The sequence below is a fragment of the Anopheles nili genome, chromosome 2, assembly GCF_943737925.1.
Source record: "Anopheles nili chromosome 2, idAnoNiliSN_F5_01, whole genome shotgun sequence".
Lineage (NCBI taxonomy): Eukaryota > Metazoa > Arthropoda > Insecta > Diptera > Culicidae > Anopheles > Anopheles nili.
In genome coordinates this window covers 31,378,150-31,439,097 of record NC_071291.1, presented here as the reverse complement: position 1 = coordinate 31,439,097, position 60,948 = coordinate 31,378,150, and the positions used below count along the sequence as shown (strand labels likewise).

The following is a 60,948-nucleotide window of genomic DNA, read 5'->3' as shown; positions in this document are numbered from 1 at the left end:
ACCTGTGCGTTTTTGGGTGCTTGGCTATATTTTACGGCGCGCATGTGGTATTTCTCCAGTGTTCCCTTGAACCTACCTTCGGTCGTATTGTGTATACACATCCTTTCTACGTCTTCCGGTAAGCCGCAAGCTAACGGTAGGATTTGCTGTGTCCTTTGATGTTGCTGAAAGAACCTGTGTGCGGGTTAGATTGCGTTCTTATCATAATGAAAAAAACGATGTCTTTTCTCAATCTTCTATTCCACAATCAATGCACTCAACATATGCGAATGGGCTCATTCAAATTGGTTTAGTACGAATACGCTTTTATTTACAGTCATCATTCAGTACGATAAAAATACATTCAAAAGAGAATAATGAAAAACAAAAATAACACTGTTAAACACCAACAACTAGTGTATCGTTTGATTGTGGCTCGATCGAGGTGGATGGAAACTGGATGAGTAAATAGTTTCGTAGCATACGGCTCGCTAAGGGCAAGTCGGCATTCTACAGATCTAGAATGAATCGTGCCAAACGGTTGGTGGGCGAGCAGAGGGCAGAATCCTCGGCCGAGGATAAGGAGTACGACGAGAGTGACCCAATGGTGCATGGGCCGGGCTTACGTTCACTCGAACCGCACGGTTCTCGGAGCCGGATCGTAGACCGCTGCTGGTGATGCTGCGGATGCCGCCGGTGCTGGTGATGGTGGCGACGTTGCAGATGTACTCGCGGAAGTTGCTGCTACTCTAACGGAGTCTGATGACCCGGATCGCCCTGCGGTGACGAGGTGCTGGTTGTCGTCGATGGGACGGCGGGCCCAGCTGCCGTACCGTTCGTACGTTGCACTCCCAACGTGGAAGTGAAGTTCATCAACGGTCCGATCAGCTCGATCGGAAGCGGAAACACGATCGTCGAGTTCTTCTCCCCTGCAATGCTGCTGAGCGTTTGCAAATAGCGAAGCTGCAGTGCGGCCGGACTCTCGCACATAATATCGGAGGCTTCTTTAAGGGCTCGGGATGACTTCATCTCACCCTCGGCCGCGATCACCTTGGCACGGGCTTCGCGTGCTGCCTCTGCCTCGGCTGCCATCGAGCGTTGCAGCGAGTCCGGAAGCGAGACGTCTTTGCTGTGGGTGCGAGAGCAAACAGAAGGGCATTAGTTGGGAGGGATTCTTACTGACCATTTCATTCCGATACCGAGTGGGCCGATTCCTTACATTTCAACACGCTCTACTTGCACGCCCCACGGATCAGTCGCTTCGTCCAGCGTGACCTGCATGGAGTGCGAGATGGCTTCGCGTTCCGTCAGGAGCTCGGACAGGTTCCTTGTGCCCAGGACATTGCGCAGAGTTGTGGCTGCCAGCAGGCGCGTGGAGTGGCTGTAGTTGGCCACCTGCACCACGGCGTTAAGCGGGTCGCGAATGCGATAGTACACGACGGCATCGACCGACACCGTGACGGAGTCGCGCGTAAGCACTTCCTGTGGCGGAACATCGAACGAGACGGTACGCAGATCGACCTTGCAGTAGTTGTCGATGCAGGGCAGCACGAAGAACACACCAGGGCCACGGGCACCACCGGAGCGTAACCGACCGAGCCGGAAGATGACCGCACGCTCATACTCCTGCACTACCTTGAAGCAGAGGAACAGCGAAATCGGCAGGGTCAGGACCATCAGCACGATCGAGCACACGGTGGCCAACACTTCCACGCATCCTATCGAATCGGCTTCGGCTGTTGGTAATGCAGTAGAAAGCAGGAAAGAGAGTGAGTTTCATAAATTAACAACAGATTTGCCAGCAAACACATTCCTAGATCGTGTTTCAAACCACACTACAACTCCCGTAGCAAGGAAGAATGAAGCAGAAAGAGTTTAACTCTTCGTTTATGTACTTGTTTCGACAGCAACGGAAATAAAACGATATACTTAAACAACGAATCCCATGTAGAAAGGGTTTCATTTTTCAGCAAAGGTGTTAGGCTGCATAACACGCAGCATTGTCCATTCATGGGCTCGTGCGCCTTTCCACCCACGCAGTCACAATTCCTTTCGCTTTTCGGTGAATGCATAATACGCGTTCATCAGCACACAGGTGCCGAGCGAAGGAAACAAGCCACGGCCGCTGTGCTGTGCGGTATAGTGATGAAAAGCCCCGACTCGTCTGATTGTCAGCTGCATCACACGTGGTTTTGGAAGCATCACAGAAAACTGCAGCTGCACGTGGCGGTGTGCGGTGGCTTTTGTCCTGCAAATCCTTGTGCCGTGCATTCGCTCGACGCGCGGAATGTGGTTGACATTTTGCCATCAAAACTCGTCATCAGCGGCGACAGACGGGATCAGGAACCAGCCGTCACTGCCGTTCCCAGGGAAAGGACGCGTTTCCGAGTGACGAACTCAAATGATGGGTCCTTTGTGCGGGTTTACACGCTGCCATGTTCGCGCTTTCAATTACGAATGGCGACACGATTTCAAGGGCACGCGAAATTGCAGTGCGATTGGCTGTGCGCGAGGATTTTTCCTCTTGTCGAAGTAGTTCTTGTGCCGCAAATGTTTATGAACATTAATGTTTTCCCCGCAAGTGGCTCACTGCGACGACGTAGATTATCGAAAACGGAAGCGCGTTGATTATCTGCACGCGTTACGTGATTAGGGAGTTTTCCATTACACCGAGCGCAACTTGCTGCAAATGTCAATCAACTGAGCGTCAAACACCAACAAACAACACTGGAGCTCATAAGCGCCAAGGCAACGGAACGCAACTTAACTTGCAGTAGATTACCGCCGGATGTTTTCCAAACCACCTTCATTCACTCATCGATCGGTGAAGCTGCTGTCCACGGAACAACGCGGAAGGAGACGCGACGCGGAAGCCCAAAGGCGTACAAAGGGAATATGACTGCGCTCTTGCGTGTGGTGATCGGTGTAATGATCGATGCTCTCCCACCGAAATCCACTTTCCGCAAGCAACTGGTTGCCTTTGGTTGCTTCGCAAAGAACACACCAAAGCTGAAACGAACACAACGCACCCCACGCAAGTGGGTGGGATGGGCCAATTAGCACAAATGGAAACGCTTCGATGAAATGCACACAGATGGAGTCGGTCCAGACGCTCCGCGCAAACGAGCGATGGAACGGGGGCCGAGTGTTTTCCCGCTTTCCCGAACGGGAACGGTTTGTTTATGTTTCTCTCGCCACCCACCCATTGCGGGTGGTGCTTCTTCCATCGTACGCGGCCAGGTTGACCTCGAGAGTTTCCTTCCAGCCGGTGGCGTGCACACGATCACGCATGAATGCGCCGCTAAACGAGTGCGCCTAAGCGCTAAACACTAAAAAACAAAAACGCGAGCACCACCAACCGCGAGCCGTCCTGGTGTGTCCCTGAGCGAAGGAGCAGACCGTCCTGGCAAGTGTTTTTCGTTGAATAATGGCGCCCGGGCGGAGATTTGTAACGAGAGTGCTTACGAGCGCACCAACTCACGCTTGTGCGGTGAGTTTTCTTTTCCGTGTGCCCTCAAAACCGATCGCTTATAAATTATCTTGTTTATTGCGATTTGTGAGAGCCCCACTTGGCGTGTTATCTGCTCTGCTAAGTCTCAGCAAAGTGCGTGGGAAACGAGCTAGATGATTGTTTTTCTTTCGTTTTTTTTTTTCAAATGCTCTTCCCCCCGTTCAGGAGGAGCATAATTAATGGGACCATTTTTCAATGCTTCTCGAAGGGATGCCAATTAATCGAACGGTGTAAGCTGCAACCCCACCCGAGCAGCGAGACATTAGCCCGGCAAAGCAGCAAAGAAAACGAAAACCAGACGCAAGCGCTAAACGAGTATCAAATGCGGTTACTTGCATAATTTAAAACGCGTTTTCATTCGAACTAGGCTCTAGCCATAGCCTGCTAGATGGAGTTTTCTGAACGATTCACTTCGGTTCGGCGTGTCCTCGGCACTTGGCTTCTCACTGTTCTCCCATAACGCACAACGGAATTGCCAACCTGCTTCAAGCTCACTTGTCCACTAAGAGCTCTAACACCTACGGCGGACGATGGCAGACTAAAAACCCCCACAGCTGCCTGGGAGGATCGTCTGCAACGGCGCGAGCACGACGCAGAACACCGGGACCCCGACTGGCCGAACGACCGGGAGAGCACGAACCGGACGAATGATCGTGCCACCAGGCGTCTCCATTTCGGTTGGCATCACCGGGAACTTTGCAGCGAACCGCAAAATTGAGGACCCATTCCCAATGGCCGCCGGGCGATACCTACGGACGTCAACATAACACTCGCAACCACCAGACTCGGTGCTGAGACAATCGGTGTCCATGGCGGGTTTGCGAAGCGGCTTCATGTGTGGTGGCGTACGACGCGACGTCCGGCGGGTCTGCGTTCCATGGTGTGAAGGTCTCGGAGCATAATTTATTTTCCCACCAACGGCTCGACCTCTCTCTCTCTCTCTTTCTCTTTCGCACACTCACATACGACCACGGAAGCAAAAATTTCTAAACGACACTCGAGGGAAACCGGGGCGCCCGAAAATCTCACGGATCACTATGGGATTTAGTTCTTGCTTGCGTGTTCCCTTTTTTTAACGTTGCTTGCTCGTTCGCTTAACACAGTGTCACTTTTTCACCTCGGACACCGGTCAGGACACCGGGTGGGCTTGGTGAGTTTGGCGGTCAACCACCCACAGCCGCTGACCGGCACGACGTTGACCAGCCAAGTGAGCGACCGACCAGGCAAAAGTGCTCCGGGTCTGGCGTGCGTACGCCCACGACAACACCCGAAGTAATTCGAATCAATTCGCCACCTTCTCGGAGAATTTCTAACTCCTCGTTTGGACCCCCACTCCGAGAACCGGGATGGACACGGTGAGTGCTCTTGTGCTGGCGAATGAGTTTAAATTTAAAAAATCAGCATCTCGGTGGGCCACTGGCTGGCCACGGGCATGGCACCGAGGAACGGCCGGGAAAGCAAGTAATGATCCTCACGAAAGAAAAACACGGAATGTGCACCCAGGGTTTCCGTGTGAGGCAGTTAAATTCGTAATTCGTAATGTGATGACCATGGGGTGTAAATCGAATTCGGACCGGTAAATCGTTGCCGACCGCTGCTTCCGTGGAAAGGGAGGTTTCCACAAGGTGGTGCGATGTAGTCGACTTTCGGAAGGTGGAAAGGTTTTTGGCACCGTATTAGCTTGTTCGTGATGCCGGGAGATGTTTTCGAGTGAGAGGTTGCATTTTTTCGATGTCGACATTGCGAGGATGGTTTGTGGTTTTCACTCGTCTTCGTGCCTTTTGGTGCTCTTGTTTTCCGGGGGTTTCCATGTAATGGCGGAAAACTCATGTTAAAAACGACAATCTTGCAATGAGGCTTGGGAAAAGAACATGATAACGAAAGACATATTTTCTAGGGAATTCGATCAACGTGCGGTGTTCTATTCATTGACTAAAGTACTAACATACTTATGGTTCAACACATTCACATTCGAAAAAAGTCATTGTGTCAAAAACTCGTTCCCAAACATCAAGTTGATAAACGTTCTGAACTGGCGAAGTCCTTACATTGTACTGTAACGTGATGGATTATGTTTATCGTCTGTTAAATACCAACGATTTGTTACTCAAACCCCAAAGAAACCACTCAGCCGAAGCAATTGCTGCTTCTTTAAACGACTTTCAATGTATTGCTCTTCAGAATGTGACGCTGATTGGTACAGTCTATTGGTTTGAACAGGAAAAGCTTACTGATGCTCGGACGGTTGCTCCTCGATGAATCGAAGTAGGCTGGCAGTATCTTAATCCGCTACAGCAGTTCACTTGTCTCGTGGTTAAACCCAGAAGCTAATTACTTTGGACAATTATTATGCCAGATATCTTTCACCAAAAACACACAAACAAACCGACTATTTATATTCGTCACTCCTGTTTAGCTGATACGCGATGTAGATTGTACTGTTCGTGCTTTTTTTCGCTTAGCTTTCCTCTATCCACCCTATCAAAAACCATCAATCTCAACAAGGAAGCCATCTGACACATTCTTGGGACATGTTCGCTTGACTCCTACGCCTTTCCCGGGGTGGGTAAACCAGCTTTGCTCTCTTTCCTGGCCTATATTTATCGCTCTATTGCACTCGATTGCTCACGCGGCGCCAGAAAAATGTTAAAATACGATAGCCCCTGCGAGACCGCAATAACGCACCGTGGATGAATGGGAATGACACTACCGTGATGCCGTGTATCCTTGCCACGCACGAGATCAAAAAGGAAGCCTGCCCCTGCGTACCCACTGAGAAGGGGCTGTGCAATCGCAATAAAATTAAACGATCATCTTAAACGTGCATAAAACGGCGACGTGACCAAGCAGAAGGGTGAAAAATGAGAGGAATGTAAATGAAAAAAGCAACATTTAATTGATACGCGTGGGGTCGCAAGGGATTTGGGGAAGGTGTCTCTCATCCTAAATCCTCTTTAGAGCCGTTGGGTCATTGGCTGGTGGGTTGCCTCGTTGAAGTGGAATAAAATCGGAAGCCTTATCTGAGGTAATAAATCTTCGATGCGACTGCTAGATTGGCCGAGTGCTGCTAATTTATAGTCGAAGTTTAAGCTTCTTCTGATGGAACAAAAAAGAAGCCGTCTGGGTTCGCGAGACCGTCTTAATTGATTGAGAACACATACGGGCCCCGGACACAGCATGCGTGCGATAAGAATTGATTTTGGGTCCATTTAAAATGGCGCTTCTGTCATAGAAGGATGTCGGAGCGTTTGATGGGCACCAGCCTATTATAGCGAGAGCCAAGACGATACTTGGTGGTGTATATTACAAAAATAGTCTCCTGCTTTGCGTCTCGAATCTTGCCGGTCCCATTCTCCCCGAAGAAGATGACGATGCATCCTGATAAGCGCTGTTTATTTGCCGAATTAGCCTCGGTCAGTCGTTAGTTTGTGGCGTTCGTTTCTTCGGCGTCACTTCGCTGCAGCTCCTGCGACGAAGCAAAAATGTGCGGAAAAACGATCGCGATAAAAAAGAAACGAGACGAGCATCTTGCCACAGTCTGATGAGCTTCAGACCGTTGCCGGCCCGGCAGATGGTACCGGGTAGATTGCGCTTTGATGACACCCGAACACCCAAACCCGCATGGATTGCATGGTGGCGTCGACGGACATGGCTGACCCACTGTCTACTATCTGTCCAAGCTGTCCTCGTTTATTTATCCTCGCAGGCGGGACGCATATTTTTTCTCGTGTACAAAATACTGTCCCTTCACTGCACTACTCGTGTTTGCAAAAGCAAATGTACCAGACCCGGCAAGTGGCCACTCCTTTTGGGACGGTTCGAGGAAACTTGCGACGACAAGAAACCAGCCATCGCAATATACGGAAAAGAGAAATGGCGCACAGTTTGATCGCGTCGTGACGGCGTTCCGATGAAGGGAAATGTCAAAAAGTCAATCGTACGCTGCGTGTGTGAAAATGCAACCGCATGTGCAAGGGCAAACCACTGCAAGACTTGCAGCGGAAGCGACATTGGAAAGGGTGTTAATTATATTTATAAATCGTGCTCTAAATGGGCCTTGATTTGTGAAAAGTGAGGGGCGTGAATGAATGGTTCGGTTCAGCCAGTTTGGGATTGAAGGGAAAAGGGCCGTCACAGGCCAACTCAGTTGTCCAAATATTGAGCATCGACATCGAAACATTTTACTCCTACTGCGAGTGGAAAAGGAGGTTTAATGGGTTAGAAAAGGAAATAGGGAAAACGATCGCGTGTGAGCATCTGATCTTACCCAGATTAGTCCCCCACTGAGTTCTCGCAAACGTTACAAACGAGATGACGCCAACGATTAGTTGGGGATGTGAGTTAGGAACGCATTAACCCGAAAGGGGGCTAATCTCTTGTGCGTCTCGCGTGAGTTGGAATTCGTTTCAAATGACTGAACCGGAGCGAGATTGGGTGGATTTGTGCTTCACTCGTTAAAGGTTTAGCCTAGCGATTTATTGCCTCGCCTAAGTCACCGATGCTCTCGCGAGGGAACGGATCAATCTAGGTCGGCATCAATTTGAATCAATTACGCAGATTAATTCGATCTACTGCGCCCTCTGGATCGGTTCGAACTTCACCTGCCAACGATTGACTGCCGTACCGTGTAAACAGCGCTCGGTATTCTTCCGTAGCTACAATAGCACTCCATTAGTCGCCCGAAACAACAATGCGGAATCGAACCGTGTAAACAAATGCCACAGAAAAGACCTCCATCCGGTGTGAGGCGCTGCTAATCGGGCTAAAGATAATAAATAATTTACGATCAATCAGACGCGTGTTTAGATCATCGATTCACCGATTAGTTTACAAGGATTTTATTCTCAAGCGAAAGAAAAAAAATCGCAGATGCAAGAAGGACCGGATAAACATGTGGTTGGCGCGATAAACAATAGGATTCACTGGCCAGAGATGTTGCGTGCCCGCACGCAAATACCGACAGCTCGTCGGAATTCGAATTCGTCCTGTCGAACTGGCCCCCGGTTGCTAGGCGAGAGGAAAACTCGATCGGCATGCGCGATTAGAGAATGTGCCGTCGACTAGGGGTGGGTGAGAAAAGAACAAAAGAGAATTTTTCAGAAAGAAGCCGAACCGAACGTGACCTGCAGCATCAAACGTCACGCAGCATCGGGTTGCGTGAAACGGTTTAGGCCACATAACAATCCGCTTCGAACGATGGACGCTAACAATTTATGAGACGGAACACGTTCCCGGCACCCGGACAGATGTAAATCATCATCAAGCGTGGTTGCGTGGGGCTTAGACCGAGTGGCCAAGCGGGTTTTTCCCGGCGCGCGGTAGTCCCATTTGACACGTTTCGTGAAACGATTGGAAGGGTTTAAAAATGACCCGGAAAATGGACTACCCCGGGGTGAGCGATGGGTGCACCATGGACCCCTGGGTGGTTCGGTGGTTGGCATTTCCTTCGCGGCACGTTCACATCGTCCCGTCAATTCGTGCGCGTTACCTCCTCTACTATTCCACGCCAGTCCGAGAGCTTGAAGCAATAGTTATCGCTCGGCAAGCGCTTTGAAGCGGAACGTGCGCCATTCGCTGCCCCACCAGGTTAATGACGGTTCTCAGTGGAAACTTTGTTTGAAATGGCGCTGGCATCTCGAAGGCACCCGGTACGGTGCTCAACAAGTGGCAAGGATCGTTTTCACATTCGTCGTCACCTTGCCGGCAGCGGGTCATTAATGAGATGATAAATGAGGTGCTTAGCAGGCTGGCTGGTCGAGGTGTATGATTTTCTATCGAACGTCATTCGAAACTGGCTGAGAACTTGTGTGATGATAAATTGGCCTTGGTTGAAAATGTTTACCTCGGAGGGTCGAATGGAGATTTATCTTTTGTCTCAAACAATTAGTCCCGTTTGCCAGGGAGGTGTTATTTATATGTATCAATTTGGGTGTCAAAAGAAATGAAAAGTGTAGAGAAAGTCACTTTGCATGTGTAACCGATAGCAGCAATCAGTTTCTCAAGGGGTTTGTTTTCCTTTAAAGGTCATTTTCGTAGTTTGCATTGTGCCATTTCAACCTAAGAATCCATTTGAACTGGGTTAGATTTATTTGCCTGCCATTAGTCACCAGCTTCCCGATGTATGCTGATAAGGAAAGCAGTTTAAGCCTATCAACTGCCTACCCGGCGATAGTGAGGCGTGGGCAAACATAATAAATTTTCCACCCTCCACTCTATCGGTACACTCCGAGATTCGTGTTGCGTCTCAGTGGGTAAAAAGGGAGCGAAAAAAGAAAATGAAGCTGAACTTCACATCCCCATTTCATTTGAATGTCTGTCGCGCGCAAAAGGGGTTGCCTGCCATTGTGGGTTGCGTTTCGTGGCCTCGTATCATTTTCCGCACGCAGCACATTTTCCAAATTAGTTTCCAGCAAAGCGCATTAGTCGGCATGGCCGTCCTTGGTTCGGTCGGTCCATGATTGTGGGCTTCGTTCGAGTACTGTTTCAAATGGGCCCATACGATACGCGTGATACTGCGCCCTTGAGCCGAAAAAGGATCGTCACGGGAGAGAGAAAAAAGAACGCGAATGGAATGTTCTCCATTTCCTCTGGACATTCACCATTCGCGAATGTGAAGACGCGTGCAGAATCACGCGTAATCAAGGGCGGTCTGCATATGGCGTGGCTCTTTTGGCCCAAAGTGGCCAAGTGATGGAGGCGCCTGGTGCCGTTTAAAAAAATCGCCTCCCACTCGCGTGCGGAACTAGCCGGAAAAGGGTAGCAGATGCTCGGCCGTATCACTTTCATTCCCATAACATAACAAAGCACTGGCCACGTGTCGTTGGGTGCACGAGGAGCGTCTGCGAGAGCCGTCGAAGGATTGCCTTACGATTCCCTTTCTTCGTTATTCCAAACATTGATTGCGGCAATCTGTACGGGACTTAAAGCGGGTGGCTAGAACGTGTTGTGGTCGCGGATTTTGGTTTTTTTTCTTTTGCTCACATACGCACGTGGGTGCGCGTAATCATTGAATGGCGCAAATATGCAAATGGAATCCGCCCGTTCCGGAGCGGCACGATCCGACTGGGCATGATGATTAATGCTTTGCCGTTAGCCCTTCCGGGGGTTCCATTAGTGAGCAGCAGGGATGGAACCATCGACAGAGAAGTAACAAAAAATCTCATAGTGCAGTGCTCACTTACGTATGATGTGATAAAAAGATGACGAGACATGTAAACCTCACATTTATTTCTATTACTCATTTCCTTTTTTTTTTGCTCCACATTCAACGCATGCAAGTTGTCAATTGCGCCACCCACCATGAGGCAGGAATGTGCTTCAACGGGCACGTGAAGGTCAGGTTTTGCATAATTGAAACCCTACGAAACCGAGTTGGGCACATGCATCCCACAGGGATTGAACAATTTGCTTCATCATCTGCTACCGTACTCGGTATAAGCACTCACCGATGGTGACCTGTACCAGGGAACACCATTAACGATGACCATCAGCGACGTGATGTTGATGATTGATTTGTCAGAAATTTACATGATCTAATAGCGGGTCGATATGAAGTCTATTCGCGAGAATGTGAAGTTGAATGGAACTCGCAATCTCCAAAGAATGACCTTGATTTCGAAGAACCGGTTATAACGGTGTGACTAGAGTAAAGTACAGCTCAAAAAGTGGGTGTTTTAGTCTTTCAGGGGTGTACAAGAGATAGTGATATCAGTCAATCAGCATGCAGTACGTTGCCCTAAAACAATAGAGATTACATTTCTATTGACATCATTGATAAGCGCTGTTGGTAAAAGTCACTTGATATCATTTCAATGCAACGCTGCTGTTAGCGATTTGCACAACACAGATACGCGTTGCACTTGCTGCAAATAACACCGAACACCCACGCGTTTGCATTGGCTTTGAAGTTACAATCAAAATATTGTTCATCAGCAACCGTCTAGAACGGTGGGCCGCCTTTCAAACATTATCGTAATGATCGCACAACATGGAGCGATAGAGGGAGCTGCGACGGAATGGGACACGATCGACGAGTGGCAGGAAACGGAAGGCAAAACTAGACTTTAAGTTTATTTATTCGTACCGCCGTTAAGTGCGAGGAACCAGAGAACCCGTACCCTTGATGATTTCAAACGATCATACTACTGCTACGCCCCGGGAAGTCGTAAACATTTCGTACCATTCTGATGACGGATTTCATCATTTGTGTAATGAGAGGCTGCGTTTTTTTTTCGGTAAATGATGTAATGGGTCAAGGCAACTCAATAACGCATTCCCTGGAAGGGTATTTAATTAGCTCTTGGTCGCTACGTTCAAGCTGACTGATAAGAACAGTACAATTCTTCTCATTAGTGCAGCAACGGTGCAAGAAAGAATAAGCTAACCAGGCGATAATCAATCGATCCCTTAGTATGCATGGCTTCTTTCGGTCAGTTGGCGGTATTGTTTTCGCTTATCTAACACGATGGCTCACCCAACATGCCCCGTTTTGCCCCGTATAAATGGTGATGTTTTATCAATTACGCCATCCCGAATGAGCTCACCTCCGGAGCGTCGTTTATCATCGTTTATAATGACAGCTTGTGACGAGGTGGACGGCGTTTCCATCGTGGTAGCGGTCATTTTGTCCGCTCGAACACACCTTTGCCGCGTAAAACAGGTAAACAAACCACCCACTCGATGTACACGCGCTCGACCTGGCTTCTCGGCACGAGATACCGCGTTTCTCACGATCGCAAACCACGCGGAGCTGAACGCAAAACGATCCGATTCGATGGAACTGCCAGCGAAAACTAACCTGCGTTACGGGACCGGTTCCGTGAACTGAACTCGTTTAAATGACAACGGGTGGTCGCGCCTTTCACGCGTAGGCATCCTTTGTTGATAAACTCGCAACGGTTTGCGTCCCGATAAGACCCTCTAGCTTCCCGGCGCCTTATCACCGTCACTCGCGATAGATGGGCTAGAAGCTGCCTAACTGAGGCGTACGTGATATACACACGCTACGTACGAGATCGTGTAAGTATGCCCGAAAATCACGCCAGCACGGACAGTAATGGTGGGAAAATTTCGAGATACTCCGTGTATTTTATGCTTCATTTTTAGGTGTATTTTTTTTTTATTTCAACTCAACCATCATGCTACGCGTCCGTAATCCGGAATACGCCCCGTAATCCACCATATATATTTAATCCAGCATCAAATCAGAACCATCGCTCTAATCCCCACCCGAGAAACAGTGTCTCGGGCGCACATAGACGTACCGCTCGAGCATTCGAGTAGATCTGCTATTAAGCAGGAAAAAAAGCAGCATATTAAGAGATTAAAGGACGGTTGAACAATCCAAGATGGGTGGAATAGAGAATGAGAAAAAAAAATGACAAAAAAAGCGTCCGTTTGCACTGTCACGCAGGATCGTAGAACAATCTGATCGGGGCCCTATTTATAGCGGTTTTTTATTAACCTGACGTGGCCGTAAATATGTACGCGGGTGCGTGTGTATGTTCCCGGCATTTTTTTTTGTTTAGCTAGCTCCCTTCCCCTGCTGCTTTCCCCTACATAATTGATTATGGTATGCGGGAGAACATGTGTGATGGAATTTCTCGACCTGGCTGTTGATTCATTGTGAGGCAATGGGCTAACGCTCTGCGGCAACATATGCTGCCGGTTTACGTTTCGCAGAAGGTTGCAAACAGATTTATTGGTTGCAGGTTGAAATATCGCTTGCCTTTTGAACAGGGAAAAGTGCCGTCGTGCTTCCACGAACAAACGATGGTGGGATGGTGGAGTAAAAATACATAATTCTCAAACCAATGATGATAACGTATGGCACGTTACATTTGTCTTCGTCGGAATAAACTGTCCGTGATGCTGTGAATGCTGTGTGTCGTCAATGTGACATCGATCAAGCGTATATCAATTGCAGCACTGAACATCGAGAGAGAGAGAGAGCTGATAGGCACTCCATTGACGCGTATACTTACTACTCGAGCGTATATAGTAGGGATTTCCCGGCCAAACGACGTAATGCCCGCAGAGCGTTAACCTGATAACACTTACACCTCGCGTGAGTCAACCGGCGCTTCCGGTGCTCGCACGTTTACCCGTCCGATAGTTGTTTCATGAATCACCTCAAACGCTATTTGCGAAGCAACACCACCAGCGACACGAGCGACAACATCAAGCTAGAGCGTGCGGTTACGCCACCATCCGTTGCGGGCTCTCGACTCTACACACTTACCGTAGTACTGGGGTCGTGGATAGGGCTGCTTGCGAGGCGCTTCGGGAGAGCTCTGCGGAGAATGCATCGAGGCTGCAAACGGTTCGTGTGCTGCATTAGTATCAGCGTATTACGTTACATTGCAATGGGTTGCGGCATCGGATGCAATTGATTCTGGGTTCGGCTAAAGGCAACCTTCAAGCGCGAGTCATTAGTTCTAGCAACGAGTTCCCGCAGGGAATGGTGTCCTAATTTTCTACCCCACACGAAAGAGAACCTTTTAAAGCGCTGGGGGCCATGTGCTGCATCGTTAGTCGGCATCGATTAATGGAGGGAGTAATTGTTTTAGGCACGTGTTATGAAATGCAATATGAAAATGCTCATTTTTAACCCGATGGAGGTTTTCCTCCGAACGAGCTGTGGGAAATCATTTGCATATCCATTATAAAAATCACGGGAAGCGACAAAAAGAAACAAGCAAAGGCGAGTGATAAAGAGGACACATTTAACAATTGTAACACAATTCACAAGACCCGTTTGCTTCTGTTGAAAGTAGGCCAACTGTCTCTAGCATGATCCCGGTGATATTAATCACGACCAGCGTGCGTATGTGTGAGGCGGGATAAACAATAAAAAAAAGGCAAATTGGTCTCGTACGTACGTCTTCACAACGTCCACTAATCTCTGATAAGCACCAAAACCAGTACTCACGCACCGAAAATAGAGACATGAAAGTGGCATGGCGAAAGTGCAATCGACCCAAGCAAATCCCGTGTACGTGTTGGGTGAACACGCCGACAGCGAATTATTTATAAAATCAAACAAATGCCGAGCCGGTGGTCGTGCTTCGAGTAAACAGAAGCGCGTCGAGTTTTTCCCTCCCAACAGCACGCCGATCGTGACGTTCTACCGGCGGATAGGTCAAGCCATCAAACCGTTGGTTGGGCCCCTACAGGGTCTCATTAGGCCACGCAAAGCGACCGGGCAGCATTCGGCTAAAAACAAATTCCCTCAAAACGCTGTGTGTCCTTTTTTCACTTGTGTGTTGCTTTCCCACTCCTACCCAACAGGGTGTAGGTGGCACCGAGATGTAAACAATGGCGATCCTCTCCGATGGGATGATGCGTGAGCCATGAAGATGCTGCGAGACGGTTATGTATCGTAACGGTGAACGGTGAAAAATTAAGGGCCATGCCAAAGGCGTACGCTGGTTTTCCTGGGAGGTCCCGCTTCCAAATTGGAAAACCTACGCACGCACGCACGCACGCATGGGAAGGCAAAACTATTGCACGCGTTTCAGCATCGATGATGCGCGGTGTTATTAATAGCACTTGGAGCCGAGGCTTTCGAAGACAATGGACAATTTGTTAGCAATTCATCAGCGTCGATCTTCGTGGGTGATTAGAGGCCAACTGTTAGAACCATCTGTGCGACACACTCACGCACACACACTCACACGCGTCCGAGACATGCTGCGAGGAAAATGGGCGACGATTACGTACTTTTCACTTTCCATCGTACTTGATCTTGTTGCTGCTGAGACTGCTGGTTCGGAGGCTGCAGCTGCTGTGTTTGTAAATGCGGCGACTCGCGGTACATCGTTTCGAGTGTGTAAGGCGTACTTTATCGGTGTTTCGTTCGTCGGACGGACGGACTGTCCGCAAGTTACTGAATTGCACGATCAGCAAACTGTCACTTCTGTCCGTCGCGGCAGGTGTGGATTGAAATTCGAAACTTACGGCTCGACCCGTCGCCAGGGGGTTTGTTTTTCTTTCCCAACAAAATGGACACGATCGCACCCGCACAGAAGATCGCACCCGGTTCCAGCGGCACGGATTCGCTCACGGGCGTACTCGAAAACTCATCCTCGATACACTTCGATACCCGCAGGAGGTGCTGGATGGAATGAAGCGAAGCTTACAGACACGAACGATCGGAAAAAGGCGAGCGCGCGCTGTTGCGATTGATGCGAGCACGTTTCGGTGATGTTATCTTTCGCCGGGGACCACGTTGACAGGACTGATTGACAGGGACGGCACGCGTGAGAGTCCGGGCTACTGCCAGCGAAAAACGCGCCGCTTCGCATTGTCATCGGGTTCGCGCCTTCGCACGTAACGCCACGTTGTCCCGCGTGTCTCGAGAATTTCCTCGAGGAGACTCTCGAGAAAGCGAACTCTCGAGAACGACGTGTCGGCATCGTCGAACGAAGCGCGCCTGCACAGTGACGTGCGTACAGTTACGGTGGCTAGGAAACTGGCGATGTTGATGGGATCTTGGTTTCATCAAACAGTTTTAGTGCTTCCTCAAAATGCGCTCTACTAGGACAGAACGGAATGGTCGTTTTTTTTCCTTCTACTCCGCACGCATGTTTATAATTCCACCACTGTCGGGATGTGTCCGAATCTTCTTCGGCGGTATTTCATCGTCCGTGGTCTGGCAGCATCCTGAGAGCATCTCTAGGTTCTCTCTCTCTCCCTCTCTCGTGCAGTCGTGTGCAGCCGGCATCCGACTCCCTACGATTCGTTTGTTACTTCTTTTCTGTTATTTTCTCGCGAGTGAGATGCTTTTGTTTCGTTTTCCTCGTACTTCAGCATCCATTGGCGAGTTTCCACGGATTTTCCCGACCCCCGTCGCGGCAACAATGTTTGCTGAGTGTCTTGAAGCAAAACGAGACAAAGCGAGCTGTTCGACAGGGACAGTTGCAAACTCCCTCCCCTATTTAGGGGTGGTTTGGATTTCTTTTCTCTTCGCCCCCAACATTCAAAGGGGGGAAAATCTCTCCGATAGTCTATTACTAAATCACACCGCTGCTTGTCGTGTCCTTCGGTGGTGGACAATGAAGCGCTAGGATGAAATCACTGGCATATACTACAAATTTACGCACGCGTCACTGCGTTAAGGGATATGCTAAAGGAACGCATAAAGCCATGGTTTACAGTCATGTTCATTATAAGGATTTAAGTTCAATTATAATAAAACAAACTAAACGTATTAATTTGCATCGCTTTAATTTGCCATGATAATTCGGAAAATTTTAAAGAACGTTTAAATGATATGTTATAAATTTTATCATGTTTGTTAAAATAAATTGAATAGGAAACCAACGAAAGAGATTTGCAGAATATAATTGTTTACTCTCAAAATTATTTTAGTTTTCAGAAAAATTGGATTGAAAAACATGCAATCATTTCAAAATGTAAAGAATTTAATAAAAAATTGATCATCACTATGTTGATTGTATAAAATAAAATAAAGCGTGACTATTGTTTGTTCCTGTAGTTGGGCGAATGTAGAACGAAGCAGCCGAACGAAGCAACCCCCAAGTCCCCGATTGCGTGCTATCAGCTAAGCATAACTCTGGTTTAAATTGCACATTTTTGCTCGGAGAGACAGTTTTTTTTTAATGATTTTTTCCTGCTATGTGTTGCGTGAATGCTGGCATTGCCAGCAACAGATGAGGCTCCACAGTTTTCCGAGGATCGTAGATCGGCACCAAAGTTATAGATGCGTGACGCGCTGCACAAGTCCATCGTCCTTGGTAGGTCGCACAATGCAACGCGCCAGGAGAAACGATTCCGGGACACGTATGGGATATCGGACTGGTGCAAAAATTAGTGCGCTGCACAACCCGAGCGCCCAATAAAATTGGGCCGTAGAGGGCAGATGTCTAGACAGTTGTTTCGCCTTTAATAGCTTCCGAATAGAATTGCAACAAACAAAAAATTGCCTGATGTTGATAGTGTTTGAGAGAAAAACGAGTCATAAAAATTGCGGTGAGGAAAACCGATGTCCTTTTCAAACAGAAACCATCAGCAACATGTCTAAACTATGCATAGCCAAACCAAACATGTGTCCAACGAAACCATTCCGATTGGCCTAGACCACGGGAATGACAAACAAAGCACTTCTTGTCGCGATCAATTTTTTGTTCTCATTTCGAGTTCCTCGCTTTGTTCCGCTAGCGCTGGTGAGATCAAAGATTTATGTTGGGCCACGGGGCTCCGAACATTTCGGTGGCGTTTGCTGTCGGCTGTGAATTGCTTTTGCGTGTTGCCGCCGGAGCATGCTTGCAATCGGTGTCTTATTTTATTCGAATGCGCCCGGCAAAAGGAACCGTACGGGGGAGGCGTAGGCCGGGTAGTACAGTGTAACTTATAACGTACCTTTCGGCCTCTTTCGACCACCCATACGACGATCGTACGGCAGTGGGTCACGCAAACGACCCTGCGTTACCCGTTGCTTGGGATTTTTCGAACGGACCCTACTAAATTGCAGCTGTCGTAGCCGCCCCGGAATGGTGGGACGGGATTTACTCAGATTGCCTCGGTCGTTTTTAACTATTTATGCAGTGGCGTCGAAAGGCAGCCGTCCCAGGCAAGGCGATGTAATTTTTAACAATTATTGAGCAAGTGAGAAATCCGTGCAAAGTAAAACGAAATCCGCTCACGCACCAATAAAAGAGCAATAAAACGCCCCAACATTGGCATAATTTGAGGCTTTCGAATCATGTTATCGCTTTAATGGTCCGTTATGCTGTGGTGTCGATGCGAAAACAAACGGTCAATATTAGATAAGCTTAGTTTTGTTACCGAGTCCTGGTACAATGAAAAAATTCATATAGATTTGTTAAAAAAAGTATTGAATGTTATACAACGTATTTTGAATCTACTTAACTTAAGATGGGTTAAATGAATGCTTCGTTAACATTTGTTTAACAAAAAAGAATACCCACTACCCAACTTACTCCTACCGATAAATTTCGAAATAGTTTGAAACGTAAATAAGGATAAATATACAGGGTGCAGTGATCTGCTTCGAGTGTTAAATTTATTTCATTACCATGGCTATGTTTGAGCTTGAAATGTAAAACGCGGTAATCCGTTCCACGACCTTTTACCTAGTTTCATTTAATTTATTTAATTATCCACCCTCGAAAGCAAGCCGCGCTCCTTGGAAGCGATTCGGTGTTAGATTTTATCGACAGTTAACCCAGCTCCGACTCGTCCCGTGCGTAGAGAAATCACATCAAAGCCCCCGTTAAGCGATTGCCACATCAATTGGGGGCCAGCGGAAAAGCGTCGTACGGTTTGATTTAAAAACATTGCCAACTCTCGCGTCCGTGTGTCGCGTCGAAACCAGGCGACCCGCGACCAACGGCCACGCGGCGTAGAGACGAAAACACACATTTCCATTTAGAACTCGAAATGGCTTCCCGCAGTCAAAACATTCCCGAGGAGACGGCCAAAACCACCGCGCTACTCAATGAGTCGTATCGATGTAACGACTCACTGACACAGTGATACACCGCTCTCAGTCTCCCGGAGGCGCAGTGAAAGGAGACGTGGATGGACCGGCAAAAAAAACCGAGAGTTAAAAAAGCACCACGTTTCCTTTCTTCTGGCAGCGAGACGGCTCCAGTTCAGACAGATCTTGCCGTGATTGAGGAAGCATTTTACACTCACACAACCCATCCACCACTTGGTGAGGCTATTGCCTTTCGAGTCTGTGTCGAGTGCACTCGCGGATGCGAATGGAAAAGAAAAAGCACTTGCATTTGATATCGTTTGGTGTAATAATACTCCTGAAACGCGTCAGTTTTTTGCGAGCGTGGATATGAACCCACTTTAACGGCCCTTTCTGGAACGATGACAAATTCAGCTGTAAAGAAGCTAAAATCTCACAAATTTCTTGTACTACGTATCCTTTCTATCCTTACTGAATTGATGGTTTGTGACTCATAAAGATACTCTTGAACGCGTAGCTAATCAGGAGTAAATTTATTAGCATGATTATTGTTGGAATTATTCGAAGCATAAAGAAAAATTGCTACCAGAAGCCAGACGTAAAACAAGAATGGAGATTTATCGGAACGTGTATCGTACAACGGCTTAGGGCAGCCTCAAGCCGTGTTGGAACAAAGGAAAAGAAGGCAAAACATTCGTACTCGACCGACTAAATTAGTATTAAGCTTTAGCCCGTGCCAACTCACCCGTTCGGAGCGTTAAGAAGCCGTTAAGTCGCGAATCCTGCAGCACAACGGGCATTGTATCGTTATGCATTTCCGCCTTCATTGCCCACCATTATCGTGTAAAAGTTGGCAAACAACGGGCAGTGTTTCACTTCCGGGTGTCCTGGTACCATTCATCGCACACCAAGACCAAGACAAATAAGCATCGTTTGGTTTTTGTCCTGCGAATGAGTTTATTTTATTATTCCCATTCACTTAGTACTTAGCATATCCAGCGTGAAATAATGCAGCGAAAAATGCGCGCTCACAGCTCAGTTGCATCGTGCGGAATTACTCCTCGGACAGTGGGGTTTGGTGGCTGTGCGCAATGGTCAAAATTTCCGGTTACCTATCCCCGAAACATAATCGAATGCATTGGGGTAGAAGACTAGTACTTGACATTCCACAAGCTCATCGACTAAGGTGTAATACGAATTGATTATTTTCGCACCTTAGCTTCATTAACAGATCGAACACAAAATCAATACGAATGGCCTCGACAAGTGTTCTAGCTCAACGTATCAGAATCAATCGCGTTAATTAAACACCAACGAAGCCCAATGGTGGAAGAAACCAGCCCCAGAACCAGCTCGGAGTGTCTGCTCGACAAAAAGAGGACAAGCATTATGAACTTGTTTGTTCCCGGCGGGTTTCATCGGACGCAAAAACAGACCAGCGAAAAGGAGACCCATTTGCATGCATAATTTTGCTATCAGTACCGGGGTGGATCATTTGCTGGCACGAAAAAAAAGGACGACGGCGAACCGACGTGCTGAGCAGAATGTAGCCGATTCGAACCGAAATCGTCATCCTTCAGGCGCAGACTAGTGAGAGCGGTGGATGCGTTTCATCGATTGAAGGCCAGAGCACCGATGGAGGCGCCCTTTCGTCCTGGGTTCCTTTCCTGCTGGACCTGGCATCGGGAGTGCGATTGGTGAAGTAAAGCGTGACACCGAACGATGGCAAAGGTTAAGCCCACAACGGTGCTTTCGGTAAGGATGTGCGCTCGCCGGAAGCGCCCCAGCTGCCGAAGAAAGGCGGCAATGATACTGGGAATGGTCGCGCCAAGAAAGGCATAAACAATGTCGGAAATTGAACTGCCACCATCCACAGCTAATCCCCCGTCCGTTTGCTTCCGTACGCCACCGACACATTGCCTAGTGTTTCACACTCGAACGGCGCTGACCTGACCGTTGGTTCCCTTTTTTTTGTTTTTGCCTTCGTTCCCTCCGTTTTTGTTTTCGAGCTCCGGACTCTACCATGATCCCACGGCAGCCACGATGAAGGCGGCCACGATAGAAGAAGCTTGCCGACTTGAAAATGAAACAATGTCATCTCGCTCGACCTCCAAAACCGAACACTGGCATCGCGAAGGATCGAGAAAATTGAACTCCATCCGGTGCTCCAGACAACGTGCCGCCACCGTGCTGGCAGCGTTGTCTGACCGCCCCGATTCGCGTTCGCTTCACTTTCTCCGGCCACAGCGACGAAGAGTGGGAAAGCAACAAGACACACACGCGACCATCTCTCCATCGGATGGCTTCCTTCCAGACGACAAGAAAAGGTACCCGGAAGCCCTCTGATCTTCGGCCCATCAGTTCGATTACCGAGGCGCTCGAACGGCGCTATCAATTATTGGGGAATCTACCGAATCCGCCCCGGGTTTTCGCGGTGCCGAACCGGTCGATCAAGAAGACCATTTGGTTTGGACTATCATATCCGGTTTGTGTGCTGGGAGGCGAAAAAAAAAGTGAAAGAACCACCGGAAGAGGGCCGTGATTTCTGGGCCAAAAGAATGAACTAACTTTCATCGACTTTCAGCGTCGGCCGTAAAGGGCATCATGAATGAAAAGATCTAGGGGATGATAAAGGATCCGAGTGAAAAGAAGTTGGGGAATGGGCACAAAAAAAATCGTTCGCGATAAAAACCATTCTGATTTGCACGCTCGCAATTTGTAAGGGAGTCTGCCGAGTTTCCATCGCAGCAAGATCGATGGAGGCGCCCAGTGGTTGTTGAATGCAGCCGATGTTTTATTCCCCCTGGCAAGTCGTACCCGTTCGTAGCCACTTTCCACCGTGCTGGGCTAATGAGCCGAGCGGCTTTGTCAGTCGATGTAATTAGACTCTGGGCGCGGATGTTTGCGGTGTGGTGAGTCACGCGAATATCCATGAATAGAATCCGCGCTCACGCTGGTGGGCATGGGCGAACGTTTGGGCTATACGCGGTTGGTAATTGTTTTCATTAGCGCAACACCGGAGAGCCGGGAAATGTGGCAGTGAAGTATTTATTACCAAAACGCTTATGTTTATTATCTATCTCTTGAACAAAACGTGCTAATGTTGCCAGTCTCTCGGGGCGGGAATCGGCCCACTTTCTCCAGCTCGCTAATTAGAGGGCTAATTTATGAGGATCGAGCGTGAAACGCACGCATTTTCTTCCTTTCCCGCCATCGTGGAAGAGCATTCGAATCTCCTCCAAGTGTTAGTGGCAGTGGAAGAAACGGTTGCTTGGATGGATGATCACTTGATCTCTGGTTGAAGCTTCCAAGATTGCACTCCACGGGAGACTCGCTTGGCGTGGTACGTGGTTTTATTTAGTTCGTTTAGTCTACCACACGCCGAGACACCCATTCCAACGTGGGGCCGAAGATTCCCACAGATCGCTTTCGATGAAGGTGTTGTTCACACGAGCGCAACAACCACGTGTTACAAGCTGAGAAGTGTTCCGACTGGATCGTACGGGAACGTGAGAATGAATCTAAAATAACGACCGAAAGAAGCGTGGCAGACGGCGGAGTCTAAAAATATGCACCCTATAATGTCCGCCGGCATGCCGAGCTATAAATTATCTGTGAATGATTCCATTGACCGGTAGGACAGTCTCGAGATGCCACTCAACGGGGAGAATGCGAGAGAAAATGTTGGCGTCGATTGTCACATCGGGGACTTTGGGATGTCGTGAAAACTGATCGAGAGGGGCAAAAAAAAAGTTCGTACAGCACGACATCGCGTGGGAGTGTTTGCGAATAATGGATGAGATGGCCACCGAGATATAAACAACAAACAAAAATGTTTGGTAAGCTGCAAAAACGTAGCGAAAAGCAGTGCACAATTGTGTGGCTTCCGGAGAGTGGCTTTGCCGAGAGTAGATCGATGATTTATTTTTGTATTTTAGAATGATTGATGATTTGTTTACGTGCCTTAATTTGCTACCAGCTAATCGACTAATCAAACCATTTCGTGCCATCTGTGATCAGATCGTAACGCCATTTCCCGGTACGGTGAGCAAATATTGTTCCAATTCCGATACGTTCGGTATCAAAGTTTGGCGTAAAACAAATATAAATATGCTTTCCCACCAGCGGCGGATAACAATACGTGTTCCTCCGGTGGTTTTAAACGAAAATAAACCAAAATTCCGCCTGTAGCCGCCCAACGTCGGCATTTCTTTTAGGGGCCAGTTGATTTATGAGCACACCCAGCAGGACATCCTGTTATGCGCAAACGTGCGTTGTCACGTCACGATCGTTTATCGTGCGCGTGCGGGAACACCCGAGGGCGGAGTCCAGATTTTATTTTGACCACCGTGCGTGCGATCGGACCGTTCCGGGAGTATCGGGAGTCGGCTTACGCATGTCTACCATTCGCGTGTAATCCCATCGATATAAACACACGAACATCGGCGTGCGTGCGGACTGATCGACTTCTCATAACTCGCCTAACCACTGGTGAGGGTTTTGGTGATTGGGAATTTTCAAATGAGCCTCCTGGGTTTAACTACGGTTTCCGTCGGTTTCGCTTGACGTGAAACGACATCTGACCGATCAGCAACACAGTGATTCGTGTGAAACGGAAGCAAACCAACGGCTTGCCACGATGCGGCCGATGTTCGGTGGGGAAGATTAATGAACTGTGGTATTTCGAACTTCACTGTTTATGTGCCGTGGTGCGTCTACTTTTCGACGATTTACACACATAACATGGATGGACCGGAGCATGGAAGCATGCCGGTGTCGGTCAGGGTGTTCCGATGGTCGGATGGACGCACGGATCGGACGCAGTTAATGGAACCGTACCGAGCTGACATCCGTGTGGAAGGAAACGCGATTTTTTCTTGCAACCCGCAAAAAAAAAAAAGAAACAACCATATCGCAAAGATGGGAACGCGAACATTTTCACAACATTCCACATGTTCGGCTTGACGTTCCACGCTGAGGAACTTAAAAACGTGTGTTTTTTCAAACGAAACAGTCTGGGCGGTCTAGCGAGGATATCGTTGTGGAATGCCGGGAGTCTACCGATCCGTGTAAGTGTGTGTAATGGATCCATGCTTTCACGTTTCAATTTCTTTTTGGCACGTTGTGTTTATTTTTGTATTAATCCATCGGTTAACAAAATAAAAATAAACCACCCAGCCTTTCACCCAGCCGGCCAAACGAGCAGGCTGAATTTCATAAGTAAATACAACCGGTTTGCAGCAGGGGTTAGCGCGATCGCCAACGATGAACCAAGGAACCGTTTAGATTATCTATGACCTTCGATCGGAACCCAATCCATTGGATTAGGTGTGAAGAAACGGTTGCCTGGGCACTGCTTCGCACTCGTTCATATTTATTTGATGGTCTTGAGAAAAATCCAAAGCATGTTTCCGTATACTTTCCCGCTCGTGCTTGCTTCCTTCGAGCGTTGATCAGTGGAAATTTTGGTACGGAAAGTGATCCCTGCATCGAGCTATCCCTGGAAAGCTAATATCACAAAGAAAAAAGCCCACACACAGGACAGTAGCATTTGCCCATACATCGTTGGACGGTTGACAAACCACGTCACTTCCGGTGGGCTCGTAAACTTACCGGTTCGATGACGCAACGCATCGGAAATCGGTATCGCCAACGACAGCGGGCTGTGATGTGGCGGTGGATGTTGCGGTGGCAGCGTAGACTGCGGCAGATACGTGTGCAGAGTTTGCACCGGCTGCAGCAACGGTTGCTGCAACGGTTGCTGCAAAAGGTGCTGCTGTTGATGTGCCGGTTGCTGATCGAGTCGCATGTCCGTGCGCAACCCATCGACACTCTGCTGATCATCCACGATCGTTCTTTCGCCCCAATCCATCGACCAAGCGGCACTCCCGAGGCACTAGCAGAAGTATCCCTTCGAGCTGCTTATCAACGATCACTTGACTTGAGGAAAATCACTTATCACATCAGCACAATTTCGATGGGCACGTTTTCCGTTAGTTCACGTCTCGTTAGCAGGCTAAATGGCACCGCAGGATAACGCGGCCACTACTGCGACTGGTCTTCGCAACAGCCCAAGGATCGAAGTGGAAAATACGCGCACACACCAAACACGAAACGATCGCCGTGGTAGCGAACAGTCCGCCCGTACCGAAGCGTTATGATGTACTGATGCGCGAAACGGTGGCGCAGCTGGCGCGAACGCACCAGAACGGCGCGTTTCGATCGGTGAGGCGTAGCGACGACGCAAGTCAGCACCGTGGTTGCTTTTCTACGAATCCCGGACACACCGATGACCTCCGCAGGAGATGGCTCCCGGTCGCTTTGAACTTGGACATTTTTGTTTAACTGATGTTCACCCTTTCCTTTCAATAGGCCCTTTTTTTTCTTTCTTCCCAATCAACTGGAGCTTCCTTGCGAGGGGTTGAGATACAGAACCCAAAGCAGATTGATGGCGTGCAGCTTCCAACACGCGATAGATCACAGCCACAGTGTCCCTCTGGAGCACATCTGACCACCGCGTTTTCCGTGTGATTACTAAGAGGTACCGTCCATCCGTTTGGCGTCCGTTTACAATGATTACGCGGAAAATTCGACGCACCACGGTTGGCGGCTGTTTACCTTAACCACTGGTGCGATCTCAAAGCCGAACACCTCCAGGTTTACCGGTAGCGAGTTGAAAAGAACTAGTTTGTGGTAAAGCTTACCTCCAGCAACGGTGCGCCCGAACGGGGAAATGCCGGGTGGTGGTTTTCCTGCGGGGCTGGACCCGATGCACGCGGTGTGTCCATAAAATGGACGAGGTTTAGTTAGAGTAAATATTGATGTAATATTTTCTCCCCATCGGTGGACTTTTCGGGCCACAAACCAGGGTTGCAGCAAACGTGGCGTGCATTCCGCCACGGTGCGATACGTTGGCCAGAAACAAAACAATTTTCTCCACATTTTCCACCCCATTTCCCACGCACAGGCACAGTTTCGATTGTCCTCAGTTTGATTGGTCCGGTCCCGAGGGGGAAAAGGGAAGCATCGATTGATTTCCAAAGGCTAAAAACGTTCGCATTCGATCCTATTCCTGACTTCTGCAGCTGCGGCGAACGCGCGGACCGGAGGTAACGAACCGATAAAGAAATTCGAAAAAAGGCAACCGGGGGTGGTGAGCTGCCAGGGAGCTTGGGCCAGACGATTTAACTAACACCCGACCGCCGGAAAGTCGGTTTACTTTTTCCCCCGGTGGTCGATCGGTTTTCGATCGAGCTAGCCTGTGAAGCTGGAAACTCCCGGTGGAAAATGTTTACATTTTTGATGCGTTTAGCGGTTTTTTGGGGGATTTGTGCAGCTCGCCCACCGATCTCCATCCGTGCGAACTATTGTGTGGCCGGTGAGTGCGGCATGCTCCGCCAGAAGGTTTGTTGAAGAAAAAGGCACGAGTTTTCCGGACCGGTTGGTTGCTCGAATGCTAAAACTCGACGAACTGCGACCAGAACCGGTCGTTGGTTAACCGACGAGGACTCGTGCATGCCGTCATCGATATCACGCACCGTTTAATGGGCGTCCTTTTGGTTTACGGCGTTTTTAGTAAGCCCACAGACATTCACTAGCTTAGTGTTTCGGTTTTCACAGCACGATAAACGTCCTTGCTGGCGGCGTGAAATGTGATTTGTTTGGAGTGATGATATCATTAACTCCACCACGTCGCGTTGAGTTGAGATTATCCGCTCGCGCACCGACTTTGAGACACATTTCCTGATCTAAAACATGACACGCCACGATGCGAACGGAATTTCGCCTAATGATTGTTGGAACCCGGCCAACATACCGGCAGTTTACGCTGGTTCAAGGTGTCGGTATGGTTTTTTCTTCCCTCACCTGCGAGCAGATACATCGAACTTCTATTTACGCGGTGTTCTATTACGCTCGAGGGTTTGCGCTTATGTACAATGTTTCGTCAAATATGCAATGGTTTTGTCGTAAAAAAAAGGGTATATTTGCATATAACTGCAGCAGAAATGAGGTACTTTTGGTTGTGCTCTAACCAAAATCCCAACGTTCGTAAAGTATTTACGTGCAATGCATGTGAATTATTGAACTAACACCTGTTTCTCGAAGGGATTCTATTTTCTCGCGCTGCTTTCCGCCGTTTGGCAGCGAACGTAGAAAACCTTCATCGTAAATTTTATTTATAAACTGTTTACTGTCGTTTAACGGCCGATCGATCTATTAATTTGTCCCTGCTGACCTCCCTTCCTGGGCACCGACAAGCTTCAGCGTTTCCACTAGCAAATAGTTGACGAGGTTCACACACATGGTTGCGGCCACATGGTGCAAAATGCTTCCGTTTTGAGGTCTTCTCCTGGCCGCTTTAGTTCAGACCGCTAAAGTTCAGAGCAGCACAGGGCTCGAGCTCAGTTCCGCTTATGATCCTGAACTATCTTTTGACTGTGTGAGACGGCCGTGTTTTTTCATGTGATCCAGCACTCCAGCAAAGTTGGTCGTTTTCTTTTTCGCGGATCCTTTCGGGCCACTATTCTGGCCTCGTACACGCATCTGTGGCAGGGCGACGTCATCCATGAAGTCGAATTCCTTGTTTTTAGCGGCACTACAAACGAGTGGGAAAGAAAATAAGAGCGTGCAAAACTTCACCTTGATGTTTTTCCACACGTGGCTGCCAATACTAACGCTTCCTTATCGACCACTTCGGTCACTTTTGGCTCGTCCTTTTTCGCCGGTGAAGGAGCTCGCCGTCCGGGACATTTCCAGTTTAGGTCTAGTGTGTAGGTTCCTTTTTCGAGGGCGCAGTAGGCTGCTTCGAGTTCCTCCGGTGATGGCATCCAGTCGCTGGTTTCGATGCAATTTACGGACCAATTGTCGTCTTCCGACATGTTGACTGTTGCTTACATAAATTCTGAAGTATCACAAGGGTTCTACGCTTTCAAAGGTACACAACTGTGTTCAGAATGCCGGCTAAATGTGGCAGGGTGAAAGTGACTAAAATGAAAAACGAGATTTATCAGAAAGGACATCCATGAAAGAGGCAGAGATCACTTACACACTGGATTTGGTGGAATTATAGCGACGTATTTCTGTAATAAAGCATACGCACTACTTAAACTAAACGTTCTTATTGAACAGAAATAGACGATTGTTACGTTTCGTCAATTATTTCAACCTAAACAAAGCGAGTACGTTATTGACAAACAATTGGACTTCAAAAGCGTCAGATGGAGTTGAAGCGAGATAGCAGCAGCATTGTTGCTTTGTGCTGTTGTCTCAAATTTTACTAAAGGCATACGAAGTACTCAGAAATACGAACAATAACACTTTTTAATTTCATGAAAATAATGTGAGAATTTTTCATAATATTTGTTTGAACAATATTAGTGTGAAAACCATAACAAAACTACATTACAAGTCTCTAGATGGTTACGTTTCTGAAGGGGTTTTTTTTACAGCAGTGCCATCTACATCTAAAAAGATGCTTATTTAACATGAACGATCCTACATATGCAATATTATTCTGCTAACTGGTAAATACTCTGAAGAAGCAAAGAAGTTTGAAGATGCTGTAAAAATAATAAAAGTATAATTCGAACCATAAATGTACAAACGACATTGCAAAAACAGATACTCGCAAAGAACATGCTCATTCAAATCGGCTATACACTATAATTTGCAAAGCAAATGAAATAAAAAACTGAAGTGCAAACAATAGTCAATCGAGTAAATTTTTCGGAAAGTAACAGGAGAGCATACTCGCTAGGAGGAGGTAATTTTATAAAATTAAAACGCTTAAAAATAAAAATTTAAATTATTAAAAAACGCTTCAAATTAATTACTTTTTATTTTGACAAATAGGTAGCGCTGACAATAGTAAAAAGAAAATAGTTTTTAAATTTGACTCATAGATGGCGCTTTTAAAATTCATGAAACTTTTCATATAGCGAAACATTTCAACGGATTTAAGCGTTTATTTAGCGCCATCTATGAGTCAAATTTAAAAACTATGCATGAAGCGTTTGAGAAATTTAAATTATTTGCTCGTTTTTTGCGCTGGTATTTTGTGAAATTACTACCTCCTGGCTGGTATGCTCTCCTGTTACTTTTGCGAAAAATTTTCTCGATTTTGCCTTTTTGAATATGCTTTGGCTCCTTTTTTTTTACTTCATCTGCTTTGATCGCTGTAGTGCATTCGCTCTCTCTGATTCGCTGTAGTGCATATGTTCTTTGCGAAGATATGGCCTCGCAGTATGGTTTGTCGATCTTTTGGTTTGAATTATACTAAACATGGACTAAACTAAATGGATTTTATATTGTAAAGGTAAGAGCTGCTGAGTTGTTAAAAAGAAAGAAAAGAGAAATGGGGTTATAATAAATTCCAACTGTTCAATGTATCAATGATAAATTGTAGATTTCAATTAGAGTATTCATATAATTGTAGATCATTCATTTAGGAATGTTTATGTAATGCATTCAAACAGTTTTATGGCCGATATCAATAAATTGAACATACATCGTTTCACGAAGCTTCAACACAAAATAATAGGAGCCACAAATCTCGATAGTTAGATGAATTTGAATATGTATAACAAAGGCAATATTCGATGAATGAGTGATTATAGATTTAATCGCCAAATCCTCGCTGCAGTGTAGTACAAATAACGACCCGAAAGAAAGGCAAAAACCATACGCATTTAAATTAATTTCCCGCAATTGCAGATGGTAAGATAATCATAATGTTTCATTACAACTACCGTTATATATTGATATTTTATTTATATAACACAATTTCGAGCAAGTGTGCCTTATCGCATAAGCGTCATTAAAGGAGATGTTCCAATCACTTGAGTTGGGTGTTAGTTTAAATAGGTATCATGCAACTGTTAGTTACATTAATATTGTATCAATAATTATGTAATCAACAATGAAGCATTGAGTTAAATATTAAAGGTACGCTTCAAAGGGCGCATAATGGAGCTCCCACGACGAATGCACCACAAGGTGGACAACAGGGGAAAGCTATCAACCGTTCGTGCAGGGTCTGTCAGGACCTTCCAATCAACTCAATCATATTCGCACCGCACCCTGGTGGTAATCAATTTTATCACCTTTCTCGCCTACGCCAGAAAACCACCGCAGCTGCACGTGGTTTCGCCATGTGATGGAGGAAACATGACTGCAAAAGTCGGAGTCACTAAGCTTGGTTGCAAATCGAGCATGGCAAATGGATTTAATTAGCTTCGACGGTATTGCTTTCCTGCCACCGGCCAGGATATGCCGGGAGGGCGATTATTGGCAGCAACTACAACAACCCGTAATGATTAGGTATTCGTTTGCAGGCATAATTTGATGTTTGTTGCTCTCCATTGCATTAAGCGCAAGTACATCAACGATTTGTTTGCTACCGTGGCTGTTTGTTGAGCTAAATGCGAGGAAAATCGGTGTTTGCTGTACAACAGATGGTGACGTGATTCTGGCAATTAAAAATAAACTTTTCTTTGATGAATTTGAATATCAATCACACACCGTGTAGTTTAATAGATATGGCCAGCCAGATGGATAAATAATCGAATATTGTATTCAAAATAAAGCACTAAATAGCATTCATAGGTCATAAATAAAGGGAAAAAGCCACCGGCTGTTAAAATCTCTCATTGCACAACTGCACGATTGCCTCGTATACTTTATTCCTACAAAATACTGCGATAAAATCTTCCATCGCCTGTATGCTTAAAAACCTACTTAAGATCGGAGTTGCACGATCGAGTGATAACAACTCGTCCAGCACAGACTTGAATTGTATATCACCACCTGTCCACTGTTTTTTTTTGTTTGAGCTTCCTTGGTCGCTTTTAAAAAGGCTGGGAAACCGACCGTGAGCCACCGAACACACGTGCGAGGCAAATCCATAACGCAATGGTGTAGCCTCACACGCATTGCTCGATTGCACGTGTGCGAAATCGCTTCACCTTTTGCGTCACTGGTTTCCAGCACAATGATGGATGCCAAATGAATAAATGCTTATCGGGACGCTTGAGCCTTTAATCGCGTTTTAATTGGCACAGTATATGGTTGGTTTTTTTTTCACTTTCATTTATAATTCATTAAAAACACCTCCCTATGCACAACGCAAACCGAACGCCGTTGTGCGATGGCTGCTCGACAGTTCATGCCGAACATAATCATCGGATGTAATCTCTGATTTAAGTTTTGTGATTATTGTTTTTTTCCGATTCCCGATACGGCTTCGTTGGAAGCTGTACGGCATAAATCATCCCGGAGCTGCACGCACAGTTGCAGTGGGTGCGTTTCGCGTTCGCGTTATCAATAGCCTTCTATCTAAAGAATGATTTGTAGCACTCGATCTCACCAACATCAGGGTGTGGCTAATGAGCGGAGAATTTAACTAGCCGGAGGGGGAATGCACGCGTTCTATACGAGAGGGAACGATGAATGGCCATATGGAAAACCACCGCCAGGCATGAGGATGCCTCCATCGGGATTGATTTTTTGTATAAATTTTGATCTGGTTTACTCCAAAGCATTAGTGTTCGTTACACTGGGCTTGGTCGAAGATCGAACACAGTGAAGGCTTGTTACAGTGGTTTTGTTACAGTGAGAAGTGCATTTTTTACAACGCAATTGACGTGTGGTGAAAATGTTGAGTGGTAAAAGCAAGTGGATGCTGCTCCTAGCAGCCCTCGTGGCTGCGGCTCTCAAGTCGACGGTGGCTCAGGACTACTGTAATCCGGACCTGTGTGATCCTGGAGACAACCACATTGGGTGTAACAATCCTGGCGGTTTCACAAGCAACTGTCCCGCTGGAGCGAAGGTGATCGAGATGACCGACGAGCTGAAGAAAATTGTGCTTGACGAACACAACAAGTACCGTAGCACGGTCGCTACTGGAGGTGTTAAATGGCTTCCGAAAGCGAAACAGATGACCACGATGGTAAGTTGAGATTAATGTGCATAGTTCGATTGGTGGTAAATTCTCAGTAATCTATTCGATCCTTAGACCTGGGACGACGAGCTGGCCAAGATGGCGCAGCTGAACGCTAATCGGTGCGTGCAGAAACACGATGATTGTCACAACACTGCCAACCATCGTTACTCAGGCCAGAACTTGAATCACATCACCACGACTGCGCCGTCGATCGACAACATCCCACAGGTGATCAAGGACCTGATCTCGTCCTGGTGGGATGAACGCTTCGATGTGAACTCGCGAATGGTTAAGAGCATGTACGATCCGGGCAGACAGTAAGTGTCACTGATCACGAATCGCCAATCAAGATCTCCAAGGATCTTTTTGACGTATCCTTTTTGTTAATCCTTACAGCACCATGATCTTCCACTTCGCCGTGATGGCAGCGGATAAGGCGAACAAGATCGGTTGTGCCACCAGCCAGTGGTTGGAAAACGGAAATCCTTACCTGTACTTGGTGTGCGATTATTCATTCACGGATATTAGCGGTTTGCCCATGTATGCTGCGGGAGAGCCATGCAGCGGTTGTACTAAGGGATGCAACTCGGCATACGAGGGTCTGTGCAATCCAGAGGAACCTGTTTCGGTGCCGTTCTAAGAACCAATTGTTCACAAATGTCAAAGTTCATGGAACATGCAGAATCTATATCTAAACCAAGCATCACCCAGTATTAACCTGTCTAAACATTGCAATCATTCCAATAAATGTAATGATATTATTTCATTCGCAATTTGTTTGTTTCTTGTCGTTTTGCATTATTCAATTTGTACATTCGAAGATGAATTCAATTGAAATAAAATAAAATAAACCAAACGAGTTAATCCTGTCTGGTTCAGTTTACAACTGCAAGGTTCATGATTTGAAAGAAATTAATATGAAAATAAAATCAACCTTGTAATAATAATTAGCTTATGCTATATTTTATCAACAATCAAATAACCTTTTCTCAACTTCACTCAAATGCATAGCAGTAATGCAAAAATAAAATTGCCTCAAATTGATCAAAAGACGATTCACCAAATAAAATGTGATGTAATACCCCTTATGTGTGGCAGCTCTCAGGTTAAATTGCAATATTTCTAATGCAAGTCTGCTGCCGAGAGATCGGATCGAGGGATAGACCAAACTTGACGTCTTCCAGCTTATCAGTTGAACGTGTTTCGCCTTAGGCATGGTGTTATCATTTGGCAGTAACTCTAAAAGAATCCTCACCCCATCCATTTATACATCTCCATTTCTTCTTGTCTGATGGCGACGAATCATCGTGGAGTTGGTTTATCATGGCAGTGAAAAGTTTTGATTTAATATTCATGAAGCTTTGTCGGCATAAATTTTACGACAGTGTAATCGTGAATTATTTATTTGAAATGCTAACTGCAGTAGGAAAAATGTGGTAACATTACTAGGAAAAATCGATGCAAATGAACAATAATATTTTTTCAAATGTAATACGGCTTTAGAAGTCTAAGTTATTACGCAATACTGCTCCACAAATCAGCTGGATTCATGTATAGAATAGCGATGAACGGTACACATGTTAAAGCACATGTTAAAGCCAGTTGCAAATGCATCAATCGTACAAACGATGCTGATAAGATCAAATTATACGAGGTTTAATTGCTATGTACTTGTATCCAAGAACACTTTGAAATTGCAAGGAAATCGATAAATAATGTTCTCACGCACAATTGATATAGAATAAATCGACCCAGGTGGCGTTACGATGATGTTACGTTTTTTGTGATATAATAAAAAGTAAAAAAAAAACATAAATCAAATTGATCAAGAACCCACCTTCAATAAGGTTCAAAATTACGCGATCAGTTTTTAAAAACATAACTAAATGCAAAGAAAAGCTTTGTTTTCGAACAACATTATTGCAGTTGTTTTATATATCTGATAAAAAGGCATAATTTTGTATTAAAAGTTTTTAATTACGTTTTTAGTTTTCGTCATATAAAAATGAAAATATGACAAATGTGGACTTATTTGGAAAGATATGTGAGATTTATTAGCTGTGAATTATTCTATGGAAAAATTGGATCAGCAGTATGTTCCAACGAAATGAACTATAGTTTCTTCAATTCCGTTTGGCTCTGGCTTTGAAATTCTCCGAATATATGTGGAAAAAGATTTATTTGAAAAATAAAATTTCATTACAACGAGCTCTCGGAATTGTTAACATGCATCGAGTGTGTTATGACCCTCTGCTTCAAATTATTCAAATTATTTCCATTACGATCCGCGAATCGAGCCCATCACGTTTATTGCCCCGCGGTTGATATTGAAATCTACCACAAAATCGATCGTTTGTGGACTATGCGTGAGAAAGTTCGGATAGATTGGTCGATTAGGCAGTAGCTCAATCTACATGGAGAAAAAATTGGACGATGAAAATCTTAGTTCATTAGAATCAAGTGATTTTCGCTTCATGGAATTAAAGTTGAGGGATATGTTGCATTGGTGCTGGAAAAAAGATAGTGGTGCAGCTACAATGGGTGTTTTTTTTATTGAATCGAGCCACTTTAGCGATTTATGCCGGTCAGTATAAATTCCAGACGAGCTTTAAGCTTGCTATCAGTGTTTCTCTCCACGGAGATCAGAGAACAAGTTGTCAGTCGTCAGTTGTGCTAAAATACATCCCAAAAAAAGGCCTTAAATTGTTGAAATGTTGAGTGGTAAAAGCAAGTGGATGCTGCTCCTAGCAGCCCTCGTGGCTGCGGCTCTCAAGTCGACGGCGGCTCAGGACTACTGTAATCCGGACCTGTGTGATCCTGGAGACAACCACATTGGATGTAACAATCCTGGCGGTTTCACCAGCAACTGTCCCGCTGGAGCGAAGGTGATCGAGATGACCGACGAGCTGAAGAAAATTGTGCTCGACGAACACAACAAGTACCGTAGCACGGTCGCTACTGGAGGTGTTAAATGGCTTCCGAAAGCGAAACAGATGACCACGATGGTAAGTTGAGATTAATGTGCATAGTTCGATTGGTGGTAAATTCTCAGTAATCTATTCGATCCTTAGACCTGGGACGACGAGCTGGCCAAGATGGCGCAGCTGAACGCTAATCGGTGCGTGCAGAAACACGATGATTGTCACAACACTGCCAACCATCGTTACTCAGGCCAGAACTTGAATCACATCACCACGACTGCGCCGTCGATCGACAACATCCCACAGGTGATCAAGGACCTGATCTCGTCCTGGTGGGATGAACGCTTCGATGTGAACTCGCGAATGGTTAAGAGCATGTACGATCCGGGCAGACAGTAAGTGTCACTGATCACGAATCGCGATCTCCAAGGATCTTTTTGACGTATCCTTTTTGTTATTCCTTACAGCACCATGATCTTCCACTTCGCCGTGATGGCAGCGGATAAGGCAAACAAGCTCGGTTGCGCCGTCAGCCAGTGGTCGGATGACGGAAACCCTTACCTGTACCTGGTGTGCAATTATTCATTCACTGATATCGTTGGTCTGCCGATGTACGCTAAGGGCGAACCGTGCAGTGGCTGTACTAAAGGATGCAACTCGGATTACCAGGGTCTGTGCAACCCAGACGAACCAGTTTCGGTGCCTTATTAAGGATGAACACATGACGATGACTTATAACGATGACCGAAGAACGTTTCTGCTCCAAACCACACCCTTTCACATGCTTACGCTCGTTTGATCACAATGGATCGTGTTAAATGATCGATTTGACATTTTACGAATCAGACATGGGACTTCAAAAATTTATTTCGTGTAAGGTAAAACTGTGACATTCGACTTGAAAATACAAAAACAAAATAAAACAGCTAAGCCCACATGACGCATACAAAAAAAAATCGAGAAGTGTAACTCCTTTTACTGCAATTCAAAGAGTTTCTCCATTCTCCGCTATCGTATGGGCTTATATCATGCATGTGCTATCAATTGTATATCGACTTAAATATTAACCACCGGTAAGCTATTTTGGTGCAGATAAATTAACAGCAAAACACCACGAAGGCACGCTGTCGGCAGTAACTGAGCTAATTAGCGTAAGAAAACCAACCCTTTTGACACCTGCGCCTCCACTTCCGGAGATGCGAACTCGGCGGATTTTAAGCCGATTGACGACCGAACCTGCACGTCAGGTAGCAACGCTGGCTGGCAATGGTAAGCCGACGAGTGTAATTGAATTATTGAGCGTTTAATTAGCGGCACACACACCCCCACACCCACATGGATGACGCGGAAAACGCGCAAGTCCTGACTTTCGCGCACCGAGCGCAAAACGTGACAAGCAGCCATGAAACCGGCTCGGAAAATCGGTTGCCCGCGCGTGACCTGTGCTCCACCATTTTTCCCAATCCCAACTCTCTCGCGGTTGCCGATGGTAATTGTGAAATTAATTTTCACGCGTTTTCAATACCACCGTCGCATGGGGCGGGACGGGCGTTTTTTTTCGCTCTCTCTTTCTCTCTCTCTGTTTCTCACTCTCTTTGATGCCTAAGCAAATTAGCAACCGAGTTGAATTAAATTTCGACAATGGCGTCACGGGTGAGTTTTCATTAGCTTGAAATCATTGCGGCTCGTTCGGCGTTCGTTCCACGGTAACGAGCTGTGGGAAAAGGGAAGCACCCGGTTGCGTCTAATGTGGCGCAATCGATCGAGGCATAATTGTTTCGACCATTCGGGTGGGCTGGGAAATGACGCACCTGGTCGTGGGGAGCCTTTACATAGTAGCTGCCCTTGGACGAATTGTACACCGCAAATCGATAGAGGCGCTTGAAAACGCGCGGCGTTATTGATTATTTTTGGTGCAATAATTAAAAAACCCACACCGCGCAGTAAGCAACCAAACCCGGGGGCAATGATTTGCGCAGGTCGGTAACAATTAGTCATTAATTTGATATATTATTGATGTAGTGCGCACTTTGCCGGGAGCTAAATTACGAAACAGACCATCCTTGGCAGCAGGTGCAAGCATATAATATACGTTAACAGGGATTCTCCGGTGACAGAGATATCAAAAATTATATCAGTGGCATTCAGTAGCGCCGGGTTTGCGGTGTTTGATGCATGAAATCCATTTTTAATTATTCCGCATACCGTCTGTCCATATCCATTCAGCTCACTGGATTCATTTCAACCGTTGACCGTTATCTGCTAGCGTTCGCTATGGGGAACTTTAAATACCAGAAAGTTTTCTCATCCTCTCGCGAGCGTGTGTGCGTGGATTTTTTTCCTTTCACCCACGTGTGCCTGTCACGTTACAGGACGAGTAAGTTTGCGCTTCAAAACTAGCTCAAACTGTTCATTCTTTCCTGCGTCTTCGTCGACGGTGCGAAAAAATTAAGACACTTTTCATGAGTTCACCATTTTTCGTCTTTTCTTTTTTTCCTTTTCGGTGTGCAGCACGAAACCGAAGAATTTGTAACGAGAATTCGCGAGTTGCACCCGGCAAAGAATATGTCAGCGCACCGTTGCGTCATTGTCGGCGTCGAAATGGGAAGGACCGCATTGTAAAGGAAGCGTCACTCGGCAGCGAATCACGGTCAAACTTTTTCCCAACGCCCTTCCGGAGCTAATGGCATCCGAGGCTAGGGCCATCCGGTAACGGTGCACACCGAATGGCACCCTGTGCCAGGGGAGCAAGAAATAAAGAAAAAAAAAAGATAAATACAGAGTGCGCTCTAACATGCGGCAGACGGAATCTGCCACGGATCGCACGAGCGAGAGATAACTCGAGCAAACAGTAAACGTATGCACCGGTGCACCTGCACGATGCAGGGACGCTTTCGCTTCAACCGGTGAAACATGCAACCCGAGGCCGGGAAAACGCATCAAGTTCTGGGAAGTAAGCGTAACCAGGGAGGTTTCCTTGGTGATCGTACGAGCGTACGAGGAGAGATTTGCCGTGAGGCTCTGCACGGTTCTGTCCCAGAGGGCCGAACCTCAACGCCCTAACGAGTATCGGAAACGGATAGACGGTGAGGAAATCTTTGCCCCTTTTCTAGATCGCTGGCGCCACCCGCGGGCTAATGATAGACGCTTGTCACCGGAGTTTTCACGGGCCAGTAGTGGCAAAGTTTGCACCCAAAGTGCAATTTTTAAGGATAAGAAAACCTTCCGAACCCGCTGAGACCGGATGCACGGGTGCACTTTTACGTTACCGGATATGGCGAATATGGCGGATGTGGCGTGCATAAAAACTAAGTGTGTCGTAATGTGCTGTAATGTGGCTGTGAACAGCTACTGTGATAATTAACAGCTAACGGAAGTGGATTTTTTTTCCACCGTTGCGTTAAAGCACACATTCGATCGAGTGTAATCGTATTCGTGCGATATAGCGATTGGATGAACTACGCAAACATCTGGCTGTGCAATAGTCGATGAGTGATTTTAATCAACACTAGGCACAATTTATTTCTCTCTTTTCGAGGTTCCACCCGCCCGAATCACACGCAAGTGGCCAGCTGAAGTGCAGTTGTGATTAACACGCGTGCTCCATGCGTGCTACCAGCTTACCAGCTCTGCTGAATGACCTAATGAGCAGCTCGATCGGAATGTAGAACCACAGTTAACATTTACGAGTGTAATGGCGAACTGATAAGAGTGAAATGGAAGCAGCGAAAAAGAAGACAAACGAACGAATGATCCACACGTAGCTTCCGGTTTCGAAATGGCACCGGTTAGGACGCTCGGCCTGGAGAAAAACGTCTTAATCGTGGCAGCAAAACTTTGCCCTTGCGCCCGCTAGCATCATCTGATACAGTGTTAATTAAATTCTTCCACTACTTGCACTCCTTCCGGCTCGGGCGTATCCGTACCATCGGTTGTGGCATGTGAAGCGATGGTTACGAATAAAGTTTTCCTTAATCTTCCGACGAAACTGTGCCCTTGGGTTGGGTACCCTTCGGGCCACACCACGCCACGCCACGCGATGTTTGACGATAAGGGAACAGATTGCAAATTTTCGGGTGCCGGGACGCCGCAAAGACCGGACGTCCTACGTTACGACTCTCTGCCCGAGTTGCTCACAAATCGGTGATCTGTTAAATTAAATCCATAATCCGTCCGGTTTCGCCGGCAAAACCGATGCAGTTCCTGGCGAATGCGCTCAATGGCATGCTGGAGACTCGGTTGCTCGGGTGTCGGAAAACTGGGATCAACTTGTTCGAATATTGAATCGTTTTTAGGTGTGTGTGTGTGTGTGTTTACGCTTAAACAACTTCCGGTCAAAGCGATCGTACTCTCGCTCGTACTGCAAAGCGATTGCAAGCAGAATCTCAGACTGAGCGTAAGCGTCGCATGAAATTTTGGGGCTTTATTTTGTCGCTTAAGTTGAACTTTTTCACCCATCGTCAGGCAGATACCGAGCACGGAGCAGCCCACGTGGAATGGCTGTGCAATAGATACTCGGCTCGGGGGGAAAACCCAGCGCTTGGTTCCGTTTATTTTTACATTTTCCTTCATCGATCCAATCATCGGAAAAACAAACCGAAACGCAATTAACGGCTAGTGTGGATTCAGATCCCGTTCGTCGCGACCTCGTGGCATCCATTTTCCGACAGGTCGTTGACTTCCCGGGATCAGGTGAGAGGTTGGGTTTCAATTAAAAATCAAAATGCACTACCGACGAGGAACTCTTTCGAAAAGGCACCTGTGTATTCCTTTTATTTTATGCTCCCGATTGATGAAGGATGAAATGTGAATGGGTGTTTGTTTTTACGACTCAGCCGATATTGCGATTTGGAAAAATGAACATATGTAAATTAATTGCCCTTTTTACTTCACATCGTTTCAAACCCACAATCCCATCCAATCCTGTGAGCAAAAAAACCTAAATTAAAGCAATGTCATCTCACAACGTCACAAGCCCCAGAAAGCTGCCACAATGAACTTGCCCGCAATGCTTGCGTTCTAAAGAATTCCCCTAATAACCGCCCGTTGGACACGGCCCGGCGAATAATCTCCCCCCAAAATGGGAGGTTCGCATTCCCCTTCGCCGTTCTCATTTAGCACCGGTGCCGTAAGCCCTCCGTCTTACAGCGCTAAGGAGAAAGTATTTCATCACAATTCCCGGAATTATGATTCCGCAACGTGCGCCCGGCGAGAAACAGGCGCAAACTTTCGTGAGGTGAAAATGCCCGAAAACAAAACACGAGCTCCGTTTCGCGTCTGCCCTAAGCTCACGCAAGGAACGGAAACGGAAACGCCAACAACGCACGCGGTTCGGGTTTCATAATCTCGCCTCCGTTATCCTGCGTCTCACGCCAGTTGGGGAAGCCACGAAGGTGGCCAACGAGTGCTGGCCAGAAGAGCGAGATTTTGGGGCGGTTTGTTTTGGAGCAATTTTGTGAATTTCTGACCCACCGGTGGAATGGTCGCACCGGCGTGTGGGGTGTGACGTTTGTTGTTGCTTTGGCGCGGTGCCACTAAATCCGATATCTTGTTGAAGGCGCTCATCTTGACGGGGACGGGGAAGCCGCGTATTTATGCGGGGGATCGAGAACGCTAGAGCGAGCGTGGGAGGCGTCAACAAAATATTGTTTTCTTTCCAGCGCTTTTCGGCGATTCGGCCAGAAAATGGGCGAAAAAGTTTGTGCTTTCGAAGCCGCTTACCGAGGGAGAGTGTGTTAAGGCCGTAGCTCAAGTATCCATTATCTGCGTGGAGGTGATGATGGTCATCGATTGAGCTGATACACTGAACAAGGGAAATGGCTTTCGTGGGCAGTTGTGCCGTGTGAGCAGGGGGGAAAAAATGGAAGCCGTTTCGTCGAACGGATGGAAAATTTATTGGTATTTGTAGGTGCTGACATTGTCGGTGCGCTTAAATTTCACAGCCAAGAGGTGAATGAATCACGTGGGTAATACTAGAAACATTCGCTGCTGCACATTTCCATCGAGCGTTCTCAACAAAACCAACACAAAACGTCCGTACGCCTTCGCACAAATGCTCGTGCTGGTAAATATTCGTTTAGGATGATCCCGGGAGGTTTGCTTCCGACGAACGAAAGCGCACCGAAAATTTGCTTTCCTTCCCGGTACCGTGACTTGGTCGGCGAGATTACGCAAACCATTTGCTGTCTAACTTTCGCTAGCTGCTGCGGAGGTGACTTGCAATGCGAAGGCATCGGGCGTACTAAATGTGCGAAATTATTACATTTTTTTTTGCGTCGTCCTTCAACGCCCACCAATTGCTTTCTAGAACGGGTTGCGTATGCTTTCGTCCAGGGGTTTACTTATTTGAGGTTCCGTTTTGCCGCACAATCCTGCCGCGTGGGTGGTTCGCGTGGACAGCAGTCCTCGAAAAGGATACGTCTCTCTGTTGTGCGTGATACTGCGTTGGTGTGTTGACGGAAGCGAAACTGTATACCTTTTCATCGAAAAAAAAAAACCCCGGATGCGCATCGCAAGAGAGAAACACAACCCACCCGGCGTTCGGTGAATCTCGGTGGGTGGTTTTTGTTGCTCCCACCCCCATCGCGAAATGTAAACATAGAAAAAGGCTACAAAACGCATAATTTCTCTCGACGCACCACCCACCAAAAGGGTGATTCATCTTTGCGCGAGGTTCATTTTTGAGCGCTCGATGCTTTGAAGAGCGCGTTTCATTTGTGGGTGTGTGCGCGTGGTTTTTTTTGTCCATCTCCCTACACAAATTGCCGTATCGTGTATCGGAAGCTGGCCAGTGGAGGGAAATAAAAAAACACACACCACACCCCATTCAAGGGATGTACGAGTTGCCGCGCAATGGCGAATCGCGCCACGCGCCTCAAACAAACTTGCTCATGTTTTATTCACCGGCACATATTAATTTCTGCCAAACATTTGCTTTGCGCCCGAAATTGGATTGCAGCTTGGGTGCGCTGCCCGCCGTTTCGATGCGTGCCGGTGGGGCGAAAGGCGCACGACGATTGCGAATCGATTCCGCAGCACCGAGAAGGGTGGGCAAAAGCCAACCCCCTGTTGGATGGTGGAATTGCTTCGAAGGCGAACAAAAGCACCCAAAGTGGCGTTCCGCGATCGAGGCTGACTTATTGGAGTGTTTCGCGTGTACGTCTGCGATGCAATCGAGGTGGGAGTTTCAAATACATGTAACGTGTTGGGTAAAACTCTTTGATGCTATTAGCAAACAGCCCAAAAGACAACATCCTATCGAGTGGGCCTTTTTGCCACCATCCAGCAGTTCAAAGACGAACGAAAATGATGAAAAGCAAGAGCAGCATTAGACTGCTCATTTGCTTTACGCTACGGTTCTGCCGTAGATAAAAATAGACATCCTATCGATTGTTGTTCGCTATCGATTAGTCCGGCTGAGGTTCCATGTTATTTTAGACGAATGAGCCATCAAAAGCAACCGCCGCTCCATGCGATGGAAAATTGATGAATCATAAATCTCGAAAAGCCCCAACCTACCCCGGCTATTCCACGCAAAAGCCCCGGCCAATCCGACACTACGACGTGGCGCAGGTTAAAGCATCTTTCCTGGCGCAGAGCTGAAGCGAGACTCACCAAACGAACACCACCGATTTAGTGTGGTCCCGTGGGAAGCGTGCGAGCTTTAACATGCCACCCCTCGCAACGGTTTGGGGGTGGAACCACTTGAGATAAAATTTGTAGCCACTCGCTTTCCGGGCGGGGGGTGAGAGAATCGTTCGAACGACCGACCGTAAAGTATCTCGCAAACCACCGATGGTCTCACGCACAACCAACGGAATTTAAGGTCAATTGAAAGAGCACCTCACTGGCACGAGTCGGTGCGCGGTGTTCGCCGTAAAATGGGGCGCTTGATTGAAGCCACCCTTACGAAACGCGATAACGATAAGCGAAGCGAGCGCTGCGTGGTGCTTCGTTTGCGGATGGGCAAATAATTGCTCGCGGGTATTTGCTCGGCGAGATGGTGCGCGCGTGTGAAGAACACCGGTGGTTCAATTACTTAGCTCTCCCAGCTCAACGATCCCAGCGAATCGATTCGCGCGTTCTGCGAGTCCGCCATTTTGTCGACATCCAACCACGCAACGCACTGCTTCGTGCTTTGCGTTGATTTCCACGTCGTCCCACGGTCAGTTTAATTCGAGCAAGAATTAGTGTTCAATTTTGAAGCTCAATAAATTCGGCTCGGCTCAGAGTGTGTTGGTGGTTTTACAATTCCACCTCCACCAGGGCACCTAAAAGGGGTGTCTCCAGAGCCACTATTGTGACGTGGCATCCGGCACGGACGCTCACAACAAATGCGCACATACAGACACACACACACACACACATGCACAGCGAGCCTAAAACGACTATTTCAGCCGAGTGATAACCTATAATGACAATCTAATGGCATCTAATGGTGAGCCCGTGGCACACCCACACACTCACGAACCCCGCGCAGCACATTTACTGGCCGTTTCTGGAACCCTTCCTGCGCCTACCATGTGGGAGCGTTTAGTTCATCGGTTTCATCGGGGTTGGGTAAAAAAAGGACCCCAGGATTGGAATTGCAACCGCGTGGGTCCACGTGGCAGGGAGCAGCAACGGAGAGTCGATAAATTTCTGAAAATTTCCGCCCGTGGATTCGAGCGGGACCGGCAAGAGCCACAGGATGCAGCCCTCCCTGCTTGCAGGTGGAGGACCTTTTCAGAGCCAAACCCTGTGCTCCATCCCCGTTTGGGACGCGCGGTGGGTGAAAATGCAAATGTCAGCCGTGGGAAGCGTGGGAAATGGCCGAGGAAACCGTCCGTGAGCGTTTTGTGGTGGGTTCGGTTTGATTATCCTTTAGGTGCTTGGTAGGGGTGGCTCGGTAAAAGCATTTCACTGCAAATCTCTCCCTGTCTCGCCCTGTATCCAACCGGTTCCACCCCCACGAAGGGTTGGTGTCAGCATTCGGCATTCGGACCCACCCACCCACACTCGAGTGTCTTTTTGAAACGGGCAAACGTTTGTTTGCATCCACAGGACACGGGACACATTCGGTTGTTCGGTTGTGCGAAATGGCGCCAGGAGTTTGCCATTTTTGGGGCGTCCATTTTGATGCCACGTAGCGTCTTACTCCCGGGAGGGATAAAATATGAAGTTATTCGTCATCGGTTCGGGGCCCACGAACTTTACCCACGCCAGCGTCAATTGTTATTATAAAGTTAATAACTTATCGTGCTTTTGGGGGTGCGCTTTCACGAGGGAGGATTTGTTTCTATTTTTCCTCCCCCAAAGTGAGCCCACGCTTAATTTTGGGACAGCAGAAAAAAAAAACCCCATCGCTGCTGGCTGGCGAGGAGCTAGTTTTTAATGAACGCGCCCTACTTTTCTAAGTCTGTCGGTCATCAGGCGGCCGGGATGTCAGAAGTGGAAGTTAAGATTGATTGATGGCGAAAGTGGGAAAGTTTCCGCTGGTTCCGTTCCGTCTCCGATCAAGACCCGCTCGTCCGTATGGTCCGGGGTAACTAGAGTCTGTTCCTTGCACGGGATACAGCAGTTGGGCACGAAACGATTAGCTCCCCCTTCTTGAGTCGTTCCATGCGGCTAGAAGCTGGCAGCAGCTACGTTTGCTTCTTGTGCATCGAAGGTTCAATGGTATTTGTTTTTGATTAAAAATTTTCCCCCAGCTTATTACAGCACCCAGTAATGGGAGTAGTTCTTGCAAGAACGCGATGGCCATCCGGCTGGTTTGGTTCGGGGTTCGTTCTGCAAATTAAAACGCTCAAAAATTAGCAAAACACCACGTAAATTCTCGATTAATCGCCAACAGTGCTCCAGGGTGTGCGGTATCCTAGGGGTAAGCTTCCGCACGAACCGGAATCACTTTTGTTCCCACTTTTCAGGCTTTTGCTTGCTTTTTACTCGCGTTGTTTGCGTGTGTCCCGATGAAAGGATGCCTGCCAGTTCACCGTTTCGCTTCGTGCGCGTTTTACACGGAAGTAGTCTAGCCCCATGGGCGTCCGGCGTGGAAGACAAGCCAGGAGCCGTGCAGCTGCTAAATAGTGGGAACCATAAATTACCACTAACCTCTGTACCGGTAACCCTGGTGGATCCCAGGACCATCATGGCGTCACGAAATTTACTTTGCAAAGCTTTGACTTGAAAGTTTGTGCGCGAGCTTACGCGAGCGACGGGGTTAAATGGGAGCAAAATAACAAGGATGTTCGTGATGATGATCGCGACGAGCATATGGTGGGAAGAAACGGGAACAATGCGGGACCACGATCCCGGGAATGGGTGGATGGCATGATAAATGGCTTCCTCCGACAAAGACTTTGTAACACACGCGAGAAAAGCGTGTCATGAGAGTCGATTTGCTGTGAGGCGCTGAAGGAAATAAGCAACAAAAAACCAACAAACAGGCGGGCGCGCGCGCGCGTGCACGCTTTGGAGCTGTGGCATCTTTTGCAATCGCATCGACAGCTGATGGCGTTGGTGCCTTGCCTTGCTTCAATCACACGTTCTCCGTGGGAGGAAAAATTCGACGACCACACCAACGTCAGGAGCGGACGGCGAAAAATCAACCACCGAAGCATCAAACCGGACGAAATTGAATGAAGCTCGAGCGACGACGCCCGAGAGCACACGAATATCACGAAACTAAATCACTGAGTAAGGATGATTTATGTCGACGGTAGAAAGCCCTAGTGGTCGCCCTTCGCACTGGTCGTCAAGTCGCTGGCAAGACAGGCACCGGGCGTCGAAATTGCGTTTTCCACTATGCCGTTTTATCAAAAACATTATTTAGATTTACTAGAAATTGAATCCATTTACGTCAAAAAGTAGGGAATTCGCGCTTTACTGCGACGCGCGCGCGTTTGTGCAAACGCATTCAACGGGAATAGAAGTTGTTCTTGAGGAGTAGCTTTTTTTTTATTTTACACCACACACGAGAAGGAACACTGAAAATTGCTGCCTGGGAAGCCGTTCTAAGCAGCGAAACCATGCCGTGCTCCATGTGGTTGGATCCGGTTTATCTACATGCGCTTGGGCGCATTGTTGTAACGTACGCCACAAGCGATGGAATATTAATGCACCCAGCCGAGTGGTGTGGAGATCGAATCGACGCAACCGCGGAGAGATGAAAATAACAATCAAATTTTCCCACCAGCTTCACTATCCTGTGCGGGTGGTATGCGGTTTTTTTTCTTCTTTGCAGTTGGCCTCAATTTGCTACTTATTTTTTTCTCTCTCGTCTCTTTTTTGATGAGTTTTCCCCTCGTGTAGGTTCATGCCGGGGCTCGGAATGCCTAATGATGAGAAAACGAACTGTTCTCGAGGTTCCATCGTTTGTGCGAGCTAGCGGATCTGATGATGCTGATTCGCGTCGATGATGATCACCGATTGATGCCGGTAACTCGAGCTGGTGGGTGAGAAGAAAACAAAAAAAGCCAGAACCAACTTCACGTTCCCAGCACTATGCTCGATGCCACACAGCCAGTTCGCTTGGTGTTCACTTTTGATGGAGTGCATTTCCTTCGAACGATCACACCGAAAGGGAGCACATTCTTTTACGCCACGCAGACTGTGACAATGCCGCAGACGGGCTGAGATGGTTTTATAGTGCTTCTTTACGTAGTGTCAGCTAAAGCAGCACCAGAAGCTCCATCAAGGCGAAAAGTGACCCAGCCAACGAACTGTCAGCATTTCATGTGCCATAAAATAACTCACATCACAATGGACGCCCCAAAAATGGGTGCCACAGTTTCGCTGCAGATCTTTTTTTTTCTCTCCCTTTGCTGTCTTAAAGGACATTTTTTTGTTTTGTCGAATGAACACGAACACTGATGAGTTCGAGTTTTAAATCCCCCAGTAATGGTGGCCATCACACCGGCTACAATTACCCAATAATTTAAAGCAATTAAAGTTATCAACGTGGGGCAGAAACGGAGTTTTCGTGCTTCTCCTGGAATCCCTGGATCCTTCATTGAAATCGAGCTTAATGTGCCCGGACGATTCGTTGGCGCTTGAATATAGCTTAACCCATCCCGTGCCATATTGCTAGCGAGTCAATCTTTCCCGCATTCACATGCACCCGTAGTTGGGCGGATGGTTCCCATCCCCGAAGGATTTGCCGATAAATTTGCATTATTCATATCCATCGCTGCCTTGGAGCGTTGAAGCGCAGGATGCGCTGGCATTCGCCGAAAGGACGGTAAAGGCGGTCGAAGCTCAGCTGGGCCGCTCTCGGGTGCCGTGTCCTTTCCAACACACCGTGCCATCTTCCAGTGCGAGAACGAGGACACTTGTATGAATGTTAATGGTCTGGAGAAGACAGTTGGAGAAGGCAACATCCATAAGATAAAGAGGCTGCCAGCATCAATCCCCTCGCGAGAGACTCATTCCGGGTGATGGCGTTGGGGGCCACTGAAAGGGGCACCAAGCCGAGCTGGGGATGCTCTCTCTCCCGGTGGAATCTACCCTTTCTAACCTTCCAGGGCTGGTCTAGCATTATTTGGCTGCTGCTAACGAGCGACCGATGTGTGACGCAACGCAGCAGCATTGGAAAGTGTCAGCGATGTGTTGAATTGGGATGACATGACCAAGTGACAGGACATTAGAATGAATGTAATGATGTAATGGGGGCCGTTTTGGGGTGTCGCTCGGGCTCGTTTTGCTCGTTTTGCAAAGGGAAAGGGTTGCTAGCTGCCGGTGCTATCATGCACCGCAAACGAACGCAACCGAAGGCAAATCAGAACACGAAGGCATTTTTGGTTGGGTTTGTCGTGTAAGAAAAATTCTGCACAGCGTCCGATGGTGCGTCTTCGGTGAGAATTGCCAGCGACACACAAAAGCGAATGGTATAGCGTGTCTTCTCGCAAGGGAGTAAGGGCCATTTAGGCGCCCGGAATGCCATAGAATGGGATTGGCGCCTCGGGGAAGCTCGTTTTTACTGCCATCGCGAGCTATTCGAGCACTGCCGTTGATTATTATGCTCCGATTTAACGAGCGAATCCCGCTGGTAACCTGCGACAATTACTTTATGGAGCGTCAAAGTGGAACGAAACTTTACAGTCTCACCGTCGATGGTGAGGTTTGTTTTCGTCGCGTACGCGATTCAACCGGTCCAATTTGCACTAAGCGATCGCAAGCGGCACTGGCACGGACTAATTCAATTCAGCGCTGGTAGTGCTATTTTTAGCTCACTATGATTCGATTACGTTCCACGTTACATTGATGGCTCACGGACTTACGGCACGTAAGCCCCCTAATGACCCAACTGTTGACACCCAACCCACGGGTACGTTCGTCCCGGGGTCGATTAGCAGGGAGTCTAATTATCAAAATTACATTTTCAAAGAACCTTCTCGTTTTCCGCTCTCGCCGGCCACCGTCGTCCACGTCGGTTGCTCTGGCGATTAAGAATTCATTACCACTCGCCGGCATTATCGATGGAACAATTGGATTGGCCATCGTGATTGGTCGAGGGTTTTCTAGGCTCGGGGGTTAGCTTCTGTCGACTGGCCGATTTGATTTGCGCCGAACTTTTGTTCCCATTCCGCCGATCGGTGTAAGGAAATGCAAACTGAATCGGGATCTCGAACGGCACGACATCCTTTCGCTCTCGCTCACGTGAATCCAGCCCAGATCCGCTTCCCGTTTGGCCATGCATGGCACGCTAGGGCGTGATTTGATTAAAAACTTCGCCCTTCTACGGCTCCGGTCGGCATGAGCGTATTCGATCAGTCGTTGTAAACGCACCGATCGTGTAGACGCCGGCATCCCTTGCTGGGTAGACAACCGGTTTCCTCTCATTACTCATCATTGAGGATGAGATTTCCGGAACCGCTGCAGGTGATACCGGCCCACCCCATCACACGCACACGTACACACGCACACGAGAGGTCCTTGCGAGTTGTTTTCCATCCCTGCGAGAGCGACCGGAGCAAAAGTTGGGAAGCTGTAATGAATTGTTAAACATTGATTTCAATGGAACAAAGCGTGCGGGTTGCGTCCCAATCCCGGAAGCGCCGGTTGCTTGTTCGCGGTGAAATTTGGGGGAGGTTTGCAAAATTTGGATTCCCTTTTTTTACTCTCCTTTTTTCCCGCCTCCAGCCCAGCCGGCGACCACTTCGGTGAACTTCAACGAAGACCGACAACTTCTTGGTTACTTCGCAGGAGCGCGAAAGGATTCGGTTACCTACGCACCGTGGGATCTCGCGGGCAGGCGGCAAGATAATGTGCCCCTCGAAAAAGGGTGAGTTCTGTTCGCCGGAACGCTTAATTAAAAAACGTGCCGCATCCCGCCTCCAGCCCCACTCACGTCGGTGAAAATTTACCTTTTCCCATTAACCGGATTCGAGGAGAAATGTCTTTACTGCCGTCGCCAGTTGGCGGTGGCGGCGGAGAAGGCGAAGTTTGTTAATTAAAAACTTTGGACAAACCTGTGGATTTTTTGCCTCCCTACTCCGGCGCCACTTCAGGTGCCGAGTTTGGTGAACCATCCTCACCAGGTGGATGGGTGTGTTTCGGTTTATCAGGAAGCGTCTGGGTGGAAGCGGGATGGCATTTTTTGGCATCGATGACTTTGTGGCACCTTGCGACCTGCTGTCGGTAGGTATTTCCTCGTCGGCTTTGTTTGACGAGTGACGAATGTCAGCGAGAGAGACAGAGAGAGAGGAATGGACACAAGAAAAAGAATCTAAAAGTCGTACGAAACACGGGAAAGTTTGGGCGCGTTTTCCGGAGCTTGGTGTGGTTTTATTTGACTGGTAGCAAAACAGAAGGCGATGTGGTGTAAATGAAACGAACGAATTATCTCTCATCCCTTTGGCTGATGAGTTCTCCCGAGAATAGGAGAGTAAAACGCCAATTGAAGACGGTTTGCCTTGCGAACTGATGGGCCTCTTTCATGGCTGAACAAATGTCGTGAAAGTTACAGTAGTTGGGAGAAATTTTGACTTGAGCTGGAACAGACCACCAGCAGCTGAAGTGACTGAAGCGTAGAAATTTCCCACTGACTTACGGTACCAAAGTGCACTCGAACAAAGTGCATTTAAACTGTTTGTTTTCGGTTCAACCTTCAGTGGAATGCTTACTCACACACGACGAAACGTTTGATTCTCAACCGCCCTGTTATCAAGCCGTCGATCGTCGCCCCAACTGTCTGAGCGACGGTTTGCGCTAGAGAATGCAAGGAACTACAGAACTTTGATTGCATTAGTTAATGCAATTCCCTTTCTTTAGCGCAACGCCAGTCGGATTCGGTTTAATCGATTCTTTGCAACTCGTTAAAAAACAATTTCCGCCCGTTCACAGGTTCGCCCGTTCAAGACGGCAAGCTCGATCGAGCGTCCGTGTGGGAGAAAATTATCCTCATAGATTGCAATTCGTCGGCTCATTAGGGACCAAGTGAAACGAAAAGATAAATGGGTCCGTTCACCCGGAACACCGGCCGGTCCGTTGGTGGGTTGAGGGATAAAAAAAGAGACCAGCGAAGGGTGAAACTTTCTCAACTGCGGCTGCTGCAGCTGCAGTTTGCATGTGGTTCGATCATTTCGCTTTTCTCCTTCGACATTGCGGCAACAAGCAGCAAACGGTGGCGGCAAACCGCTAGGGCAGGGCGTTCAATTATTAAATTAAGATTTATGAGGCTAGATAAAGTTTTATGTACTACGCGTTGCACCACGAGCCCACGAGGGCCGTGAATAAATTCCATCGTGAGAACTAGTTGCAGTTTCTGACCCTGCTGCAAGCAATCAGCTCCTGCGACCGGTTTTCCCTGTTTTCTTTTTGGTTGAAAACGCCCCCAAAAGCAGTGGCCCGTTGGAGGGCGCTTTCGGGACTTTTGTTTATCAAAAATCCTGTTTTTGCCCCCTTTTCATTTCTCGCTGTGTCGCTTTCAACTTCACTCAAAAAGATTGCATCGCTTCCAGCGATCGGAAAGCTTCGGAAGTTCCTTCTCGCACTCGGGAAAAAACCCCCGGAACCGTCGGGGACGGGCGTACAAACATATTTTTCATTTTTATTGCCACCGTTCCGCCAAATCACGCTGGGAAAAAGTTAAAACACTTTCCTCTTATCACAAATCGCTAACCCTCCCCTGGGCGAGAGAACGTTCGGTCTTGGCCGTGCGTGGGTCAGCATCCGGATAGCGAAAAAGGACACCCTCGTTCGTGCGAAGTTCGTCTTCGCAAATTGATTCAAGTTTACACCGTTCCATTGCGGCCACCGTGGTGTATTCCCAAGCCAGTAGCCCATTTGCAGCCCAGTCGCAGACGAATGTGGTCCCCGTTTTGTCCCGTGCCGCTAAACAGAACGCATTACGGGAGCGTCAACCGAAAACATCACCACGCAGCTCCGAGAAAAAGGGTCACCAAGGGGTACACCACCAAAGATTAACTCAATCTGAAACTGTCGTTAGAAAAATGAAAGACAGCATAAAAGAAAGAAAAAAAAACCCCAAGACGCCGAACTTTCGGGCGGCAACTTCAGACAAATATCGCGTCCTTCCCGACGGCCCGCTGCGGGTGTAAATGCGTAAAGGAAACGCGCCAAGGCACAGGGCGATACCGGAGCAAGCGCAAGAAGTCTGTTGTTTTGGGGGCCCAGTAGGGAAGTGAGTTATTTATTTTTCGCCGTCGTCTCGGCCCTTCGCCGCGAAAAGTTCACCAGGGGGGTGGGTTGCGTCGTTTGGGACGCGCGCGGGCGCACAATCTGAGACATTTTATCGTCCTGCCACCGCCTTGGGAGACGACCTGCACGCGGAAGACTCGGGTTTGCTGGGAGACGAAATGCCTGGGAAGGAAATTAATGGGTAGCAATGGGTTCCGGTGAGCACTTCAATTAATTTTCCGGGCGTTCGCTGCATCGACGCTCGGTGGCCACAGTCAACGTTGGTGCGATGGGCACCGGAGCGATTGCTCGAGCGAGTGCAGAGTGCAAGTTGTGGCTGGCAGCTGCGGTACGAAGCGTTCATTTGCATAGAAAGCCATTTGGGCAATTGCAAGGCTGCAGCTCTCGGGCGCTTCTTAGTAATCGGGTTTGATCCAACGATCCAACGAACGCTTCCCGGTCGCGATCCCGATGTCTTTCGGTGGCAGGACGCTAGTTTTAAGCGCTCGAGATTAACAAAGTTTATTATGCAGACGAGCTGGAGCGTTGCGTGGGTGCCGAAGGAAGTCGAAAGCCGAGGCGCATTAGCTTGGTGGAAAATGCATAAATTACTCATATTCGTTTACCTGGCATAGCGAAACGAAATCTTGAGTGATAATTAAGATTAATTTGCGCATTTCAATAATGGAATAAATGCATTAAGAAGAGAAAGAGAGAGAGAGAGAGTGAGGGCTTACTTTGCTGCCATGAACAAAAGAAAGAGTGCTTTATTTTTATCTTTATCGTTTTTACTAACGCATCATGTGTGCCGTTGAACGGTTGTGCAGTGTCACACCAACGACGTAATTAGGCGTTTTTTTTTCCTCCATCTTGGAAACCCTTAGTTTAGCTCACAATTTATCCTTCTATGTGCTTGCAAACACGACACTCTTGTCGCCAGCTCGCATGAAACAATTTGCACACAGTCTGGTGGGTGCTTTTGCTCCTTGAAATTTTCGCTTTCATCTTTTCATCACCGACCATCGTAACGAGCCATGGTTAAGAGAGGAGCGTCCCGTCGTGGCGTAGGAAGGAGATTTTAATTACGGCACAAATTGCAAGTGTCGAATGTTAATAGAGGAAGAAAAAACACCCACTAGGGTGCACCGGACGGATGCACCGAATGGATGCACCGGATGGGTGGTGGCCTAAAACACCCTTCTCACTCGGAGAGACGATTGCCGTGCACGTGGCTACGGCAAACGAGCCGAGGGCAGAAACCGTAACTCTGGTGGATTAATATTTCAAGAAAAATGCTCTCCGACAACCGAAACCGAACGTGCGAGCTGACGTGGGGTAAAGTGTAAATGGGTCTGATGTAAGCAACGTCTCGCTCGTCTTTTGCCCGCCCAACAGCCAGCTAGACTCAGGAAAAACTCACCGGCAGCATTCTCAGCCGGTTGGTTCCGATGCGCCACACGAAGCCGTTGCGAAGGCGTTACGGACGGCATGTTTGATGTAATAATTTCTTAATTGAATACCGGAAGCTGGTAAATGCTGGGCGCTTCTTTAGCGCGCTCAACCATGCTCGGTTGCCGTTTGCCCGGTATTCGGGTGCACGTGAAGCCAACGGATGGCGAACAGGGGCACCGTTGTTGACGGTTTTCCGACAGGGCGCATGAAGAGTTCGTCGATGTTTGCACGAGCCTATTGAAGAATGTGTACCGGGAATGTGGCCGTTCTTGAACGTGATATCGGTGGGCTGGTGAGTTATATGGCTGTCCTGGCAAGTTGACAGCCACCCAGTAGTTGTAAGGACTTTTCACCTTCCGTTCGGTGGGAGGACATCATTTTATGTTCCAACCTACACGGGTCTAGTGAAAGCTACCCGTACATATTCGTCTTAAACTTGCCTGGGCATGTGGGTGCTTATCAGACCTCGCGTTCGGAGGAGGAAACGAACTCGGTAGTCGAAAAACGTATCAGACTATAAAGTGACATTTGTCGAATGCCACCCACGGTACCAGGTATACGGGAGACATTGGGGTTCGCTCGATAATGGGGGGATGCTTCCGAATGCCAAAAATAACCTCCGGTTGGGATAATTTTAGCACATTTGTTCGCTTGCCTTTTGTTGATCTTTCAACATTCCAAGGCGGCGTCTTCATTGAGCAGTTGCGATTTTTATCTACTTCCCTTCAAGTGTAGTCGTGTTGGAAGGAATAAATCGATGGAATAGCGAAGACCCTCGCCATTTTACTGAAGGACAACGCTGAATTTTTAAAGCACCCACCGACTGGCAGCGTGGCTTTTTGATAGATTGCTCGATCATGAAAAATGGATAACCGGCACCGGGCGACTAGGTGGGATTTTATTTCTTATTTGCGCGACCGTTCGCCTTCCGTGACAACAGAAACTGTGCGCTGTCCGGTCGATGCTGGGTCCGGGCCGGCGTTTGGGAATACTCTTCTAGCCCCCAGGGAACAGGCACGGGAAGGAAATAAATTTGTGACACAAAACTTTTGTCCACCCCAACTGGCGCTGGCGGGCGGCGAGCTACGCATACAAACGCCCCGGGAACGCGAGCGGATACATCGCCATTGTTGATGGTATTGATGTTCTTCCGGGTGGGGGAAAAAGTTTTCCCTACGATACAGAAAGAATTCCCGGCAGCTCCTTTTCACCTTCGTCCTGCACCTTCGGGTGCAAACTGACTCGGCGGTGCTGGTCAAGAACAAGTTTTTCTGCGCCGATGATTGCGTATCATTAGCTTTTGTTGTGTTTTCCTGCTGGATTACCATGTTTTTTTTTGGGCCGGTATTTTGGCTAGCAAGTTATTTTAATCCCACTTCTTCGCTCCGTGGTTTTTCTCCCGGATTTCCCGACCCCGGCGACATGCTGGTGCGAGGAAAACCAAGAAACCCGGTGGAAACAATTCTACGATCGTAAAAAATAATATTTCCCATTTGCGCTGGGATGTGGTAGATTTTCTAAACGAAAATGAGCCTGGCGTTGAGTGAACAACTTTCAACTTAACTGTTCCGGGCGAAGGAAACGGTTTTTTAGTCGTCTTTAAACCCAGAGACGTTCAAAACATGCCGGCGCTAGAAAATCAATGCTTATCCATTCGTTCCGTGCGAAAGATCCTTATGGGGGGATTTTTTTTTTCGCTCCATCGTCTCCTTTTCGTCGCCGGGATGTGGAGCAAACAGACACCATCAATCTCTCAGGTCAAACGTATCGATCCCTGGGATGTGTATCTCATTTCCGTATCAGATGCGGTTGCGTTTGTTGCCGACGGTGTGCGGCTGGATTTCGGAATCCCACTTTGCACCGTTGCTCATACTTTGAGCACACACAACACACCGACGAAAGAGGGGCTGCAAAAAAGGATATGGAAACGCTCCCAGTATCCATGTAGGGTCTCCCGAGGGTGGATTTTTGATAAGGCCTAGTTCTCAACCAAAAAAAAAACCGAGCTCAACACGCTCTGTGGCCAGTGAAGCAGAAATGCGCTGAACTGGCCAAACTCATCGCCTACCGAAGCCCGGCCTGTCCCGGGGCAGAATTATTGAATAAACCAACAGATTCGTTACTGTTGTTTTTTCGGCTTTGACGGCCGAGGTGGGCGTAGATTTATATGCGGGGAGTCTTCACCGGGGGTTGATTCATATTTCGTGTTGAGCGCGGTGGGAGCGTGGAAATTCAACCCCCGGCGTAGGGATGACATAATCACAGCCTTGAAAGGAAACTCATGAAAGGATCGACATTCGAGACAACCGATTTGGGTAGAGTTTGGTTTATGAGCTCTTTTTTTTTCGTCTACGAAGCCGACCCCGTTCCGGTATTTGAAATTCACAAGGTAAAGCTCATACTGCAGAGAAAGAGCAAAAAATGAAAAAGAAAATCACTCCACCTTCCTCGGAATCGCAAACTATCTGCAATGATTGAACATCAACTCGAGCTACTTGTCGCCCGATAACAGCAGAGATTTATAGCCCTCCAACGGCAGCGATTTGACGTCGAGTGGAAGGGTTCCTGGACGGGGTTTCAATAGAACACGTCCAATTTATCACGCTTACGAGCTGGAAATATGATTTATACGCATCGATTGGCATTTGCCGCGTGAGCCCCGCGTGACCGACGTGATGGCCGTGATCCGTGGCATCGACCACGCACCAAACGTGACCGTGAAGGGGTTTGGTTCGCTTACTTTCGCTTCATCTCGCACGCACCTTCGCCAAACACCGAGCAGTGCGGTTTATTTGGGCGGCGCGGTAATAAAATGTTTGAATTTTATTATTTTTCCCACCCCGGAAGGACCTCTCGTGCAAACCGAAGCGTCCTTCATCGGTGCCGGTATTTATCCTGCGCCGTTCACCTCGAGATGTAGGGAACCAAACCCGTACAGGGCAAAGGGTGAAATCGATCGGTGAGTTTTTCGTGCGTGAAAATGCTGGGCTTTGCTACCAAGCGCGCGGTCGGTGCGAAATCCGATTCGTAATCAATCAATCCAACTGACAACGGAACCGATTAGGTGGGAAGGCGTTTTGCTGCGGCACCCGTAAGCCCCACGGCTGGCAGATTGTTTGATTTTCCACCCATCGCGAATGAAGACATCTCATTTTTGATGCGAATTTTCAACCAACCATCGAAAGGTGCTCGAACACCGCGGTGGCGGTTATTCATCGCAGGGAGCTTTCACCTTATGGTTATGGATGAATTTGGGATCGAAGTTTGTGTTTTCTTTTGCTTCGAGCTCGAACCCGCTTCATATGGTGAGCCAGGGAATTTATCGGTTTCACAAGTGCTCTCTCCGAATCTCATGAATTCCGCATCGACATTTTTTTTCGCCACCGAAAAAAATTCCCGGGAACACCGTATTCCGGTGGCATTGTCATTTGGTGGAACCTGTGGCCCCGTTCGAGCATTGCTTTTATATCATCTCATTCACTGAAAGGAAATATCACTGCGATCGATGCTTTGTCCTGCGGATGGTGAGAAAATAATGGCCGGTTGGAAAGCAATCGCACATAGCTCCACGTAACGTCTACGGCGCAGGATGCAAGAAGGCCCCATTTTCGATGGCCCGAGAAACCGAGAGCTCGAATCCGTTGTTACCGAGCGACCTTAAGCTCATCGACCTGAGGGTTCCCGTTTCGCCTTCATCACCGGGCACCGGATGTGATCAGGTGGGTTTTGAAATATGACAAACATCCTTCGGCATGGAATGTGGCCATCATAATTCCTGGACGCCGCCCGAGCCGATCCCCCAGGTGATGGTCATGGTGGCGGCCGAGAATGTGTGATGGCTTTTCACGCTGGCACGGTTGCTATGGTGCCATGGCAGATGCCTAACGAGCATCGGAATGCTGCTAAGAATGAACCAGGCTGGTGAACGCGTTTTGCATGGGTAATTGTTTCGGAGCGCTTGAAATATGTTTACGATGGTTTTGCGGTAGGCCTCGTGACCCGTCGGGAAGCAGTTGGCACTTGGCTGACGGGCGTGTGTTGTGGTGAGTTTGGCATGGAATTGGAACATCCTGAATAGGATGTAGAGCGAATTCGGATACGGTGAATTTTAACGTCAAACATATGTCAGGACGTCGTGCTGCGTCGTGCGCTTATCATTTAAGGAAGTTCCTACGAAAAACGCAGCCCGCGTGAGGCTGCATCAACAGTTTTTTACACGATGCGGCTCCTGCTAAATAATAATTACAGTAATTGCTTTTTGCGCTCCGTAAAATGGCGTCGCTAATGGAATGCGATCATAATTACAGCGGAGCATTTTGCGATGAGAGGGTAATTTGTAATGTCGATTTTTTAAGCTGCAACGCTCCTTAACATCGTTCAGATGGAGGCTGGGCTAACCGCTAAATGGGACCTTGTCCTAGCAATCTAAATTACAACGATAAGGCGCACGGTCGTTTATGAGTGACCGCATTAAGCAGACGCAAAGATCGCTCCGTATCGTCTGGAGACTGGCCAACCCCTTGCTAGAATGTGTGAATTATCGTCCCTTTGGTTGTGGCACACACTCGCGTTGCAATTCATCGAGTACGAGCACGGCCCAACCGAAGCCCACCGGCGGTCCCATTAGTCATAAGCGAGATCAAACATTAATGGAAAGGATGCCCCTTTTGGAGGGTGATTTCGAGGGTTTTCCAAGAGCTTGGAAGGGTTTCTGGGAGCCTTTCTACACTACCCGTTGGGAAAAGCGACATAAAATCGTACCTTATTGCCTGATAATCATCGTTTAAAATTTAATGTCCCTTTTGCTCACGCCCCTAGGTCCAGTGGTCTGGTGTCCGTCCCGCCTTTTGATGTGTGGGAGCTTCCATACGAAACACTCACAGTTCGCTTCTCGGACACAGGTGGAGACTCGATAGGCTGACGCTTTGACCACCGCTCCCCAACGGAGACGGAAAACGATTCGATCGAACGGGAAATCGTTTAGGGTGAGAAATAGTTTCCCTTAGCCGCCGGGAGGCACCAAATGGATCGCATACGCTCGATTTGTGTATTTGATAAATCATTCCAATATAACGACTGCATGGTGCTCCATTCAAGCCGCAGGTAGACGGGTTCGATATCACCCACCCACTCTGTTCGCGCCGAGTTGCAAATCCCTTGGAAAAGAGTTCGCAACATAGCGCCAGAGCCCTCCAACGTTCAGACGCAGGTGCAAGAAACGTCTAAGCTAACAGTCTTGTCGTTGATCGTAAAAGAAAAGTGAGAACACCCGGGTGGGAGCATTGAACTGCTGGCACGTGGGGGTCGGTCGGATTGGGAGCTCTCCAACGCCCGGTTGGGTGGCACAATTTATTGCCCTGGAAGATAATAATTGTTTTTCGTGGTTGCCCACGGTGCTATGGTGTGGCATAGCTCGGAAGATAACTAGATTGCCATTCCGGACGGAAGCTCCATAACCCAGAGGGCGCTTCTAGGTGCGCTTTTCTTCCGCTCGGGGGTGGATGAGAGCGCACCTCGCAAGCATAAAGGAGCACGCACCTAAGCGCACATAAATCATAAAACACATTACACAAACCTCCGATCAGTCGGCATAGGGGCTGGAAGCCAGCAATGGGGTACTTCTCGTCACATTCCTCATCGGTTCTGTTTCGGTAGGCGGACATTCCACACGGGTCGGGCTCGGAACTGTGAAAAATAGCCGATCCGTGTAGCATTTCGCTCCTTGGGCTTTTAGGCCTAACGGTCGAGGCTAGGCGCATTGCATGGTGGTTACGAGCCCACATGAATCAGTCGATTAGTGGATGAACGTAACGATTCCATCTCTGCTGTTTGCTGCTGAACCGATTTGTGTTTGTCGAAATCTATGCCCAAAAGCTCACAAACCACCTTCGGCGGAATGGTACACGGAATCTTTATGACAGACTCGACTTAGCGCGAAAAAGAAGCGTGTTAAACGTGTCTACTAGGTCACGATGTGATTTGAATTCTTATATGTAAACTGCACTTGGAATACACCTCAACAATCGTTAAACAAAATCACACATTTCTATCATATCGTTAAGGTATAGAAAATACATTTTTAGAAACATAACGGCTAAGAAGGAAATAGAAAACGATTTCAAAAATGTTTCCAATGAATTTTCTTGATTGAATAGATGTGCATTGAATGGATCTCTAATATTCATAAAATGAAAGAAAAACTGTTAATGAAGGATCCACTGCCAAATAACTCCTAACAGAACTACGCAGCTATATTAAACATTTGCCTTAATTTCACCGTACCAACCGTTCCTTTCAATGCAAATACCGGTGCAATGAGCCTCGAATGGAGAAAAATCTATCTGAACGGATTAAAAGGACTATGGTAATTGGACACGGCAGCTGGTAAAGCGCAAGTCGCTCGTGGCTTTGCTTTCCAACACGTGAGAAACTCCTTGCCTGCAGCTCAATAAATTATCCCAGTCATTGCTTATCATTGCAATTATTTAACGACGAGGCTTACGGTGTGCGAAGGCGCACTGTTACGCGTTACATGAATAATCCATTTCCGCTCACAATCTCTTTCTCTCTCTCCGGCTCAGTTTCGTCCAACGTAGAACCGTGAAAAACAGCACACCGAAAACAACCGCGGCCGGTGAACAGAGTCCTTTTGTGGTGGGGAAAGAATAAAATCGCCTATCCTCGAGGGATGTTTTGTCGGCCGTACCACTAATGCGTCTGGGTGGAATGGCAGTGTTTTGGCATATGAACTTTCGAGCCCCACGGAAAGTGCATTATCCATGGATGCCGTCGTGTGAAGCCCCATCAAACATGCATAAGCGTGGTGTAAATGTTTTAACCACGTTAAGAGTTCTCCCTCATCACCATCAGCACCGATGGCTGGGATCGTTCCGGTCGCTCGGTGTCGCGAGTAATTTTCGGTCCGAATAGCACGGTGCTAACAAAAAAAAACGATCATGTTTCCTGTGCGGCAGTGGAAATGAAAAATAAAAAAAAAATCATGGTCTGGGCCGTACCTTTGCGCGATTTAAATTGGGAAGGGCGCAAAAGTGCTTGCACAAACCGTTCGCAAAGCGCGAATTCCATCGCGAACCGGGCGGCCGTGTGTCGCTAGCGCGGTAACACGGAGCATAACCAGCTACACTTACACCATCCGTGCTACGGGAAACGGCTCCAACTTGTTTCGCTTCATTGAACCGAACCGGCATAGTGACACATTCGCATGGGCGATGCGCCGCAACCGAGGCACGGCTCGACTCGGCTAGCACCACTGGAAGAGATGATACTAACGGGCGAAGTAAAAAAAAAAACCCGCCAGTCGAGACATGACGCCTCCATAGCACCAGGTGTTCCTACTCCCCATACGTGTCTGGCCGTGTGTGTGTGTGTGGGTGAGTGTGACATGGCGCAGAGCAGAAGTGAGAAGGGCAAGTTTTTCGCATATTTTTCCGACACCCCATTCTGGAGGCAGCGGTGTGGAAATGTTAGTAGGTGCCAAACTGCGCCTCGCTTAAGGATGTGAAAATTAGGTAGGCGTCGCTTGGTCTAACGTGTCTGGTACCGAGCAGAGGAGGGAAACTGGATCCTGCCGCCTACGTTGGGAGCTGAGTTTGAGGGTCTCGTGGGGGGAATCGGGCCAACGGGACATGCAAATGCGGCCGGCTTCAGCAAAAGGATAATTTATAAGGCACCGGCGCTCCGTCGCCATCGTCGACGCCTGATTCGAGCCCGCCCAACCGCAAACAGCTTGCGAAAACTTTGCCAGTTCCGCCAAAACGCGGGCCGCAGGGTGGAAGCAAACAATTAAGTGGGCGATCAAAATGGTGCAGCTTCAATGGAACCTGGCCCGCGTCCGGTATTGAGCGGCTCTTGAGTGGGCTCTTGACGAGCACGGCCTATGCCCTGTGAAGAAGAATTTCCTGGATGAAAACCCCCCTCCTAACCGTTTACTGGCATTTGTTTTGGGAAAATCGACGGCATGGAAAGATACTTTGTAGCGAGGGTGGGCGAGAAAACGGGCCCAACGGGAAGTGATTTTATCATTCACGCAAACAAACCAATTCGA

At 47.9% G+C, this 60,948-nt stretch overlaps 4 protein-coding genes across 5 annotated transcripts; 2 read left to right on the top strand and 2 right to left on the bottom strand.

Annotated features, from left to right (window-relative positions):
• Nucleotides 1–278: 278 nt before the first annotated feature.
• Nucleotides 279–24,825, bottom strand: LOC128721569 (band 7 protein AGAP004871-like). Of its 2 annotated transcripts, none has more exons than XM_053815336.1 (3): nucleotides 24,567–24,825; nucleotides 1,199–1,715; nucleotides 279–1,108 (listed from the first exon to the last, which is right to left on the bottom strand). In XM_053815336.1, exons 1-3 carry the CDS (start codon nucleotides 24,823–24,825, stop codon nucleotides 724–726), a joined length of 1,161 nt encoding a protein of 386 aa, XP_053671311.1. In that variant the 3' UTR covers nucleotides 279–723. The 2 variants fall into 2 exon arrangements, with proteins under 2 accessions (XP_053671311.1, XP_053671312.1); XM_053815337.1 differs by lacking the exon at nucleotides 24,567–24,825 and adding an exon at nucleotides 4,013–4,253.
• Nucleotides 24,826–26,959: 2,134 nt separating this feature from the next.
• On the bottom strand, nucleotides 26,960–28,075 carry LOC128732288 (uncharacterized). The gene is made up of 3 exons (XM_053825475.1): nucleotides 28,000–28,075; nucleotides 27,630–27,938; nucleotides 26,960–27,549 (listed from the first exon to the last, which is right to left on the bottom strand). The coding sequence occupies exons 2-3, from the start codon at nucleotides 27,830–27,832 to the stop codon at nucleotides 27,366–27,368; spliced, it is 387 nt and encodes a 128-aa protein (XP_053681450.1). The 5' UTR covers nucleotides 27,833–27,938; nucleotides 28,000–28,075; the 3' UTR covers nucleotides 26,960–27,365.
• A 3,530-nt stretch (nucleotides 28,076–31,605) lies between these two features.
• Nucleotides 31,606–32,599, top strand: LOC128731599 (antigen 5 like allergen Cul n 1-like). The gene is made up of 3 exons (XM_053824729.1): nucleotides 31,606–31,899; nucleotides 31,966–32,210; nucleotides 32,290–32,599. The coding sequence occupies exons 1-3, from the start codon at nucleotides 31,606–31,608 to the stop codon at nucleotides 32,531–32,533; spliced, it is 783 nt and encodes a 260-aa protein (XP_053680704.1). The 3' UTR covers nucleotides 32,534–32,599.
• Nucleotides 32,600–34,576: 1,977 nt separating this feature from the next.
• On the top strand, nucleotides 34,577–35,755 carry LOC128730849 (antigen 5 like allergen Cul n 1-like). Its single transcript, XM_053823930.1, has 3 exons — nucleotides 34,577–34,898; nucleotides 34,965–35,209; nucleotides 35,282–35,755. The coding sequence occupies exons 1-3, from the start codon at nucleotides 34,605–34,607 to the stop codon at nucleotides 35,523–35,525; spliced, it is 783 nt and encodes a 260-aa protein (XP_053679905.1). The 5' UTR covers nucleotides 34,577–34,604; the 3' UTR covers nucleotides 35,526–35,755.
• The last annotated feature ends 25,193 nt before the right edge of the window (nucleotides 35,756–60,948 follow it).

What these genes read in the sequence shown, in the direction of transcription:
- LOC128721569 (XM_053815336.1), bottom strand. Translation starts at nt 24,825, where the DNA reads ATGGATTGGGGCGAAAGAACGATCGTGGATGATCAGCAGAGTGTCGAT. An exon ending in TGCGTTGCGTCATCGAACCG is followed by an intron (nt 1,716 to 24,566) that starts GTAAGTTTACGA and finishes CATTACCAACAG; the next exon opens with CCGAAGCCGATTCGATAGGA. An exon ending in CAAGTAGAGCGTGTTGAAAT is followed by an intron (nt 1,109 to 1,198) that starts GTAAGGAATCGG and finishes TCGCACCCACAG; the next exon opens with CAAAGACGTCTCGCTTCCGG.
- LOC128732288 (XM_053825475.1), bottom strand. Translation starts at nt 27,832, where the DNA reads ATGTCGGAAGACGACAATTGGTCCGTAAATTGCATCGAAACCAGCGAC. An exon ending in GAAGTGGTCGATAAGGAAGC is followed by an intron (nt 27,550 to 27,629) that starts GTTAGTATTGGC and finishes ACTCGTTTGTAG; the next exon opens with TGCCGCTAAAAACAAGGAAT.
- LOC128731599 (XM_053824729.1), top strand. Translation starts at nt 31,606, where the DNA reads ATGTTGAGTGGTAAAAGCAAGTGGATGCTGCTCCTAGCAGCCCTCGTG. An exon ending in CGAAACAGATGACCACGATG is followed by an intron (nt 31,900 to 31,965) that starts GTAAGTTGAGAT and finishes TTCGATCCTTAG; the next exon opens with ACCTGGGACGACGAGCTGGC. An exon ending in ATGTACGATCCGGGCAGACA is followed by an intron (nt 32,211 to 32,289) that starts GTAAGTGTCACT and finishes TAATCCTTACAG; the next exon opens with CACCATGATCTTCCACTTCG.
- LOC128730849 (XM_053823930.1), top strand. Translation starts at nt 34,605, where the DNA reads ATGTTGAGTGGTAAAAGCAAGTGGATGCTGCTCCTAGCAGCCCTCGTG. An exon ending in CGAAACAGATGACCACGATG is followed by an intron (nt 34,899 to 34,964) that starts GTAAGTTGAGAT and finishes TTCGATCCTTAG; the next exon opens with ACCTGGGACGACGAGCTGGC. An exon ending in ATGTACGATCCGGGCAGACA is followed by an intron (nt 35,210 to 35,281) that starts GTAAGTGTCACT and finishes TATTCCTTACAG; the next exon opens with CACCATGATCTTCCACTTCG.